Source organism: Micromys minutus (assembly GCF_963924665.1).
Source record: "Micromys minutus genome assembly, chromosome: 1".
Taxonomy (NCBI): domain Eukaryota; kingdom Metazoa; phylum Chordata; class Mammalia; order Rodentia; family Muridae; genus Micromys; species Micromys minutus.
In genome coordinates, this window is record NC_137969.1 from 63,203,741 (window position 1) to 63,275,311 (window position 71,571).

At 46.9% G+C, this 71,571-nt stretch overlaps 1 protein-coding gene across 9 annotated transcripts; it reads left to right on the forward strand.

Annotated features, from left to right (window-relative positions):
• The first annotated feature begins 7,925 nt into the window (after positions 1 to 7,925).
• On the forward strand, positions 7,926 to 42,159 carry PSEN2 (presenilin 2). Of its 9 annotated transcripts, none has more exons than XM_080926693.1 (16): positions 16,098 to 16,147; positions 16,710 to 16,819; positions 17,294 to 17,434; positions 17,593 to 17,755; positions 18,162 to 18,297; positions 19,147 to 19,211; positions 26,810 to 26,953; positions 28,780 to 28,997; positions 30,625 to 30,766; positions 34,182 to 34,249; positions 34,852 to 35,072; positions 36,288 to 36,386; positions 39,315 to 39,398; positions 39,736 to 39,837; positions 40,247 to 40,365; positions 41,427 to 42,159. In XM_080926693.1, the coding sequence occupies exons 7-16, from the start codon at positions 26,813 to 26,815 to the stop codon at positions 41,580 to 41,582; spliced, it is 1,350 nt and encodes a 449-aa protein (XP_080782819.1). In that variant the 5' UTR covers positions 16,098 to 16,147; positions 16,710 to 16,819; positions 17,294 to 17,434; positions 17,593 to 17,755; positions 18,162 to 18,297; positions 19,147 to 19,211; positions 26,810 to 26,812; the 3' UTR covers positions 41,583 to 42,159. The 9 variants fall into 9 exon arrangements, with proteins under 9 accessions (XP_080782825.1, XP_080782823.1, XP_080782824.1 ...); XM_080926694.1 differs by having other exon boundaries at positions 17,294 to 17,384; XM_080926695.1 differs by lacking the exon at positions 19,147 to 19,211.
• The last annotated feature ends 29,412 nt before the right edge of the window (positions 42,160 to 71,571 follow it).

The following is a 71,571-nucleotide window of genomic DNA, read 5'->3' on the forward strand; positions in this document are numbered from 1 at the left end:
TGGTGTATGTGTGTGTGTGCACACTGTTGTCTTGTGAAGAGGCGAGACTGTTAAACGGTGTTGCTATTCTGTTGTTACCTCTGTAACAGTCGACCACAAATCCGGGGATCTGAAAGGATGTACATTGTCCTGTGGTTCTAAGGTCATGATCTTGGAATCAGTCCCACTGGGTTTTAATTACTCACGGGATGCCGTCCATTCTAGAGGAGAATCTGTCCCCTTACCTTCTTAGCCTCCAGACACTATCTGCTTCTTGTGGTCCACAGCCCCTCTTTGTTTTCTGCTATCAACTCTCTGAGAGCTTCCTGTCCCCATGTCACACGGACACCCTTCCCCGTATGATCTCCTTATCCCAAGAGCATTAACCACATCTATAACCCTCTTTTACATACCAGGTAGCAAAGTCCCATGTCCCAAGGATTTATAATGTGTGTATATTTGGGACCACTATTCAACCACATCATGTTTCAGGGGACAGAGGCTGGCTGCACCAAGGCCACAGTTAGAATCCTACCTCCATCCTTTTGCCAGTATCCCAAACTAAAGGATGTTGGTTCAACACCATCAGACACCACTGAACAAACTTGGAAGCTGTACCAGCTCGAGCTTCGTCATCCTGACACATGTTAGAATTATTCAGGAAGAAGGAACCTCAACTGAGAAAATGCCTCCACCAGACTGGCCAGTGGGTGAGCCTTTGGGAGCATTTCCTTGATTCATGGTTGGCATAGGAGACCCCAGCCCTTTCTGGGTAGTGCTACCCCTGGGTAGATGATCCTGGGTTGTATAAATCTGAGCTGACCAAGTCATGAGGAGGAATCCTCCATAGCCTCTGCTTCCTGTCCCCCAGTTCCTGTCATGTCTTCCCTCACACATGGCATATGTGACCTGAGATTTGTAAAAGAAACCCTTTCCTCCCCAAAGTCTGGTGTTGATGTTTCATCTCAGCAATAGAAACCTTAACTAGGACAAGCACCACATAATGTTTATTCCTTTCCCCAACGGCTCTGCTTCTTTAAGAAGGAGTCTTTGGTGTCTGAACCCCTGGGTGACCATGGGCACCATCTCTGGAGGTGGTGGGTCCTTACTGGAAAGCAAGGGGTAAGTTAGAAGGGGTTTTGGAAGGTGCCCCATCTCTGAGACGCAGGACTGTACAAGAAAATAAAGACTCTGTCAGCTCACTACCATATTAAAACTGAAATGGTTCCAAAGGACCAGGTCTGGTGGAAACTTTCTCAGCATGCGGTTTGTCTGTCACCTGAGGACCAGATAAAATGTTCAGGGGCAGGCAGATTCTTGGGCCACACCCTGGACCTCCTAAGAAGAGGGAGCTATTTCTTTGGGGGTGGTGTTCTTAAACTAGTAACTCTTAGGAGGCCCACAGGATCCAAAAATGTGAGGCAGGTTACACTGGAGAAACAGGAAAAGGGTTGCACAGGGCCTCCCACACAGAGCTTTTCAGAAAGTACACAGAGAGTGCAATTAGACAACAGCACACTCTTCTCTCAGTCTGAAATTATGTTTTGCTTTTGAAAACTCAAAAATGTAAGAAAAGGCTGTTTTTCCCCTGCCCCAGCTCTGTGACTTCTCAGTCCCTTAGCCTGCCTCCCGCACCCACAGGGACCCTGATTTCCGGGGCATGTCGATCCAGATCATTGGGAGGGGGTGATGTCCCCTTCGTTGTTTCAGTTGGGTCGCTCATTTGAATGGTCAAGACCTAAAGAGAGCCCAAACAGAGGCAAGCTCAACTAAACAGGAAAGGGGCGCCTCCCAGTGTTTCTATAGAGAGATCGAACCAAAGGGTGCTGGCGCCCTCTAGTGGCAAAGAAACTGCTTCCTGTTTTGCCCAAGGACAAACAGGTTGTCTCTCCCAGGGGTCCTGGACTGTCACCCCCCTTCCAGGATTAGAAGGAGAAAAATGTATGCCTCTTGGATCTCATTAACTTTGGTGGTTTTAGGGTTCATCGCTACTGTGTGAGCTGATGTATGTGTTTTCACAAGAATCACTCTCCAGCGTTACAGCTCGGGGCCCTCCATTATTTGTCAGAGAGGTTAAGACCTCTAGCCCTCCGTGCATAATCATGTCACATATAACCTGTAGACACACTGAGGACCTACTGCCGAAGTTCTCAAGGCTATTCTCTGGGGGGGGGGGGACTCACACAGCTTTAGGATAGCTCTTCCGGGGAAGTAAAGGACGGATCCCTCACGAACCAACGAGCCAAGTAATTTGTGTAAGCCACCCACACACTCCCCATGCAGAACTCATACTGCTGGCTAAGCGGTCCTCGCAGCTGACGATGCCAACCCTGTTAGCTTAAACCAGAGAGAGAGAGAGAGAGAGAGAGAGAGAGCGGTCCATACACACTGGGAAGGGAATCACAGAAAGGAATGGCCAAGCATTTCAGAGGGACACCAGGGTCTTCATTAAGCCTTAAAGAGCAAAGATTTGGAGGAAAAACTGAAAGCTGCTGCCGGTCGAGGAAGTCAGTATGTCTGCTCATGTTGCTGTAGGACACAGCTATTCCCTTTCCCAGGATGTAACTACAAGAGTCGAAAGCTGGGTCTCAAATATTTGCTCAGGCACATGTACAGCAGTGTCTATTACAATAGCTAAGACACGGCAGACTCAACTGTCCATCAGTGGGTGAGCAGGATAGGGTAGCCACACAGTGGAAGGCTATTCAACTTAAAAAATAAAATGATAAAGTTCCAACCCATGAACATACAGCAACCCTGAACACCATATACTAATGAAATGAACCAGATACTGTTGCAGTAAATATTAACAAATATAAAATTTGTTTATCTCTTTACTAGCCCTGAGGTCTCACTCCTTAGGACCAGTTTTAATTCGGAGCCCCACACACCTCGGAGCCCGGTCCAAGCCACCAACACGGCCCAACTCATCCGTGCAACTCCCTTCCATGGCGGTTTTCTACCGCCTGTTTTCCACCTCTGTCTCGGGGTATTTCTGTACCCCAAAATTCCACACAAACACAACTCTACAGCCCAATAGCTTTTCATACAGGTTTATATATTCAACTCTCAATCCAAAAATCCTCTACACAACAAGATTGCATCAAATAGACAAAGATACAAACTGCCCTTCTATAAAATCCTTAATGTTCAAAGCTTTTTAACACCAATAAATCTCACCTGGGTCCAGATGGTTCTTGGGAAGCACCATGTTGCCATGAACTCTAAACTCCATCCTCTGACTTCTTCTGACCTCTCAGCCCTCTCTATTTCCCTTGCCCCGCCCAGTCACTGGCTTTTCTTTATTTTACTAATTAAAATGGGAAGGTTAAGTTGGAGTCATGTGACTAGGCAGCCCTCCTTGGGGGAAGTGGAATTAACATTAAAATACAAACAGCTTCAGGACAATCTACAAGACACAAGTACAGCAGGGCTCAACATGTGTAATATGCATAATCACTAAAAATCGTGTAGAAAGTGGTGTGGTAGTTGCCAGGGTCTGGAGGAAAGTGGGGGCTTCAAATAGTTCCTTATCCAGTTTTACTTTCCAGAATTTTGATTACTCCAATGTCAACTATATACCACCCCTCCCCCAAAAAAAACCAAAACCAGAAAATGCCAGAAGTTTATGTTTCAAATGATTCTCCATTCTGAGTAACATGACAAAAATCTTCCACTGTCCTACTCTGAGCAACTGAGACATTTCCTCTTTTTCACCACTGTGTTCACAACGTATATCCTAATACATACTGCTGTCCTGGTTTGTATATGTTTGGTCCAGGGAGTGGCACTATTAGAAGGTGTGTTGAGTAGGAGTGTCATTGTGGGCATGAATTTAAGACCCTCATCCTAACTGCCTGGAAACCAGGATTCTGCTAGCAACCTTCAGATGAAGATGTTGAACTCTCAGCTCTTCCTGCACCATGCCTGCCTGGATGCTGCCATGTTCCCATCTTGATGATAATGGACTGACCCTCTGAACCTGTCAGTCAGCCCCAATTCAATGAGAGTTTAATCTATAAGATCCTTCTAAGACTTGCCTTGGATGTGGTGTCTGTTCACGGTGGTAAAATCCTAACTAAGACAACAACCTTCTCAGCTCAACTGGCCCAGCACCAGTGTTTGTGTTCCAGGATGCTTATCTGACTTGCCGATGACCTCCAAGCACAATAGTGATGGCATAAAGAAGGCAGCAGTGTGCAAACAGGCAAGGCCAGATCAGCTCCGATACCAGGGGCCAATTCTGTATAGCTCACAAGAAGAGAAAGAGGGGGAGCACATGGCTCATGGATAGTCACATGACACTATGTCACCCATGGGTGCTGGCAACTGAGCCTGCATCCTCTGAAAGAGCAGCGAGTGCTTGTAACCACTGGGCCCTTTCTCCAGCCCCAGGGACAGGGAACTTAAGGAATTCACTTTAAAAAGTTCTAGAAGGGGACAGAGGTGATTGTGTCACAGAGGATAAACAGTGATAAATCTCATTTTGTGTGTGATTTGCTTAATTAAAAAGATAAAGAGTCGTCAGGCCTGGTGGTGCATACCTGGAATCTAAGCATTTGGGAAGTGGGAGAAGAAGGAGCAGGAAGGGGAGGGGGGGAGCCAATGAAGTCAATAAAGTGTAGAAAAAATGAATGTTGTTTATAGTGGAGTCATAAATAAACAAACTGCGAAAAGTGAGTCAGAATTGGATTGTAATTTAGGGACTGGACACAATTGTACATTCAGAAATGCCATGAAAAAAGTTACAAGAATATTTCTTTTACTATATCATAACGCAGTTTATGTGAACAAAAAGTCATTTGAATTTTTTTTAAAATAAAAGCACAGCTGAGAGACTTGATTTTTAGGCAAACTCAGAAAACATGAGCAGACGTGAGTAAAGAAAATCACAGGTTAGCAAACATACCTTAGCTCTGGAAGGAACATCCTGGTACCCTGGAGAGGCAAATCAGGGATGGAGGGATGTGTGTGAAGATGGAAGGAACTCAGCCCTGGAACCCAGGAGGATCTGTTCCTGTTTGTTCTGCCTACCTGCCTGTCTATTTGTTTGCCTATCTATCTATCTATCTATCTATCTATCTATCTATCTACCTACCTATCATCTATCTGTTCATCAATCTACCGTTCATCCATTTAATCTATATTAAAATATTTTATCTATTCTTTGAGAATTTTATACATGTATACAATGTATTTTGACCAAGTCCACTCCCCCACCACCACTACCCTAACTCCTGCCACCCCCTCACCCAACAGCATCCCCCTCCTAACTTCATTTTCTCTTCTAATTCTCTTCTCTCAGCTCTTGTTCTTAGTCCTCCGAGGTGGGGAGACGAGACCATTTTATTCCTTCTGCCCTGGGAGGTTCTTGTTAAACTGACTTGGTCAAATCTTTGCTAAACGCAGGCCTAATAAAGAAGTATGTATGTATGGGTGGCTCTAGAAGACTCAGGAGCCTGATGAAAGTTAGGCTAAGCCAAGAACCCTTGCCAATACCAACTAACCGAAGCACACTCACACCTCTGCTGGCAAAATGTCCCAAGAATCTGCAGTATGCTCTCTTTAACATTCCCACAGGTGACAAATCTTTGTCCTTTCTGAGGCAGATTGGAACATTTGGCCAGAAGTTAATCAGAACCAATCAGAACCAACTATTATGAAGTTGGAAAATGAAACTGATTCCCGCTCGTTGAGGTTATAAGTTGAGTCAGACAGCAATTTTAACAGAAGGAATCCAAAAGTGTACCAGGCACCATACCCCCTGGGCACCGCCCATCCCTGGACACCCCCACCCCGGGCACCGCCCATCCCTGGGCACCGCCCATCCCTGGACACCCCCACCCCGGGCACCGCCTATCCCGGGCACCGACCACTTCCTGGGCTCCGCCCCCTGCCCGCCCCCACTGATTAAACAGAGAACACAATAGACTGCTTGTTTGGAGAATTTTATCTCACATTCTTAGCATTCGCACAGCCCAGGTAATTCTGAAATCAGTTTGTGAGACTCTTCACCTTGTGCCAGAAACAGATGTTAAGCATGGGCACCAAAAGCTTCTGTATCGCTTAGATAAATAGCCCTCTAAGTCAGAGGGAACGCCTGCTGCAGAGACTTCCAACTACTCCCAGGCCTTATTTCTGGTGCCCATTAAAGCCATTCTCTCTCATCATTTTCCCCAGGGCGTCTATAATCCATGGACATCACTTTACGGGCATCACAAGATGGCCTGCGTCCCCGGAAAAGCACTTTCCTATTCTTCCGGCTGCTATCTGCTTTGCCTTCTTTCAAGCGTCTCAAAGTCTACACTTTGTTTTAACAATGAATTGTAAGACGAACCCCTTTCAAGTTGTAGCCATCACAATGAGGTCACTTAGTGAAAGAAGTGAGTTTAGGTGCCTTTTGTAGACGGTAGACTCCTTCCCAAGGGCTATGCGGTCAACTTTCTGATAAGCCGAGGAAGCAGGCAACCCGGAGGAACTGAAAGAAAAGAATAAAGTCTTTTTTGTATGTCCTTGAAAGCAAGCATTTTCTTCTCAGAGAGAGAGACAGAGAGAGACGCGCGCGCGCGCGCGCGCGCGCGCGCGCACACACACACACACACACACACACACACACACGTAAAATGTTAATGAAATATCATCTCCCAGATTCCTAGCTTGACAAAAACTCAAAAGCTCTTTTTCATCTTAGACTGCATGGGGGAGAGGAATAGAAGATAAACAAAACGATAAAATGAACACTTAAAATGTTTTTATTGGTCAAGTTTAAGATACCACATACTTACAGTGGAAAATAAAAAAGCAGAAAGACACCCTAACCCAGTAATGTCATACCACAATCCTGTCAGTGTTCTGGTTATCCCTGGAAGTCAGTCTCTCCAGGGATCGATGAGATAATGTCTTTCACATAGATTATGTCTAATGTCAAATGTCACATAAATGGGATTGTACTGTCTGCTTAGCTATTGGCGCTGAGACCTTACATACACTGCACCTGCCCCACCCCCAACCTGTGGATACTGGTTTCTGGTTTTGGGGGCTAGATTTTTTTTTTTACTGTGATATTTTTGAGATACATTCTTTTTTTATATCTTTCATATTAGAGTTCTAGGTCAGAGAGCACCCTTCCAATGACTAGGAGAGACAGACACAGAAATGAAGGCTCTGTTACTTGTAGGTACATGTTGTGCAGGAGAGAGTAGAGAAGGGAGGGGAGGAGTGGAGAAGAGAAAAGACAGGAGAGGGGAGGCTCAGAGAGGGGACAGATATCAAACAGGTATCTGATAAGGACGATCAATGGAAAAGGTTTGATCTTCACTTTTTTTGTTTGTATGTGTGTGCACATGCACACACACACACATATATGTGTGTACATAAGGCCATGGGACTATCTGTATGGGTTTTTTTTTCCTTAGTACTTTATATTGTCAACATTTACGTTTGGATTTATGAGATGGGGGACAAGATTCATTTTCCTTATACATTTATCCAGTCATTTCAGCACCATGTGTTAAGACTTCCCTAGGGCAGAAATAGCTCAACAGTTAAGAGCAGTGGCTACTCTTTTAGAGAACCTGGGTTCAATTGTCAGCACCAAAATGGCAGCTCACAACAGTCAGCAACTCCATTTCCTGGAGGTGTGCTGCCCTCTTCTGGCCTCCATAGGCACTGAATGCACATGGTACACAGAAATACAGGCGAAACACTAACGCACAAAAAGTGAACTCAAATCCATTTTTTAAAAAAAGACTTGCTTTTATCTATCAAATATTCTTAGCCTCTTTCTCAGAAAAGCAACTGGCTATCTCTACAATTTCTCTAGTCCTTTGTTGCCCAATACCTACTGCCCTCGATTAGCACAGCCTTTCCAACTATTGCAAAAACTGTTTTGACCATTGAGATACTTAATGTTCCTGTTCATTTTCTTTTTTTTTGAGATAGGGTCTCGATACACAGTCTTAGCTGGCCTGAAACTAGGTAGCTAAGCCAGGCTGGTCTCAATCCCACAGATTCACTGGTTTCTGCCTCCTGAGGACTTAAGGTACGTACCACCACACCTAGTGCTTGTTAAACATTTATAACTGACTTGTCAATTTCCACTAAAAATTGATTGGGACGATAATGAATTTATAGATAATTGACATTTTTCAATATTATGCATGGCATTTTAAAAATTAAGATCTATGCCTGAGAGAGAGAGAGAGAGAGAGAGAGAGAGAGAGAGAGAAGAGAGAGAGAGAATGTGTGTGTGTGTGACAGAGAGAGACAGAGAAACAGAGAGAAACAGAGAGACACACACACTCAGAGACACACAGAGACTGTTTTCAGCAAACCCTAAGAGGACTGCTATACTTCTTAACTTGTGGTTTTTTTCAACTTCTTTCCTTAATGCAAGATTTTGCTTCACACAGATAGAAGCTTTTCAGTTCAGGCCATGTACTAATAAGTAGTACTGCTACATCTTCTCAATGAATTCTCTCTCTTTGTAATCTAGTGGCTCACGTTGGGCAGCCACTGATTTGAGAGAGAATTCTATGCTTATCTGAGGGGGGTCTTTCCTCGGCAGCTGTCTTTGTTTTAACCCTGACTCTTGTCCTATTGTCGGGACATCCTGGCAGCCTCCAGCCACCTCTGTGGACCCAAGAGCCAACACAGCTCTGACCAGCAGTAGCCCCTCCCCACCTCAAGCTGCCACAGTCTGAACTCCCAGAGGAGAGCTGTAAAAAAGACCTTGACTCCCTTTCCCTGGAGTTAGATACTCTCCCGTTTCTTCCTGGCTTGGGTTGTTATAGGCTTCTTGGAAATGATAGGTTTTGAGATATTTTGTCCAGAGTTGATGTTGTCTGTGGAAGTATAGACGTAAACTACTCTGCCATTGCTAAGACTGTAAACCCCCTCAGTTATAGGAAGAATTTTATCTAGACCCAAGACTATGTTAAAATGAAACTACTTGCTTTTGGAAAAATGGGGAAGAGAGAGTAAAAGGCAGTGGCTTATGACACAGTCGCACCAACCCTGTATAAAAGTCTGAGAGTTGCAGGATATAGCAGTGGTTAGGGAGGGGCACTGGTTGATGGAATTTGTCCGGCATCAAGTCTCTGGCTTAGAATTGGTGGTAAGCACTCCTGGGGTCTATGGATTTGTGCCCAAAGATGAGTTCATTGGTTATACAACTCTCAGTGCTGCTTTGCAACCTAAATGTTCCTTGCTGTGTGAGGTAGCCACTCTCATTAGTTACTCCCATCTTCCTCTGAGCTGGAGAATAGATGTGTAATGTGGCAAGGCAGGATGGGAGCCATGCTGATGGGATGTCACAGCTCAGTTATCTGCATTCTCCACACTGGTGAGATCTCAGTTTCCTTTCTGTTGTTTCGAGTAAACACTCTGAAGACTTAGGAGAGGAGAGGGTTCATTTGCCTTCGACTTACAGGCATCGAGGGTGAGTCGGCAGAAACTGAAGGAGTTACCTGAAGAGAAAGTTATGGAGGGACGCTACAGCCAGACTACATCATGCTTAGGGCGTGGGGCTTCGAGCCCCACCCATCTGGTGCTGAAGATAGGGGTAGTCTGTGAAGCCTATGAGATTAGGCCTCCAGGAAAATCTAATCTGCCTTCAGAAGCCCTAAACTAGAGGCTGGGGAGGACACATCACTGTGTGTGAGAAGCCATTTGGTCCCTAAAACTAGGAGAAAGTAAAAATCCATAAATGGCACAATCCAGAGCGCTCCTAGGCTGGTGAATGCTTGCTTGTGTCAGGAGGATGGTACAGGGACAAAGGGGCTCACAGGCTCAGACCACGGCAGGCCTACTGCCCATCTTCATCTGGATGCTTCTCTCCATCCTGTGCAATCTTCTCTGTATTAAGCCAGGAGGCAACGTAGTGATCACTCTGTACTCAAACACTAGGAGGCCAGGGGAACCCCCAATTTGTACCTAAAAGGTGAAATTATCAAAGACTAGAAAATTGTCTCTGAAGGAGGGGAAAGTCTCAGGGGACCAAGCCCTTAATTTGTGAGATCTGCCCTAACTCCAGGAAGAACTGAATTTAAGTATAGACCGTCACAATTGCTGGTGTCTAGAAGGTCAGATAATTGGTTGTTAGTGTGAAATCCCCCCCCCCCCCCCCCGGCCAACACACATTTGGTGTCAAAATGTTCTGAGGAGAAGTGAGGCCTAGTGAAAGTCTAGTCACTGAAGACCTTGAGGGAGACAATGGTATACCGGTCACTTCCTCTCTCTCTTTGCTGCCAGGCCACCATGAGTAGAACAGGTTTCTTCTATCACATGCCTTGGCCCCGACGGTCTGTGTCACTGTAGGCTCAAGGGTAAGTGACTATAGACTCAAACTTCTGATGCCATGAACCTAAAAAAACCCAAAAAACAAAAAAACAAAAAAAAAAAAACCTGTCCTCCTTTGAAGTTAACCATCCCAGGCATTTTTCTCTCAGCCCCAGAGAGCTGATTAGCACATACAGAAAGTTTCCGTAGCCACAAGTCGCACAAGCCAAAGTGTCTGTGAAGGTCTTGATTTGTTTTAAAAGTAAACAGTTTGGAAATACAAACAGTCTGAGAACCGCTAGTTTAAATGGTAAGAGCAGAGTCCTCAGAAGAAAACAAACCCCTCCACAGAGAAATGAAATCGTCCAACTGTGTGGAGAAAATGATGTCCACGCAGGAAAGTGTGTAGACTTATGTTAAGGCGATACATGATTGGACGAGAGAGAGATAGGTGGAGAAAGGAAGTAGAGGCAGGAGAGAAAGGGATTCTGGAGACAATCAAGATGGAGCTGGAGAAGGAGGATCTAGATCCAGGTGGCCATAATTGGTGATAGGTAGATATGAATATTCTTTTTTAAAAAAGACATTTATTTATTCCTTTTCCAAATGTTACGGTAAATCCGGATGGAAGAATGGTTTTAGCAGTTAGATAAAAAATGTACAAATCTGGGCTTTGGTCATTAAAAGTTATTTACAACAATGGGAGGGGGGAAGACAACAGTAAGTTGTTTCACATTACAGACCTCCCTCCCGCCTGAAGCCTAATATTGCTTATCAGGTCGGAGACATGGTTGATGGTATGAATATTCTTAAGGGATTCTATAGGTCTTTTTGTCTCTTATGGAAGGACAGCTTGTATCTTTGTCCATTGGATGTAAGCTTATTGTGTAGAGGGTTTGAAAAACTACTGGACTTTGGACTAATGTTTGTACTGGGCAGTAGAGGAAAGGAACACACCACAGCGGTTGTATCCACCCGGGACAGAAACAACATGGGTGGTGGAGTGAACCGTGCATGAGTTCTTAAAGGTGCCCTGGAGTGCCAAGTGGTGTGGGGACCGAGTGTGTGTGCCAGCTTCGCACTAGAGCGATGTCTGCAAAGTGAGACTCAGAGGGGGGCGGCTGATAGAGGTATTAGCCATCCTTTTAATATTTACCGCAACAAAAGTGTCACCAGGTGAATGACTATGATCTTGCAGGTGATGGCTGCCAATGCCCAGATTTACTGGCAAAGTCTTGTCTATATATTAGACAAATTTCTCTAAAGTAGAATTGATTTTATCTATCTATCTATCTATCTATCTATCTATCTATCTATCTGTATATCTATGTATAAATGTGTGTATATGCATATTAACATATAAATATAATATAGATAGATGATATATGTGTATATGCATGTGTGTACATACATGTGCATGCACACACACACACACACACACACACACACACACACACGTAATTATAGGCAGAACTTAGTAGATTGACCTATAGAATCAGAAAAAGACAGGTAAACCAGTAGCTGCTTAGACAGAAAGCCTTCGAGCAGTCTCAACCCACAGCTTTAGGACAAGGTGGTCCAATATGTAGCCCTGGTCCAAGAGCTGGAAATGTCCCGATGAGCATCTCGTGCCTGTCCCCCATTCAAAGGCTGAAGAGGCAGATTTCCTTAGCACAGGAGCAAAAAACATACCTGTTCAAGAATAGGGAAGCATGCCTACACTTGAGCTTGCCCCTCTCTTTGCCTTTCTACTCCTTCTGGGCCCCCAACCTATTACACAATTCGATCCTCATTCAGGGCGGTTCTTCCCCGCACAGTTTGCAGACCCATATGTTAATCATCTCTGGAAATGCCATAGAAGTCGCATCCCAGAATTATGCTTTGTAGATATCCCAAGTGTCACTCAGGGCAGTGAGGTGAATAACCAACATTAGCCATCATACCCTAGCAAGGAAAGACTTGCTTTAGAGTATCTGCCTCATGACTGATGATACACCTAGGGATGCATGGCTAATGTCTGTCTAGAGGCCAGGGGTTCCTGGTAGCATGGCTCCGTTTTCTGGAGCCCTCCTGACTTAGTTTCATTTCGGTGAAGAGACACCATGACCATGGCAACTCTATTTTGGGACTGGCTTACAGGTTCAGAGGTTTAGTCTATTATGGTCATGGTAGGACGCATGGCAGCGTGCAGGCAGCCATGGTACTGGAGAAGGAGCTGAGAGTTCTACATCTTGATCCACAGGTAGCAAAGAAACTGTCTTCCATAGTCAGGAAGAGGCTCTGTCACACTCACCAGACTTGAGCATATATATTCTGCCCGCTTGTATTCTAATGCTAACTGGGATCCCCAAAACTGTTTGCACAAGAGGGTCTGCATGTGGTTTCTGGGAACCTGCCCCCAGTTAATTCTGATTGGTAAATAAACATGCCAGCAGCCAATAGCTGCTGGAGAGGAGAGACAGAGGTGGGATTTAGGGTTCCTGAGCTTGGGATCCCCCAAAAGGAAAGAGGAGACACCGTGCCTCAGAAGTGTGCAGGACAGAGGTTACCATGATGCCTTAGGAGTGTGTGCAGGAGAGAAGAACAGATAGCGGCCATGGAAGGGCAAGAACATGCAGGAGGGAGAACCAGAGCCACCACGTAAAGAACGCGGCCCAGAAGGTTCCGCAATTGGGTCAAGAGCAGCCAAGATGGAACATAGAAATTCGTTAAGTAGTAACTCAGAGTTATCAGTGAGGGGTGGGTTCTAACAACACAGAGATGAGGCACATGCCCAGTTACTGTGCTGCTTAAGGCATATTAAATATAAAGGTTGGGCGTGTGTCTTTCATATGGGAACATAAACCATTGAGGCAGGAAACGACCCCATAATGGGGTTTATTAATTCTTTGTGCTATATATATGAGACCTCCAAGCCCTGCCTCGACAGTGACACACTTCCTCTAACAAGGCCATACCTCCTCCAATAAGGCCACTCCTCTTAATAGTGCCACTTCTCATGGGTCAAACATATTCAAACCACCAGTCTCAGGAGTCTCTACTGAGACTATTCTGACACAGAATGTGGCTCCCTGTGACTCAAAAAGCAACTAACTCCTTTAGGCAACATAATGTCCACCACTTCTAGAACCCATTTGCTCATCTGTTCTTCTACCTCATGAGAAGCAAGGCTTCCAACTTCACCCCCCCCCCCCAAATCCTCATGTAATAAAATTCTCAACAAGAGGCTAAGGCCAAAGGACCATGAGTTCGAGACCAGTCTTGGCAACATGATGAGCCCCATATAGTATTCTCAAAAGAATAAGAAAATTAGGGCCGGAGAGATGGCTCAGTGGTTAAGAGCACTGACTGCTCTTCCAGAGGTCCTGAGTTCAAATCCCAGTAACCACATGGTGGCTCACAACTATGTGTAATGGAATTTGATGCCCTTTTCTGGTGTGTCTTAAGAGAGCAACAATGTACTCGCATATGTAAAATAAATTAATAAATCTTTTAAAAAAAGAATAAGAAAATTACCTAAAGGGGTATTACAGAAAAAAAAAACCCACAAAACAAAAAGACGAACACACAGATTATAAATATGTAACTAAACCTTTTATAAAAGTCCAACAAAAAAAATACTGTCCATAACCCAAAATGCTAAATGTTAAATGTTCAGCCCAGATCAGACTAGCTGAGGCTATATTGCAGTAGTAGATAACTGCCCAGTCTCTGGGACTTATTTTTTTACTTACATTCTGCAAATGCTGAAGTCTCGGTGGTTTTGTCCCTTCAAAGTTGCTGGGCTGAAATCCAAACCCTCAAGGTTATTGGTTAAGAGGTGGAGCCTTTGGGCAGTGATTAGGCCACAGGAACACAGGTCTCATGGATGAGATCAAGAAGAAGGAGATTTCAGACCAAGGTCTACTGATTCTGTGCTGTCTGCGTGTAGACATCACAGGACACCATATGAGATTGCCTATAAACTAGAACACAAGTCCTCTCTGGACAAGAAGCCTGCTAAGGTCTTGGTCTTGGGCTGCCCAGCCTCCAGAACAATGAAAAAACAAATTTCTATTGTTATAAGTTACCTGCCTCTGGTGGTTTGTTATAGCAGCCCAAACAGACTGAGACAGTGGTCCGTGTGTTAGTTGTGAGTCCTGTTCAATAAAGAAGCCTCCGTTACGGCCCAGTTGGGCTTTTCCAAGTGTGGTGAGCATCCCCCAAGGTCCAGAACCTCTGGCCACCACTTACACGTGGGGCCGTTGCCGCCATTGATAAGGGTCACCTGTGCTGGACAGAGAAGAATGGTGCTCTACTGGGGGAGGAGAGTAGACTTTGAAGAGAGCTCTGATCTGAAGTTCAGTGTTAGGCAGAACAAATGAAACCCATACCACCTCAAACTGAGAAGAAAGGGAGAGGAAGGAAACAATTGCTGTTTGTTCAGCATCCACGCTGCCCCCTCCACCCTCTGCACTCCCATTTCTCTTTAACTTGCTGTGCTCCTCAGAAGGGTCTCACACTGTCTTTTCACAGAGGAGGAAACTGAGGCCCAGAAAGGATAAGGAACTTCGATGGATAGGCAGAAGGGAAAGATTTTGGACCTCCATCCCATGATTCCATGCGCTGACCTCTGTACCATGATTCCACTGATTCCATGCTATCTGCCAGGTGGAACCCGATTTCTCAATTGTGCTAAGAAAAAAAAGGATATTGAGCTAAGTCTACAGAGACACAGTAGACTGGTGGCTGACAGGGTCAGGGAGAGGGGTAGAAAACAAACTTTTAAATTGTGCAACTGCCTTTTAATTTTTGAGCAATGAGCTGTTTTACAACCATGCAAGCCAGATCTGAACACATTGAATTCACTAAATACCTTAAATTAAAATGTCTACTTTTTTTTATCCGGGGATGGTGATGAAGACGGGGTCTCTACATAGCTCTAGCTGTCCTGAAACTCACTCTGTAAACCAGGCTGGCCTTGAACTCAGAGATCTGCCTGTTTCTGCCTTTCCAGTGCTGGGATTAAAGTGTGCACCACTACTGACTGCCCAGCTGTATTTTTTTATTTTAAAGACAAGATCTAATGTGTCCCAGGTTAGCCTCGAACCTGCTATGTAGCTAAGGATGACCTTGGATTTCTAGTGACAGGATTATGCACCCGTGCATACACCAGAATTGAGTATTGAACTCAGGGCTTCCTGCAGACTAGGCAAGCACTCTGTTGAACTACATCCCCGGCCCTACAATGACAATTTTATTTTATATGAATTTCACAGTAATTAAAGGAGAAAAAAAATGCTACTGAGATAATTGACAACTGTGGCAAATGGTTGACAATTTCAACTCACTCCACAGACCCCAGATCCTGCCCTGAGGTGGATTCCTAGATCTCAATGCAATTTTATCCCGGTTCATATTTACCCAGAGCTCCCCATGTCGCCGAAGCACTCTAAAAAAATCAATGAGGAGAATGCTCACTATGTTAGCTTACTTTAGACTCCATTTTAAAGTGCATGAAACCCGAGGGAGGGGCAGCAGAGGCTCCTAAAATCACAAACCAAATACACACGCCTTGTCCCCCTGGCGCTGCCAGGCCCCTAAGAAAAGGTACTACTCAACTTCAAATTTCAGTGTCAACATGATGCCGGGACTTCCAGGACAAGACACAGAGAAGGCCTGGACCTTGTGCACCCAGTGTTTTTCAGTAAACCCGCAAATACGCAAGTGCGCTGGGGAACCTGGCACCGCCCAAGGGACGGATCAGGGGCGGAGCCAGGGAAGTGGGCGGGTCGCTACCGGGGGCGTGTCCGGGGCGCGGGCGAACCGGGGCAGTGGGCGGGGCCGGCGCTAGCCGGGAAGAAGCGCTCCGCCCGCGGCGTAAACTCTACCCTGTGCCGCGGCGGAGCAGGTGAGCGGAGGGCGGGGGCTGGGTGCGGCCGGGTACCTGTCACGGATCGCGGGTAGCCGGCAGCATGGAGAGCCCGGATGCAGTGAGGCCCTTCGTGCGCACGTCCCTGACCGCTGCTTCCGTTGCCCTCTTGGGGCACCAGGGTCTGGGCTCCAGGCTGCGGCCCCAACGGCGATCTCGGCCTCTGCGGCCGGCGGAGGGTCGAGGAGAAAGTGCAAGGCAGGCGGCAGTGCGGCCGGCCCAGAACTGGGGCTTGGAAAGGAGCCTAGGGAACAGCTCTGGGCCTCTGGTCGCGTCCGAGTGCCCTCGCGTCCCCTTCCTGCCTCCAGAGCCCCAGGCGCGGAGTGAGGTGTTACAGGGCCAGTGCACGTGGGTCTCACAGCTGTTTTCACCAGGCATTGTGGTCCCTGCTACCCGGGACCTGACCTGGTCTACCTGGGCTCTGCTACAGATGCTATAGGGAGTGAGGACTTTTTCCTGTGTGAGGAGCTGAGCGCCCGACAGGGCCTGAGACTGGCATTCTGTTACCAGCGGTGATTGGTGTTTTGTAAATCTCTTAAAGCAGTAGGGAGACGCCCAGAATCAAGCCTTTGAAGCTGAAGGAACTGAAAGCAAGCCACTGAATTATACTGATGAAGAAACTGCGCCTAGGGCTGAGGATGGAGCTCTGTGGTAGAGTGTTTGCCAAGGGGAGGGAAGAAGGGTGAGGAGAAAACTCTCAGAACTAAAAAAGTGCGGTTGCCCAAGGTCTCCTGTAAGATACAGTGGAGCCAGGCTTACAGCCTGCCGCCTGGGCCTCTATTTCTGCTCTCCAGACCTAAGTCCTTTGCCAGTTAGATGAAATAAATATCCTAGCACCTCTGCTCAGGTATTCGCCTTTAAAGGTATAAACGGTTGGGAAATGACTGCATTTATTTACAGATGGAGGATTAGAGAGCCTCTAAATCAGCAGAAGACCAATTTAACTCAGAACGGATAGCCGTCCCTAGAATAGTCTCTTGGAGACAGAGAGACTCCATCATTGAGACTAGGTGCACCTGATGTATATATAGCCCCACCGTGGATATCTGAGCCTCGCAGGCCTTCAGCCAAGTCTTCTGACAGTAATTAAAGGTTCTGTGTAAGTTGCCTCAAGTTTCCCTTTAGGTGTGGATGGCTCTGTGGGAGCCGGAGCAACAGTACCAGATCCCGTGTTTTCCATTGCTGAAGGGGCCAGCATCCTGACTTCAGCCTAGAGGTGACCATCCGGGTACATTCCTTAGCTCTCAGGACAGCGGCTAGAATCAGGTTGGCAGGGAGAGAGTGAAGGGTGGCAGAGGTGCAGGATGGGAAGAAGGCTGGTAGAGAATGGGTGTGGAAGTGCAGACTGAGCTGGAAGCTGTGCCAGGCTTGGAGAACTATCTCCTACTATGTTGACATGCCCCATGCCTATGCCCCAAATATAGGTTGTACATCCATTCGTATGTGGAAGTGAGTATTTCTGCTATCTGAGAAGGTGAGGCAGACTTGGAGGAGGAATGTTGCTGCCGCTCTGTTGTCCTGGGGCAGCATCTAGCCATACCCCGTCCAGTGGGCCTTCTTCTGTGGTGACTACTGCACAGTTTTCATGTAAGAGTCTCTCTCCAGGCTTGGCCTCTCTGGGTTGTTGGTGATAATAACCATGTGACATGCCCTTGTGATAGGAGTTGGACATTCATGATAAAAAAAAAAGGCCATTTTGTCCATTGGTTATCTCAGTTATTATAAAAATGTAGTAATGGGGCCAGAGAGATGGCTCAGCAGTTAAGAGCACTGGCTTCACTTCCAGAGGACCCATGTTCAACATGGAGACCCATGACTGTTTGTAACTTCAATTCTAGGAGAGCCTCTTTTTAACTCTGGATACCAGGCACAAATGTGCTGCACAGACATATCTGCTAAACAGCCATACATACAGACAAAATACCTATACACATAAAATACAATTTAATTTTTTAAAAGAACTTAATGTGATTGCTCATGTCTATAATTCTAGTACATAATCACTGAAGCAAGAGAACTTCTGTGAATTCAAGACAAGCCTGGGCTGTGGAGGGAGTTTTAGGCCAATTTGAGCTACATCGTGAGACACTGCCTCAAAAACAAACCAACCAACCAACCACACAACAACTGTAAGTCACCAAACAGAGCTAAAGGGACACTGAGACAGTTATTATGAGCCCTTTAAGGTTGGGAACCTGAGTTCTGGGGTGTGGGTGTTAGGGATGGGGGCCCAGCTGCCCAGCTGTGGCTCTATATCTTGTCAAGCACAGGCTTTGGACATTGCTACAAGTATTGTCTGTAACTTTGGAGTTGTACACCGGCCTCCTCAGTCACCGCTTAACCGTGTCCAAACCTTTCTGTGAGGTCTCCGTTAAGAACTTCCTGAGAACCTGGGAGAGAAAAAAAATTGTTTTGTATTTTGAGACAGGGTTTTGCTGCGTGGCCCTGGTTGGTTCGGTACTCTGAATGTAGTCAAGGAAGGCCTTAAATTAATGGCAGTCTTCCTGCCTCAACTTCTCTCTCTCAGTGCTTTGATTCTGGACAAGTGCCATCTCTCCAGCTTAACATCCCCCCCCCAAAAAAAATCCCAAACTGCAAGGCAGGTAGATCTCTGAGTTAAAGGCCAACCCCAAATCCCTGTGATGCCAATACTTGGGGGTAGAGAGGCTGGAAGAGCTGAAGTTTAATGTCTTCCTGGCTGTAGTAGTGAGTTTTCTCATTACAAAACCAAAACCAAAATGGAAAAAGAAAAAAAAAAGAAAAAAAAAAAAAAAAAAAACCAAACCCAAAACTAAGTCATCTTGGCTATAGAAAAAAAAAAAAAAAAACAAAAAACAAACCCCAAACAAAAACTAAAATGGGGGTGGGATAAGGAGAGAAGTAACCATCAACTCTGTGTGCTGTGTTCCTGGGTGTGTGTGTCACATGGATCTTTCTAACAAAAACCTCTGTGTCTGTATTTTGGCTGTTTCTTTAAGGTTGGGCCTCTGATCAGCTGGGACCCTGAAGGCAGCAAAGGTTTCTACCCCTGTTCCCACCTGTTGTGAGTTGTGGCCTCTGGGGAGTGGTGTGGATCCACATGCAGTCTCGGCTTGGGCTTAGGGATGGTACTGCTGCCACCAGAACACTTTGGAGAAGGAAAAGTCCTCAGGAAAGATAAGGCCTCCTTGAGAGACAGCTCTCTGTGGCCTCCCCCTTGACTGAGAGAACAGGTTGCTTGTTTTGTTCATTTTTTTTGCAGATGAAGGAAATGTAGAGGCTACAACCTTCCTGTCACACCTCAGCCAGAAACTTCCTCATGTTTTTACAAATCAAGTAATACTTATTAAAACCAAAACAAAACAAAAACATGTTTTCAAAAGACACCCTTCCCCCCAGCCTGGGAATAACTGCTTTGGGTCTGCTGCAGGTATTTCAGGGGTTGGGGTCCGGTCGTTGGAGGTGTGAGGCTGTTACCCCTCTCACCTTCTGGACCTGAGTTGAATAGTTTTGGTGTACCACAGGCCCAAAGCTGAAGGCCCAACTGACCCTGGACTAGGTTATAAAGCTGAAGCAAAGTAAACCACCTTTTTTTCTTTTTTTAGATGTAAATTGTATTTTAGGTATTTGTTTTAGTAACAGAAAGCTACCTGACACATCTTGGGAAATTAGATTTGGTAGGTGTGACAAGTCATTGAAAATGTCTGTATTTCTTTTATTAGCCCCATATTGGAACTCTTTTCTACTTGTCTTTTGAACTTAACTAGAGAATCAGTACCCTATTGCCTTCCCTCATTGCTAAGAGTTGGCAGGTCCACCTCTGGGCCTCACAAAACTCCAGGAGTGGGTCTCAGAGCCCCTGGGTCTGGAGACGGGAGAGTGTAAGATACCTTATTAAGGATTTTGAGCCGGCATGATCTGGGAGTGGTCGGGGGCCATTTCTAGATACATCCGTGTCCATAGCAAAGATACATGTCATCTAAATGTGTGAAGACACTCTCAGAGAGCCAGAGGGTGTGGGTATGGTTGTGGTGGTTGCCTGTTCTCTGCAGGAACCTAGTGGTCCTGATTGGACGGGAGATGACATTGTTCTGTGGACAGTTGAGAGAAACCTGTAAACTGGCTCTCATCTCACTTCATCCCCAGCTACCCTGGGCTTTGGTTTCCTGAACTATGAAATGGCAGGCCAACTAATGGCTCTTAAGGTATTCAATCCAGTTTTGACATCATCTTAGGGACGTGCCCTTTCCTTTGACAAAATGTTCCCATTGTCAGGCTGAGGCTGGACAGAAACAGGATCCCCCTGGGGCCTGGCCTTTGTACTAGTTGTGAGTCTGGTGGCTTAGCAGTTCTCTACCTTCCAAAGAAGGGCACCTGTTGGCTTTGTTAATCCCCTCTCAGTGCCCGCTCCTCTCTCCAAAATAGCCACTGTGGCTAGATGCTTTGCACCTGTTTTCCTAATCTTTCAAGGCAACCTATCCTGCTGTTCAGAGAGGAGGAAACAGCTCCTGGCACCTTGCATGGCTAGAAGCTGTCCAGGAAGTTCATGTCACTCTAGTCTATGCGACTACTGGTTGCTGTGTCTTATTTAAAATTATTCTGCATCTGGTGGTGGTGGTGTACCCCTTTAATCCTAGCACTTGGGAGACAGAGACAGGCAGATCTCAGAGTTCGAGGCCAGCCTGGTCTACAGAGCAAATTCCAGGACAGCCGAGACTACACAGTGAGACCCTGTCTCAAAAAAAAAAAAAAAAAAAAAAAAGGAAAAAAATTCTAGTGTTTACTTGAGGGTGACTTGCTAGAGGCACTCTCTCTCTGTCTCTTCCCCCTAACTACCAGTCTCACAGGCTACCTACTTCCTGAGATGAGGAAAATTGGCCCAACCCAGGTACTTCATGAGAGAAATCAGTAATGAAGTTAATCCAGACCATATGCCACTTGAGGGTCTGGGGTCTGGCTCTCTAACTCCAGCTCTGCCTGAGGTCTCCCAAAATCCAGTAGAACCATTCAGCAAGCGCCAGTAGACCAGCCCAATACATGCATGGTCAAGCGCTAAGGGTTAGAGGTAGGTCTGGAATCTGTGAGAAGTCAGGGTGTTGCCTGGTTGGGGGAAGCCCTTCCCCAGTATAGGGGAAGACCAAGGCTGGGACTTTCCAGGGGTCATGGGAATGCCGGGAAGTAGCCATGTGACCACAGAAGGTGACCTTTTGAGTGATAAAGACATTGTTCTGTTGGCCTTTTGGAAAAGTGTCAGGGAGTCCCAACCTTTCTGCAGATGGACGTGTTTGTGGCCCAGAGTTTCCAGTTCACTATTAGAGTATTATTTTCCACGAGGTGCTAGAATTTTCTGTGGCATTCCAAAATCTCTTTCCTGCCAGGGCCACTGATTTTAAATACTTGGGCAAACCTTTGCTCCTCTCTACTGTTGAAAAGCAGGTTTGAGAAAAATTGGGTCACCCGGTTTCCTTGATAATTGTAGGAGCCGGTTGGGGAACTTTTTAGTTGAGCCAATCAACATTTGATTAGCTGTAGTAAAAGTTGGCAGAGGGTAGGTACTTGGTCCCTCAGCCACAGTGCCGGTGCCGCCAGGGCTTCCAGAACAATCTGTCCTCTGCACTCGATCCACATTTCCCTGTCAGCCCCTCTGTGCTTTCCGTGGACTCTGGGGATGTAGACCTGCTTGTCTGACGTCAGCAATGGCAAGGCTCCACGCCCATCACTGCCTGTGCTGAGTCAGGCTCCCCCAGGACCTCCTTGCATCGCTCTGATGCAGACAGGGTTGTTCTCTAAGGATTTTACTGCTCTCAGGCTGAAGAGCAGACACAGAAGCCTTGCAGACCGGCCCTTAGGGGTTCTAAAGGGAGCGGAAGAAGCATCTGTTTATTCAGGGCTTTGGAAAACATGTCATTGGCTTGCTGTTTTCTCACTTGTTTCCCCAGGCCGAGCAGGCGATTCTGCAGGGGAAGGAAACCCTGTGTGTTGATGCCTACTGTTTTCCTTTTACAGACCAGTGGCTCCTGAGGCACAGTGGCACGGGCCTTTAATCCCAGCACTCTGGAGGCAGAAGGCTGAATTCCAGGCGAGCTTGGTTTACCCATCCAGCTCCAGACTAATCAGGGTTACTTAGTGAGACTTTATCTCAAAGGAAAAAAAAATCAGTAGATTGAAGATGCAACCCATATTGTTTATTAAAAACGATGAGTGAGGACAGGAAGCTGGAGCTGTAACTCCATAAAGTACTTGCCTAGCATGCATATTGATTATTAAAAACGGGGGTGGGGAGGAGGAAGCTGGAGCTGTAACTCCATAAAGTACTTGCCTAGCATGCATATTGATTATTAAAAACGGGGGTGGGGAGGAGGAAGCTGGAGCTGTAACTCTATAAAGTACTTGCCTAGCATGCATATTGATTATTAAAAACGGGGGTGGGGAGGAGGAAGCTGGAGCTATAACTCTATAAAGTGCTTCCCTAGCATGTATATTGATTATTAAAAATGATGGGTGAGGACAGGAAGCTGGAGATGTAACTCTATAAAGTACTTGTCTAGCATGCAGGTCCTGGACTGTACCCCTAGTGCAGCATGAACTGGATGTAGTGATATATGCCTGTGATCCAAGCACTTGGGAAGCGGAGGCAGAAGGATCAGAAGTTCAAAGCCATCCTTAGCTACATAGTAAGTTAGAAGTCAAGCAGGGATACATGAAACCCTGTCTGAAAATAAATAAAATTGAGAAATGCAGAAAAAGACAAAGCCAAAAAATTTACCTACAACCTACCCACAAAACCAATTTTAAGATAATAACCTTGAATAGTTTGTAACAGTTTTACCAGTTTGTGTGTGTGTGTGTGTGTGTGTGTGTAAAATTCAGATGTTTTTAAGAATATTTACATTCGTCTCATCTGGGTTGTGGATGGTGGCAATCTGAGACAGGAAGATTGTTAGTGCTCAAGTTTGAGGGCATATTAAGACTCAATCAAAAGACAAAAAGAAAATGTACACTGTTTGAAACACTATTTTTGGGAAACTGATTTTTATTCTCTGGGATCATGAATCTCATTTAAAAGGCACTCAACAAACAAAATCATGTAATATTGAAAATACCTTATGTCTTCTTTATAAATATGTATATATTTTTGCTATGACAAAAAAGAATATTTACATTCTATTCTATTTAACATTACTTAACTGTTACTAAGTATTCTTTGAAGTAAGACTCTGGTACTCCTGTAAGAGTCTTCATCGGATGGATGAATACCAAATCCTGTGTAAACTGTGTTTTGTTTTGGTTTAGTTTCTGAACATACATATTTATGATAAGTTTAATTTATAAATTTGGCACAGCAAAAGATTAATAACAACAAACCAACAATTAAAACAATATACTGTCGTGAAAGCTATTTAAAACTTAGGGATTGATTACTCTGGAATTTTCCATTTCATGTTCTTGACCCCGGACAACTATGACCACAGGAAGCAGAATTGCAGATAAGCTGGAGAGGGAGTTCCCGGACTAGAGAAGAGGGTTAGAAATTTCAGTCATTTTAACTTTTTATGATAACAAATAACTATAGCACATATTTTTGTATGAATGTTTTTTCTTAGATAAAATTCCAAGATGGAGCATTTCCATATCTAAAAGATCTGAAACTTTGCATAGCTTTGGGGTTCTATACATATATTTTATCATATTTAACCCCACCCTCCCATCCCCGTGCATCAGATGCCCAGATCTTCCAGCCCTCTTTTTCCATGGGTGTTGTTTGGAGACTTTGCTAGTCTGAGAAGCTCTCACCCCTCTCTTCCCACTTGCTGTCTGACCAGGTCCCATGTCTAGGTCTAAGGGCTATACAGTTTACACCTTCGTCCCTACAGTCATGGGAGTAGGAAGTACTGGGTAAGAGACTCCCTTGCCTTCCTGAGTAAGACCCAACCCAGGGAGGCCATGGGTGTGTGTGTGTGTGTGTGTGTGTGTGTGTGTGTGTGTGTAGGGACACCATCTCAAGATGCATTGCCCACACGCTAGGCTAGAATGGAGTTTAGGGATCCACATTTTCAATTTACAGCTATGATAGTTAACTGTGAACTTGACAGAATCTACAGTCGCCTAAGAGATGAGCCTCTGGGAATCATCTTGATTTTGTCAACTGGGGTGTGGAGACAGGCTCATCGTGGGTAGCGCAGTTCCCTCGACTGTGGTCTGCTCGACCTGATCAGCAGTACCCATTCCTCACCTTCTGCTTCCTTAGCTGTTGATGAGATGTGACTGACAGCTGCTTCAAGCTCCTCCCACTGGGATGCGCCTGGAAAATGGGCTGAGAGCCAGAATAAGCTCTTGAATTGTGTTGTCGGAGTACTCATCACAACAGCTGAGATGGTAGCCTACCCAGCGTAGTGTTGAAGAGACAGCAACAGAATACCCAGACTTAAGGCTAAGATTGGTGTGGGCCGTGGATGAAACCCAAGGCCTCGGGTGTGCCAGGTTCTGCCACCCAAGCATATCCCTGATCTCGATATCTGTGGGAAGAGAATTCACTGTTGCTGGAAGGGATGGTGAAGTGTGTATTTAAGATATGACAGCCAGTTCTCAAAGAGGAAGGGGACCTTACGGTCTTATAGACCCTGCCTGGCTAAGAATTTCTTCATGTATCATGGCAAGTTGGCTTTTGAAGCTGTGTACCCTTAAACTGAGCTCTCTCATATAGATAGACTCTTGGTTCCAAAGCCTGGGCCTCCGGGCACAGAACTACTTCTGAGCACTGGGCTCAGCTGAGCTTTCAGAATGCCAAGTATTAGGGCAGTCGACCCACCATCTAGGACAATGCTCTGCTGTGTGCAGCCTCGATAAAAGGGCATTGCTCTCTGTCCTCCTGGGCTGATTTAAGCTCCCTTCCCCTTGGTCAGACACCCAGACCATACCCTGGGATGGTCTACCTGACCAGATCCCTGATCTCATCATCATTCTGAGGCAAGATTGTGTTCTATAACCATCCTGTTCATAATACTTGAAGAGTTTCCTCTTTCCAGAATGTTCTGTGTCCGTCCCTCTCAGCACTTATACCTTTCTGACCCCACTGCCTGCCCTTCTCAGTCCTCGAGACCCAAGATACCGTGTTCTGAGAGCTGCCCATTGTTTGCCCTGAACTTGGATAGTGCGTGGTCCTCACCACCTTGCTCTGTGCTTGTGCTATTCTGCAGCTGTCTTCCCACTCGTAATGTCTGGTGGACCCCGAGAAATAGCTTCTTGGGGCTCTGGGCTCTGTGAGGGCAGAGGGTACCTTTATAGTAGGTCCAGTCAGGTAAACAAAGGCAGGCACTGTACCATCCCTATAATGACAGATTGAGGGAAGTCCTTATGGAAGTTATCCAGGCCATGGCCAGAAAGGCTGTCTTCAGAGTAGCAGCCACAGGCCCTGCCTTGGTGAAGAGACCCTGTCTAATCACCTGAAGATCACATGAATTCTAAGAGTGACAAATCTGGAGACAAGCTTTCGACAAAGAGCAGGCCTGTTCCTAACCCAGTAACACAAAGCTCAACTCTGAGGTGATGTGGCTGGTAGTGGCGGTGTCTGTCCAGATGTGGGGACAGTCAGATCCTCTCAAAGGTTGTGCCTGAACTCAAAACTTGGGGAACTGGAGCTTTACTGGGTACCACAGGAGGTTGCTGTGTCAGAGTATACTGGGAGCCATGCAGAAGTCCTGTGTAGCGGAAGGGGGGAGGCAGGTCCCCCCATTCCTCAGCGTGGGTACTTCCAAGGCTCATCTCCCCCTACTGGCTGGGTGCCTCCTGGACTTAGCTGCCACATTTGAACTGAAGACTCCACCCCACACTCAGGTACCCCTAAATGGTATCCCATTTTCAACCCACAGACACTCTGTGAATCTCTGGATCACATTCAGGCTTCCTTGGTAACATCCTTTTCTTCATCTTGGTCTAGCCTGGCCAGTATCTTAAGTTTTTTTCCTTTATTCTGTTCTCTGTGTTAGCTCCTCCCACCAAGCATGTGTTCTGTTTAGGCTAACCCCCACTGGGACACTCTTCCCCCAATCTCCCCACCCCCTGCATTCCCTCAGGACATCTCCCTGATCAGGACACTTCCTCTTGACCTCTGTCCTTCCCCTCAGGTCACCAGCTAGATGAACACTTGTCACCAGCCTTCCTTGAGTTGACACTGGCCACCTTGGTGTGATCACTGTCTGACTTGGACAGTGTTCACTGTACCTCCACAGTCCTCTCTGCTTCTGAGGACAAGTTCCTTCATCCTCTGGTGACATGTCATTTGTCAGATTGGATGATGTTTTTGTTCTTATGGGACAAGAGGGTTTCTTATCTAAGGCTATAGCTTCAGAGCCAGGCACAGTAGAATTCCCACGGATGTTTATTGATTGAACAAACATGCTGACAGTTCAGAGTGACCCTGACCTTTCTAACTGGACATCTCGCTCCATGTGATAAGAGCTTCATTCGAGCCAGTCTCAAGCAAGGCTGCTGTGGCCTCTTGCTGGCTGCTGGAACTCCTGTTCTGAGCGGTTCTTTGCCATGCATGTAGGAAGCTTTTTTTATAAGCAAAACCTGTGCCTGGTGTTCAAGCCCCCATCCCATCCCCCGGCTCCCCCACCTCCTTTGCCTGTCAGGAACGGGGCCCCTGTGCTTCTTTTTCAGACCATGCTGACGTTCATGGCCTCTGACAGCGAGGAAGAGATGTGCGATGAACGGACGTCCTTGATGTCAGCGGAGAGCCCCACATCACGCTCCTGCCAGGAGGGCCGGCCAGGCCCAGAGGATGGAGAGAACACTGCCCAGTGGGTAGGTCCCCCAACAGTGGGTGGGTCCCCCCAGCACTTGTGGGCCTTAAAAACTAAGGTACCCATGGAGGTCAGAAAAGGGTGTCTTATCCTCTGGGGTAATGGGCACTTGTGAGCTTACTGACAGGGTGTTAGCAACTGAACTCAAGTCTTTCAGATGAGTGCAGTAGGCACTCTTAACACTCTCAACAGATGGCTATGTCAGCTTATGTCCAGCCTCTCCTATGTCTTACGGGTTGCTGAAGTTGAATCTGAGATGTCTCCCCAAGACCTTTGTGCTGAAGGTTTGGTCCTTAGTGTGCGGTGACCGGGAAGTTGTAGAACCTTTAAGGAATGGAGCCTTGTGGAGAGCAGCAAGTCACCAGAGGAGACAGAACTTACAGGGAGCCAGCCCCCTCCTCTTTTTTTTTTTTTTTTCTTTTTTTGTGTTGAGCAGCTTGCATCTCTCCATGTTTTCTGCCACAGTATAGTTACCACAAGCTCAAAGCAACAGGGCTAATCCATCCCAGACTGAGCCCTTTAGGACATTTCATCTATAAGTTGAATGATCTTGTTATGCATACATACAAACATACACACACATATGGGGGGATGATCTTGTTATGCATACATACAAACATACACACACATATGGGGGGGGGGAATGATCTTGTTATGCATACATACAAACATACACACGCATAATGGGGGGGGGAGCAAGAGAGTGAGCACTGACTAACCCGTGGATGTGGATGAAATCAGTCTTTCTTCCATTCAGGAAGAGCAAATAAAAATGACAACTGACCAGAGCCCTGTCACCAGGCCGTGATACGTCTGCACCTTCTATGTGTAAGGGCTTTGTAGTAGACCACACACCTACAGTGTGCAGTGGGCCGGCTGGCACATCTCCCTTTACCTTCCACCCGTCACCTGCCTTTTCCATACAGGCTGCTGTTTCCACATACTGTGATTCTGGGTGCTTGGGACAGACCAATGACAGAAACATTGAGATAACAAAAGGAAAGGCTACTGGCATGGGAGGCTTCAGGTAGGAGCCAGACAGGGTAACCACACACTGAGTTGGCCTGAGTCGGGCCTGACGTTCGTACTGGGAGACATAGCTGCACAGACGTACTGCTGTAGTCTTAGGTCAGGAGGTGGGTGGGGTCACTTAGTTAGCCTGGCCATCTCCCTCTCTGGCAAACTATGCTTGAGCTTACCTGGAACTGATTCCATTTAAGGTAAAACCTTTCCATGCCCCGAGGGCGTGTCTCCTCAACCTTGCCCCCTGAGCCCTTTCTCCTCCTTCTCTGCAGCATAGCCTCCCAGCCTCAGTGGGTTCACAGTTCAAGGTCGTGAACAGCCTGTTCTCAGGAGTTTCTTCTCTTACCTACTAGATTTTTTTTTCTCTTTGGTGTCAAGTGAGCAGTTAGGTCGGAGCTCCCCATAGAAAGCTGGCGCTGAAGCAGGCACAGGCTTTGATGCTCAAAGAAGTGCTGGGTCTTGTAGTTCGTCAAGCAAAATGTTTGCTCTCAGTTTCCCCATCTCCTAGCCTGTTTCCTCCTAGACCCCTAAGGCCATGTTAGTGGCCTTAGTTCCTTCCTGTCCTTGGGGAGTGCAAGGGTCTTTGATGTGCCCTTCTGTGGCTCTGCAGGCTAGCTCTAAACCTTCACCACTGTCCCAAGTTTTTATATAACTTAAGATCTAAATCAGAGCTCAAACTCTCGACTGCTCTGATGTCTAGAAAGCAGCATTTACCTTCCCGGGTCTACCCCGAAAGCCACTGCAGGATGTGTCAGCAGCTCACCGTGGGAACCTCTGTGGTCCTCATTGTGTGGTTTCCCACAGAGGAGCCAGGAGAGTGGCGAGGAAGACTGTGAGGAAGACCCAGACCGCTACGCCTGCAGCGGGGCTCCTGGACGACCGTCGGGCCTGGAGGAAGAGCTGACCCTCAAGTATGGGGCGAAGCATGTGATCATGCTGTTTGTACCCGTCACGCTGTGTATGATTGTGGTGGTGGCCACCATCAAGTCTGTGCGCTTCTACACGGAGAAGAACGGGCAGCTGTGAGTTGGGGGCCGGGTTGGCACCGGGAGGTTGGGGTGGTAGTCAGGTCTACTGTAGCTGCGCAGAGCAGTGGCCTATGCCCTGACACACTCGCTGCCTCCCGTCCTGCGACTTGTCCAGACGCATATCTGACCTGCTTCCATTTCTGCCTCCATTTCTATGTTTGTTTCATGGGTTTCATTACGGGGCCACCAGGAGAATTAGCGGGCTATCACACACGAAATATCACGTAGTACTCACCAGAGGCTAAGTGGGGTCTGACCAGAGGCCGGCTCTGGTACCGTAGCTCTGAGCTCCATGTATCAAGTCCCTGGTCCTGGCTGGCCTCATGGTGTCTAAACACTGAGTGACTTTAGCTGAGTCACGTCTCTGCTCCCTTAGGTATGAGATGACAGGGTTGGAGCCAGTGATGTCTTAGCACAGTTCCAGCAGGTGATGAGGACTCATTAGACCCTTTTATTATTTTAATAAATACACACGGAGAGCTGTGAGCTTCCCTAATTGCAGCACTCTCCCCACCCCCAACCCCCATGGGCTCCTTCCTCATTTCAGAGCACATTTGAATCCCTTTTCATTTTTTAGGAAAGTGGAAGTAGTAAGGTTCCCACTCCTAAGAAGCTTGTAGCCTATGGGAGACTCAGAAACAAGAGACGGAAGGCTTAAAGAGGCCAAGCATAGCTCTTGGCATTTGAGCTAGGAAGACCAAGGTGCTGGTGAATTGCTTCCAGAGTTGAGGCAGCACCTGCAGCTGCAGTTGAGGGGAGAAGAGGGTATGGGAGTCTTAGGATGCAAAACGTCAGTGGAATGTATTGTCGGGGTTCTCTAGAGGAATGGGAGCAATGAAGGTGTATTATGAAAAAGGATGTATTAGATTGGCTTATACAATAAACCTAGGTAGTCTGACAATGGCTATCTGCATGCTAAAGAGGCTGAGAACCCCATAGCTGTGGTCCATGAGCTTGGATATCTTAGCGGTTTCAGATTGTTCCTAAATGCCAGCAACATTCCCAGAGGCTGCTGGTCTTTATGCATAGTGGCTAGGGTTCTGCTTTTAGGTAGTGGCGCAACAGCAGGAGCAATAGAGTAGATGCACTCACTGGCAAGAAGTGAATTGCAGGCAGGCAAAGAGCATTGCTTTCCTCCAACCTCTTTCTACCTAGGCTGACAGTGGAAGGAACGGTCCACCCCAGGGTGGGTTAATCCTTCCTAGAAATGCCCTCACAGATCCACCCTAAGGCATGCTTAGTTGATTCCAGATCCACTCACACAAACAATCAAAATTAATCATCACATGGAGAAGCAGGCAGCCAGTCTCATCAGTAGGAGCTGGAGCTGAGGGCCTGGAGGTAGGAGAGTCAAGTGGAGGAGTGAGGGCTCAGTGAGGTACAGTCTGTCATTTCTGCTGTGATGGTTCCAGTTGCCACAGCACCGAAAGTCACTGACCAAGAGGCTGAAGCCACTCACACAGATAGTAATGGCCCCATCAGGGCCCAGCCAGTGTAAGGGTTCTAATGGAGCAGCGTGGAGTTTCTAGGAGCTCCACGGTCAGCCTGGTGGAGGGGGTGTCACTGAGCTGGGAGTGTCCTGGAGCAGCAGGTTCTGAGTCTCTTCTGATGACCTCTTCAGCATCTACACACCCTTCACTGAGGACACGCCCTCGGTGGGCCAGCGGCTCCTCAACTCTGTGCTGAACACCCTCATCATGATCAGTGTCATTGTGGTTATGACCATCTTCCTAGTGGTCCTATACAAGTACCGATGCTACAAGGTAAGGCCTTCGGCCCTCTCCCCCTCTCCCCCTCCTCCTTTCCCCCTTTCCCCCTCCCCCTCTCCTCCTCCTCTCCCCCTCCTCCCCTCCCCCTCTCCTCCTCCTCTCCCCCTCCTCCTTTCCCCCTTTCCCCCTTCCCCTCTCCTCCTCCTCTCCCCCTCTCCCCCTCCTCCTCTCCCCCTCTCCCCCTCCTCCTTTCCCCCTTTCCCCTTTCCCCTCTCCTCCTCCTCCTTTCCCCCTTTCCCCTTTCCCCTCTCCTCCTCCTCTCCCCCTCTCCCCCTCCTCCTCTCCCCCTCCTCCCCTCCCCCTCTCCTCCTCCTCTCCCCCTCCTCCTTTCCCCCTTTCCCCCTTCCCCTCTCCTCCTCCTCTCCCCCTCCTCCTCTCCTCCTCCTCTCCCCCTCTCCCCCTCCTCCTCTCCCCCTCCTCCTCTCCCCCTCTCCCCCTCCTCCTTTCCCCCTTTCCCCCTCCCCCTCTCCTCTCCCCCTCTTCCTCTCCCCCTCCTCCTCTCCCCCTCTCCCCCTCTCCTCCTCCTCCTTGCTTGCCCTCCTCCTCTACCCCTCCCCCTCCCCCCTGCCTGTCCTACCCCAACCCTGCTGAGATGTGGCTGGAGCCACTACCATATGTCAGTTTTCTAAAAACCTATCCAGGCACCTTCTCTCGGCAGAATAGGTTGCCCCTTCATGCTCTCCTCACTGTGGGCCATGACCTAAGGTTAACTTTTTTTTAACTTGTATGCACCCCACTGTCTTGTGTGTTCCTCATCACAGTGTTTCGGACACACTCTCCTGCTCTGAAGTACATGTTGTTTCTCCTGAAGTTCTGTTTTATTTCCCCTCATCCCAAGACGTTCTCTCTAGGCTTATTTTTAATCTTTCCTTCTCTCATTAGATAAGAATACGCATGCGCTGTGTTAAGGTCTTCTGGCCCTGGCAAGCCTGTGGGTTGGGTTCTTCTTTGGACCTTGAGCCTCCTCATGGAGTACTGAAAGAGTCACATTCGTGTGACTCCGGTTATAGGCAACATCATCCCCACTGGTGCTCCTCAAGCTCCCCAAATGGGGATTGAAGTTCTGACCTTGTTCGTGCTAGTCAAATGCTGTACCAGGACCCTCACCTCTCTACTGGAAGGGGGGCATGTGCCTGCCATGGTCAGGAGTCAGAGGCAATAAACACTTTTACCTTCTATGCCGTCTCTCCAGCCCACTTTCTTTCTTTCTTTCTTTCTTTCTTTCTTTCTTTCTTTCTTTCTTCCTTCCTTCCTTCCTTCCTTCCTTCCTTCCTTCCTTCCTTCCTTTCTTTCTTAAGATGTATTTAATGTATGTGAGTACGCTGTAGCTGTCTTCAGATACAACATCAGGTCCTATTACAGGTGGTTGTGAGCCACCATGTCGTTGCTCACAGGACCTCTGGAACTCAGGACCTCTGGAAGAGCAGTCATTGCTCTTAACTGCTGAGCCATCTCTCCAGCCCCAGCCCACTTTCTGTAATTTTCTATGATTAGAGGTCTTGCTAAGTTGACCGGGTAATCCTCCTGCCTCAGCTTCACCAGTTTGACAGACCTGTATTACTAGACCCAACTGTGCCATTGACTTTTAGACACTGGTTTTAGGCGGCAAGTTTAGGAAGTGGAGCTAGGTATTACCTAGCTCTGAAATGCTGCCACAGGCAAAGTGTGGTCCTTTGTGTTCTGGTAACTGTTCATGGAGCAGAAAGAGAAGAGGAGGCTGTTGTTCAGAGAGGGAGCTAACCATTGGCCTAGCTGGCTCAAATGGGGCTGAACCATGAAAAGGAGTAACAGGAAATGTTCCAGAACTGAAAGGTAACTAACTCATCAGTAACATCTAAACGAGGCAGGGTTCCCACATATACTTCAGATGGAGGAAGGGAAAGGGTGCCCAGAATCTGGGGGGAAGACTGCTTGTTTATACATATAGAGAACATGGCAGCAAACTAGAAACATGGGAAGTGACCCCGCTGTGGTCAGGATGTGTCATGTGGCCATTCCCACGGAAGTGGCTTGACCATCCATTCAGTCAGTGTCATTGGGAAGTTCCCAGATGACACTGTCCAGACAAGTCATCGTTGGGCTAAAGAGGGTGAGGAGGTTCTAGGCCACTCCTTTCCTTCCTTCTAAGGCCGGTGTGCAGCCCAGCTGTGGCCCTTCCTCCAGGTAGACTCTGCTGGAGACCCAGTGGGCTGAGCTGCTGACTGAGGATAGTGCTTAGTGAAGTGGGGGCTGGGAGGAAGGGTACCGTCTTACTCTTGATGGTTGGGTCTTGTCCTTGACCTCTTCATGCTCAGCTGGGGAAGGAGAGACAGCCCTCCTGAGGACCCGTCTGGAGTTCCTTAGTGGGAAGGGACTTCCCTTCTGTCAAGCCCCTCAGGAGACTTGTCGTGGCCACTTGGTCTAAACAGCTTAAAAACCCTGACACTTTGTGCAGTGTGACCTTCATTCCACCTCTTAACTATTGTCTGTTTCCAAGACGTCTTTCCATGGCAACTGTGCAGGCTCTCTTCAGAGATGGGGCAGAGTCTGCAAGTCTAGACTGCCAACCTGTTCACACACAGTGCAGAGGTGAGCTTCCACAGGCTGGGGGTTAGCAGACCCTCAGGACTCCCACCTCCTCCAGACACTTGAGGGTGACTAGGGAGAACTTGCCAAAGGGTCTGCCTTTGCTGTCTAACTGAGAAGGATGCCCAGGCTCCAGTCTACGGAGATACTGTACACACCTGATACCTAGACTTAGCAGTAGAATACATGCTTCTGGCAGCCATAACAATCCAAGTTTGGCTGCTCGGCATCCAAATTAATAGGAAAATCGCAAAAAAAAAAAAAAAAAAAAAAAGGGAGATTTATTCAGTGTGACCACATTGGAAAGTAGGACAAAGAGATCCAGCGACTCCCCCTAGATCTATGATACCCTCACCCCCAGATCCTAATGTGAGGGTAGGGTTTAAATAGAAGATAAGAGATAGTCATAACTAAGCGATGTTGGCCAAGACATGCATGATACTGCCCATCCCTGCCTGGCTTCCTTTCCTCCTGACGCACTGTCTCTGGAGACCAGTTTCTCTGCCTGGTACCAGGCTTTGGTGTTTTCTTTTTGGAAGCATGAAACTCCTAGGGAAATTCTAATTCCTTGGGATCCATCATTTGGGTTTTTGAGACAGAATTTCTCCCTGTGGCCCTGCTTGTTCTGGAACTCACTCCGTCGACTAGGCTGGCCTTGAACTCAGAGATCCACCTGTCTCTGCCTCCCAAGTGCTGGGACTGAAGGTGTGAGCCACTGCTGCCCCACGGGCTCCATCAGTTTCAATCTTTTGGCGGCCAAAGGACAGGGCAGATAGAAGTATCGGTCTCACTGGAGTGTCTTCACCCTGCTGGTGTGACAGTGGCCCTCTTGTTTATGTTCCAGTTCATCCACGGCTGGCTGATCATGTCCTCGCTGATGCTCCTCTTCTTGTTTACCTACATCTACCTCGGGTGAGTGCCGTCGGGTGAGTAGCCACTCCTGTGGCGCAGCTGGATGAGAAGAACCGGGGCAGGGAATGGTTCCTCAGGGTCCGCTGTTGAGCCCTGATTTCCAGGCTTCGACAGTGGAGTAGACTCTGTTCTCAGCCACAGGTTTCTTTCCCACTCCTGATTTAAAATGAGCAAGGGGAGCTGAGGCAGTGAAGCCTTCTCAGAACACACCGAGCAGGAGGAAACCCCTCAAAGTTACATTCTACCTGGAGGGTGGGGGAGTATGGATAAACAGGGGTACTTCCTAGTTTCTCTGCCCTCTTGCCCTTTGATTTTGGATATTAGCCTGAAGGCTCACTTTTCTAAGGACCCCCATCTTTGCACAGAGCTTTCCAAGTGGGTCCATCACAGGGTCATGTGACCCACAGCTATTGATATATTCCCCGGTTCAGAAAATACTGAGTGGTTAGTTGTGGGGACCATAGAAATGGAAGTTGAGAACATTATAAATTAGACCTAGATTGGGGCTTAATGGGCGAGGAGCAGAGGGTGCCAAACAACTTAGGGTGTAGCACCCCCCAAACCCCTAGTATCCTATAACCTGTTCCACTTCGGGCCTGCAGGGAAGTGCTCAAGACCTACAACGTGGCCATGGACTACCCCACACTCTTCCTGGCTGTCTGGAACTTTGGGGCGGTGGGCATGGTGTGCATCCACTGGAAGGGGCCTCTGGTGCTGCAGCAGGCTTACCTCATTGTGATCAGCGCACTCATGGCCTTGGTGTTCATCAAGTACCTGCCAGAGTGGTCTGCTTGGGTCATCCTGGGTGCCATTTCTGTGTACGGTATGTGGCTTGGCTCTGGTGGGAACTGGGGTGAGGCTCATTGATAGAGCTCTTGCATTGCTGTGACCAAAGCCATCGACAGAAGCAATATAAGGGGAGAAAGACTTATTTGGGCTCCCAGTGTCTGAGGGTGTCAGTCCATCCTAGGAGGGAAGGCAGGGGGATAGCTCGGTTAGGAGCAAGTGACTGGCTCCTTGCAATGAACAGGAGCTGGGGGCTGGGCCACCCCTAGTGATCTGCATTCCTTAGCTAGCCCCTACCTCCTAATGAATATGACCCCAAAGTCCCCTAAAATAGGGTCACCAGTTAGGGATTAAACATTCAAAACATGAGTGTCTTAGTTTGGGTTCTACTGCTGTGAGCAGACACCACTATCAAGGCAACTCTTACAAGGATAGCATTTAATTGGGGCTGGCTTACAGGTTCCGAGTTTCAGTTCCGTATCATCAAGGCAGCATCCAGGCAGGCATGGTGCAGGAGGAGCTGAGAGTTCTACATCTTCATCTGAAGGCTGCTAGCAGAATACTGGCTTCCAGGAAGTTGGGATGAGGGTCTTAAAGCCCTTGTCCACAGTGACACACCTACTCAAACAAAGCCACGCCCACTCCAAAGCCACACCTCCAAATAATGCCACTCCCTGGGCCAACCATACTCAAGCCATCACAGTGCACCTTTAGGGAACGTTTCACATTCACATTATAACAAGTGGGGCAGCAGGTAGGACATCCCCCTCCTGTCCTAAGAAGGCTTTCCCTGCAGTCTTCTTCTGTGATACTTGAAGCACAGACCCCAAGCGACTACTCTCATTGCCTGCAACTGCACATACACTCACGGAGCACGGTCTGCACACCGAGCCGCTGATTCCTCAGGATGGGCCTGCCTGCACTGTCTGTCGCCACCTTCATTGCTAGCTGCTGTTGAAGTAGCATTAGCACCAGGGCCAGGGCTGCAACTCTCATTTTAAGGATAAGAAATCCGAGGCTTCAGGAAGTAAGACTTCCAAGCTCGTCTTCCGGGTCTCGGCACCTCGCTCCTCCCACTCTACAGCTCCCAGCTTCGGCTCCAGCCGGTGCAAACTGGATTGGTGGACTTGGGACCAAGCAGCAAGGTGGCCTGGAGCTCACTTAGGTTCCTGGCGATGGAAGGGTGGTTACCCCATGCTGCTTGAGAATACAGGACCCCTTTCATATAACAAGGTTGTCTCTGTTTTCCTAGATCTTGTGGCTGTGCTGTGCCCCAAGGGGCCACTGAGGATGCTGGTGGAAACCGCCCAGGAGAGAAATGAGCCCATATTTCCTGCCCTCATATATTCATGTGAGTGGTCCCATGCTTCTGCCAGGCAGTGGGGGTCAGCAGGGCACCTTTTGTGGAGGCATGGAAGTTGGCCGTGGTTTTGAGATTTGACAGGTTATATATTCTATCTCAACCAAAGACTAGGGTCAACTCATAATGCTGAGGGTCGCCACCTGCAGGAGGGTTCCCTGCCCCTTGAGACCACGGTGGGCTGGATCTTGCTCAGGAAGGTTGGGAAACCAGGGTTGAAGGTGGAATACTAGAAGGGGGTGGACAGTCCTTTGGTCATATTCTGTTCACCATTTGGCAGCCTGCACTGGCTGTGACCGCATCCCATGAACGTGCCACCTTCTGAGGCTTGTAGTCACCACTCAGCCCTGCAGGCTTTGGAGGGCAGGAACCCCCACTTCTCTCTAAGGTCCATGGACAGTGGCTTGGAAGTGGAAGTTAGTCATCTCTAAAGAGAAGGCACAGGGATTGCCCTTGACCTTGGGGCCTTGTCAGAGGAAGATGGGTTTACACATGTATTTAACAGTTGTCCCAAGTTACTGGTAGGCCCTGTGTGTGGCATACAGATCTCACAGGAGGCAAGGTTATCTGAGTTCACCATTGGAGTTCACTCCCTGGGGTAGCAGTGGCCACAATCTAAAAGCCCATGATTCTGGGGTTCTGGTGCCCCAGGTACCCCGGAAGCCGTCTGCAGAACTGGGCAGTTGCAGTGAATGAGGAATCAAGCTTAGAACGGAGAATTGTCAGCAGCATGCTTGAATGTACATCCCAGAAATGTCCCAAGAGTGAGGGACAGGTGGCTCTGGTCAGTCTGAGTACCCAAGGCTGGGCGTTTCTTCATGTGCAAAGGAAGTTTGTATCCATGGAGAATTCATTTTTGGGTGGAGGTAAACTAAGAAATGTAAGCAGGTACATTACTGGAGGTAGCAGCGCTCTGTTGAAGACCACATTTTGGTCATCCATTGACATTTGTAGCTTTGAACCCCTATGAATGAAACTAATATAGACCCAGTGCACAAATGCTTGTTTGAATCCTGTCTGCTTTGATCTTCTTGGGCCCCCAGGGAACAATAGAACCTACTCGGTCACATGGGACTTGCCAAACTGTTTCTCTCCCTAGCTTAGACTCTCTTCAGAGTTTATTACTCCATGTTTGCAGTCCCCACACAATCCAAAGCCTCCCCACCAGCCCTAGCCCCTTCTCTGCCAAAGGCAATGGGCCTTCCTTATTGCTCAAATACAAAGTACTGTCGTTAACCTTGACCCTGTCTTACAACTCCAGCAAGTCTTGCTTGCGAAATGCACCAGAATTCACTTCACCTCAGCCCCCACTGGTCCCCTTCATGGGTGGTTTCCCAACCTCCAAACTGGCTCTGGATTGTGCGACTGTCCAAATCTTTCAGGGGCTTACCTTTCCTTCAGGAAGATAGGCCAATGTGTCACGCTGTGCTCTGCAGGGCTCATTAGTTCCAGATCTCCTCTCTTGTACAACAGAATATTATTTTCCTTTACAAAAAAAAAAAAAAAAAAAAAAGGAAGAGAAAATCTGACCCGCATGGTATGGACAGGTCTTGAGGACCCTGGGATAAGTGAGTTAGTGGCAAAAAGACAGACCTGGTATGACCACAGGAGGTATCGGGAGGAGGCAAAGTCACAGGCATAAAACAGACGGAGTAGGGAGGGGCTGTTTAGTGAGCATGAGTTTCAGTCTTGTAAGATAAGAGCTGGTTTGTTTCACAGACCTGCATGCACAGGGTGCTGCTGAACACCAGGCATTGCATTTAAAAATGTTTATTTCAGGTGTGCATACACGTCTGTATGAGCATATGAACACACACCCGGTGTACACGGAAGGCAGAAGGGAGACATGGGCTCCCTTAGACCATGTATCAGGGGCATTTACAGGGCCACTAGCTTGTTAAAAGTAGCTGGAGTGTAATCCCTGCTACTCATGATTGAGCAGCAAGTGCTCTCAACCACTGAACCAGCTCTTCAGCCACAGGACTGATTTTATTGTTTTAAAAAGATTTTACCTTTATGTATGTAGGCTTGGATAGCTGCCATATGCATGCAGTACCCGTGGAGGCCACAAGAGGACAGTATATTTCCGTGGAATTGAAGTTAACAGACACTTGTGAGCTGCCATGTGGGTGCTGGGGAGTGAATCCAGAACCTCTTCAAGTGTTTTTAACCTCTGAGCCCTCACTTCCATTTTCGTGTTGCATTTCCTTTGAAAGACAATCTAGGTTTAGCTACTATGACATGAATCATGAAAGACGGGCTTTTGGGTCTCTTCTGGTTTCTGACAGTCTTGATTGAGGGAAGGCAGCTGGAGTTGTAACCAAAAGGCAGCATTTTAAGTTCAGAAAAATCTCACGAGAGTTTGCCAAGCAGCAGCAGCAGTAGCAGTGTGATCCGGCTCTAAAGGAAGGGGAGGAGGGGTGGAGTCGTTTGTCTCCCAGGACATGGAGTCAGCAATGTAGTTCTAGGCAACATAGATTATTTCTTACTCAGAGAGAGAGGGTGACATTCCTGGACAGCAATGTAGACTGAAACCACTGTTGAAATGGCGCCACGAGACACCGCCTAGTCCACTGACATTCTGAGCTATTTCATCATGTTAACAATCTCCACGCCTCCCTTTTTGTTTATAAACTGAAACCTAACAAATAAAAGACAGTTTTTTTTTAAGGACACAGTTCACGGAGCTGTTCACTAATCATTGTCATTATTGTCAGTGTTGCTGTAGAGCATTGCAGAAGGACAAAGGTGAGAAGCCAGTGTCCCTGAACTCCACACCCCTGCCCCCCAGCCTCTGTCAGCCAAGGATGAGAACAGCCCTTCAGGCTAGAGGGGGCTGTGAAGGCTCCCCTTCCGCCAGGTCGGGGGCAGCTACTCAGTACTGCCTGAGGCACGTGTGTCCCTTTGCTCTTTCCGTAGCTGCCATGGTGTGGACAGTGGGCATGGCGAAGCTGGACCCCTCCTCCCAGGGAGCTCTGCAGCTCCCCTATGACCCAGAGATGGGTGAGTATAGGATTCACAGCCATGTCTTGGGAGCGCCTTGTCTGCACCCTGCCTGGCTGCTCCCTCTGTGAATCAAGGTTCAGAATGGCAGAGTCATGTTGCCCAATGGCCTGACTCTGACACTGGTCTCAGGAAGTGAGTGGGGGTTGAATTGTCACTTCCGTGCCTCAGTTTCCCATCTCAGTTTTGCGGGATGTTGTTGGTGGTGTGGTGCTGGGGAGCCTTGACATGGGAAGGTCCTGGTGAATCTTCTGGATTTTTGTACCTTCTGACCAGCCTTTGTCTCTTCCTGTCACTCTTCATGGTACATGATGCCGGTGGTCCTCTGTTCCTGAAGAAGAAGACTCCTATGACAGTTTTGGGGAGCCCTCATACCCTGAAGCCTTCGAAGCCCCCCTGCCTGGCTACCCAGGGGAAGAGCTGGAAGAGGAGGAAGAAAGTAAGGTGCCCAGGTTTACGAGGCAGCAGGGCAGGGCCTCCACGGGTCTTCTGTTGCTGGGTGACCTGTGTTCTGGAGGGTGGTGGCATTAAGCTTATTTTTAAAATACCTTTACTCAGAGTCCATGCTAAACCACACAGCTGCCTGCAGCCCCAGTAGCCAGCTGTTGTCCCTTTCTCTCCTAACCAAGTGGCCCACCAAAATACCAGGCTTGCTCAGTCCTTGTTCCCATCCCCACACCCCCCAGTCTTTCCCAGTCTTGTCCCCAGTCTGCAACACTTCTGCTGAGGGATCGTGACCCTCTTGCTGGGTCACTTGGCTGATGTCCCTTCACTTATTTATTTATTTATTTATTTATTTGCCTGCTTTCTGCTGAGGTTTCCTATCGGTTGGATTTTTCTCCACACAGGGGGTGTGAAGCTTGGCCTGGGAGACTTCATCTTCTATAGCGTCCTGGTAGGCAAGGCGGCGGCCACCGGCAATGGAGACTGGAACACTACGCTGGCCTGCTTCATCGCCATCCTCATTGTGAGTGGGCTGTGTGTGTGGCGGAGGGAGGCACACCTACTGGGGTCCTCACAGGGCATTCATAGTTGCTGCCATTCCTCTCAGGACAAAGGCAGCGAAGGGAGGGGTGTCCGACCCAGAGATTGGTCACCAAGGTATGCTCCCTCCTAAGAGAGCACAGGGGTGGGCCGGGAGGCTTGGATCTCAGTGACCATATACATTTTATGGTAGGACCTGGACAAAGGCTTTAAGGCCTTGTCCCATGGTTTCTTGGATTGTGGTTTGTCTGAGATTTGTGGGCGGTGAAATAGCCGAAGGGAGCAGGGACGAGTGGCAAGGTCCCCTCATTCCATAGTTGCATATTCTCTGTGCCACCAGGACCTCAGTCCCAGCAGCGGTGTAGTCCAGAGGCTCTGATGGCTGGTTCTCAGGCTGGGGGACAGACCCTGCAGTGTCACCTTAGAGGATGCTTCCTTTTAGATGTCAGAGTCCCTGAGAAGGCTATAGCACCTGTGATGCCCTTAGGTGGGAGCCTAGTGCTTTGTCCAGTGTTCAGATACATGTTTCTGTCCACACGTGTGTCAGGGATGGGATAACACACCCAGGGTTCCTCCCTTCCATACTGTCTGGCTTGGGACCTGTTGTCTCAAGGGCAGGGCAGGCACTTTGGTGATTTGTCCTCACCCTGGACACCAAGGGTGGAGGTAGGAACGGCCACCACCATGCTTGCTCCAAAGGGACGGATGAATTACCCAACACTTGTGGTTTCCTTGGTGACGAGAACCTCAGAGGATTTCATTTTAGCTCATCTGTGTCTCTTGTAAACGCAACAAAGCAAGACAAAAAAACCCAAAACAATAACAACAAAAAACCAACTCCAGTTTCTGGAGAGGCCCCTACCACCTGTTCCACCATTGTCCCTACACGGGGAAGCCGCATGGCCTGTCCAGGGCTCTGTCCACCCGCAGCCAACATAAAGGTGTCCCGACTGAGGGGCTATTGCCTATCTGTAAGAGACGTGCATGTCTGGGGCAGTTTGGGCTAGTCTCAGGACTGAGTTTCCTCACCTTGATGTCCCGCAGGGCTTGTGTCTCACCCTCCTGCTGCTTGCGGTGTTCAAGAAGGCCCTGCCCGCCCTCCCCATCTCCATCACCTTTGGGCTCATCTTTTACTTCTCCACAGACAACCTGGTGCGTCCTTTCATGGACACGTTGGCCTCGCATCAGCTCTACATCTGACAGGAGATGGCTCAGAGAGCTGTAGGAAGCTTCACCGGATGCAGGTGTATAGTTTTACACTCTAGTGCCATATATTTTTTAAAGAACTTTTCTTTCCTTACAAAAGAAAAAGAAAAAAAAAAAAAAAAGAAAGAAAAAGAAAAAAAAGTGTTGTGTTTACTCTGTGATGAGGAAGCAGAAGCCGCCCTTCCTTGCTAGCTGTCCTGTCACCAGACCGTGGCCTGCTGGGGCACCTGCGGCGCCCGTGGGATGCTCAGCAAGCAAGCGCATCTTCAGGGATGAGGTCATGTGTGTGGATCAGGTTGGGGAGGACGCAGGCCCTATCCTGGTCTGTAATCCTCCAGGGCTGAGCAGAAGGAACATGTGCATCGGTGGGGACCAGAGGCACGGTCAGGAAGGATGCTAAGCACCATCACCCTGACCAGAGGAGAAAAGCCAGTTTGTCGTCTTGAATGTCCCCAGTGCTTTGTTTTGTGATGTCTGTTACTTTAGTTCCTTAGAAGCTGAGTCCTGTTCTTATTTCCGCAGTGACCGCTGGGAAGTGGCTTAATGACAGTACCAATAAATAGATGTCCCTGATGAGAATCGGGTGTTTGGTCCCTTTGTCCTCCACTGTGTACTGGGGAAGGGGGGGTTGGGGGGTGAGGGGGTGGGTTGGGGGTTAGGAGTGGGGTGGAGGGTAGGGGTGGGGTGGAGGGATTGGGGTGAGGGTGGAGGGATGGGGGGTGAGGGTGGAGGGATGGGGGTAAGGGTGGAGGGATGGGGGTGAGGGTGGATGATGGTTAACCCATCATGACTGCCTGCCTCTCTGAACTCAGTTCTTTAGAAAGTTTCGTAGCAGGGCCTTGGGAGGTATTGGGACAAAAGCCTTTGTAGGTTGTATGTGGTGTCAGAAACACTGCAAGGAAGTTGCTAAAAAGCTTTGCTTTGACAGACGTCTGTCCTCAGTAGAAGCCAGCAAGCCAACGGGCCAGAGGACCACCTGGATTCAGAGTTGCTTCCAGTTCCTGCCAGGTGGTGAAAGGCAGGCTAGCTTTGCCTCCTTCCCTCTGCTTCAGCTTGGCACAGGTTGCTGAGTCTCAGAAGTACCTCTGGGTGGAGACAGGGGGCCCACAGAAGCTGCTGTCCTCCTGGGGGTGCAGAGAAAACCCGGGAGTGTGCGCTAAGCCCCCCCCCCCCCCCCAGGATCGGGAGCTCCCAGGATGCAGGAATATTCCCTCGTGGTGAAAGCTCCCAGCGGCTGGAGGAGAAACAGAAAAGCCCATTACAACAGTCAATTGTGGAAATGTTTATCTTCCACGGAGTAGTTCTAGGGTGAGAAGTCTCAGGAGAAGGTTGGAAAATGTTTTGATCTTAGCAGCTTGAGATGTTTATGAAAGGGCTAGCAGGGAACAGAGGCAGCATTCAGAGGCACATGATGTAAACAAGCTGAGGGGGGGGCGGGGGGCCGGGGGCGGGGACAAGGTGATCCGTGGTTGGTCTCTAAAGGACCCATAGTTCCTTGGCTAAGACAGTGTTGAGATCGGGAGAACGTGCCTCTGAGGGAAGTAAAGAGTCATGGGAGAGAAAGGAAAGATTCTAGAGCAGATTCAACCTGAAATCCTCACAGCAGAAGGACCCAGCACACGAGTGGAAAAGACAAAATAAAAACAAAAACAACCCAAACAAACAAACAAACCAAAGCTCCAGGAGCTCAAGATCGATCCAAACACCCCAGATAGGACAGTGAACAGATCTGCAAACCCTATTCCCCGCCCCCACGGAGCCCGTCAGCTAATAGCTTTCCTATTTGTCTCAGAATAAGTGATTAAAAATATATATCAATCCTATTGCCTCTGTACCCATTCTCAAGCCAATCTGCTCCTTTAAAAAACAAAAACTCATTGACAATTTCATGCATAATATTCTTTGGTTATATTCTCCCCCTCCTTCCCCTCCCACAAGGACCCTTCTCACCAAGTTTTCTTTTACTCTCACCAAGTTTTCTTGCTCTTTGTGGCCCATTACATCCAGGGCTACCTGCACATGTGTGGGCAAGGGGCTGTTTACCTGAGCAAGGACGGGTCACTGGGAGCCACAGACTCCTCCCCAGCAACTGTGAGCGCCTGTAACTCCTCAGAAAAGGATGCACCACTGCAGAGCCCTCCCCCATCCAGGATGGACCGTTCATGGGTGTGAAGTCACTTTGTACTCCAGCCAGTTCTACTTTAGTTTTTTTTAAAATATTTTTTATGAGTACACTGTAGCTGTCAGACACACCAGAAGAGGGCACCAGATCCCACTCCAGATGGTTGTGAGCCACCATGTGGTTGTATTGAACACAGGGCCTCTGGAAAAGCAGTCAGTGTTCTTAACCACTGAGCTGTCTCTCCAGCCCTACTTTAGATGTTGGCATGTTTGTTGTTGTTGTTGTTGGGTTTTGTTTTGCTTTATAGAAGTATCATTCTATAGGGTGTGTGTGTGTGTGTGTGTGTGTGTGTGTGTACCATGGCACAAACCTGTAATGACAGTTCTATAATTTTGGTTTCTTTTAAAAATAGAGAAACACTGTAAGTGCAAGATTTCATTTTAATCCCAGGGGTGGGGGGTGGGGCTGCTTCGGACTGTCCACAGCAGCTGACTCTCTGTTGCCTCCTGATCTAGCAGAGGCAGCTGCCGATAGGTTCTACAGTTGTGTGAAATTTAGAATTCTGGGAACTTTCCAGAGGGTGTATTAACGCTAAGGCCCAGAAAGACAGGGTTGGTCATTCAGGGGAATTGAATATGGTTTGTTAGTAATGGTGCTCAAAGAAGAAACAAAAGGAAAGAAAGTACATTCAGGTATCTCTATCTCTTTCTCCCCTCTATCCTTCCTTCTCTCCTATCTAGTGATGGGGGTAACATGGGGGGAGGGGTTAGAGGGTAGATAAAGGGTAGGAAAAAGAAGTATCGAAGACCAGCTACAGACATCTGGAAGTTGGAGACAGCATGCAGGAATTCCTTCTTCTATTCCATCAGCCCCAGGGACTGAACTCAGACCATTAGGATTTGTGGCAACCTTTACTGACTGAGTCACCCCACCTGTCTCTACCTGTATTTTCTCGTCCATCTTGAAGGCTGTCTGTGAATGTGGTGCAAACATCCTACCCTCCCCGAGGGGGCTTTGCTGCACCAAATCAGTTTGAGAATGTGTGTTGCTTAATGCAGCTTGTGCCTCGGAATCTTAGGGAATCTTTGTACACCGTCAAGGTTTTCCTAAGAGCGTATGTTTTTATTTTGGCGATAAGATTTTTAATTCTTCTGAGATTTTTGCGATCGTGTTTAGGAGGGAGGTAACTGGAGGCTTTCTGGAGTATTGCAGAACTCTCCTAACATATACCAAGTTCCATAAGCAGGTAATGGGCTGGATTCTCTGCTGTGTTCCATAACATTGGCACATCGGCTCTCCCAGAACAGGTGAATGGAGCCACGGGGTAGTGGGGAGAGAAGATCTGGCTCCTGAGAGTGCCTGGTGCTAGGAACTTGAGGCAGAAGGGCAGTCTAGAACTGTACCCAGTCTCCCAAAGAGATGCAAAACCTCTCAGTTGCATGGCGGGAAGGTGTGGTCATAGTCACATATCCACCACGTGAGACGGGGACCTGGAGACCCACACAATGATCACATGACCGGAGGCTCAATGATCACAAGACCGGAGGCTCAATGATCACATGACCGGAAGCTCAGTCCTCTCTTCTGTGTCTCCACTCCCCATCATGGGTGAGAGGATGTCTGGGTACCGCAAGCTCACCCCTCCTCATCTGTCAGCACAGCCACCCTTTCCTCTCTGCTTTCTAAACATCTTGGTTCCCTTACAAAAGAAAGGGCCTTTTCCAGACTGGTGCTTACTGTCACAGGCACCCAGGTGACATCCTTTCCTGCCTGGACACTGTCCTTACAGATAAGACTCAAACCCCTACAAATTCATTTCCATTTCTATTTAGAAGTCACCCCTCCCTGACATTTTGGTCTCTTTCATCTGACCATCCATATCAAATGTTTTCATCCAAACATTACCCAGCATCATGATTTGCAGTCAAAAATTGTGGTCCTGATGTCTCGTGAGACCTGCAGCCCTTATACTGTGATCAGTATCAAGAGAAAACTTCCTAAGAAACTGGGGTAGTCATCATAGTCATAACTAAATAAATAAAATAAAAAGTCGAAAAAAAAAAAAAAAGAAGTCACCCCTCCCTACTCTTGTACATTTTCTACTTTTACCCTAAATGTGGTTTTGGAGGGTTCTGGTTTTTATTTCTCTTCTCCATTGACTCTGTCACCCGTGTGGTCCTATCCAGTCACATGGCTTTGCCTATTCTTGCCTCTGCCAATCCCTATTCTTCCTCACCCACAGAACCCTCCTGTGCCAGAGGACTGGGTTCAGTTCCCTCACCGTGAAGCTCTAACCGTCAAGGGCTAAGCTGATTCCGGATTTAAAAGGGAGGGCACACTCAGTGGCGACCTGATTTATGCCTTCTTCTTTTCCTCTTGGTGAGGTACAAATGTGGCGTGACATATCACAGCCTCTCTGTGAAGGTAAGTGCCACCAGCCAAGTGTACGTAGCAGGGAAGGAAATTACAAGGTGGCTGGGATGTGGTGACCCCCTTGAGCATCTGTCTCTGTTTCCTACAACCTTGTTGCATTATTTAAAAAAAAAAAAAAAAAAAAAAAAACAGACAGAACAAACAAAATCCTCATCTAACTAAAACCATTGGGACTGGAGTTAGAGCTGTTTCCCCCATAAGAGCAGCCCCATTTCCGAGCGCTCTTCACAGCAGGCAGGAGCTCGGTACATCCACTCCTAGTTCGGTCGGCTCTGGAGGCACCTGTCAGCTTAAGCAAGTTCCCTGTGTTGTTTCACATTTTCATCAACTCAAAATGTATCTTCCCAGAGACAGGAAAGAGCAGAAAAGTGTTCACAGAGCATTCACCTCTTCTTTCCGGTCCCTAAAACCACAGGAAAACAGGGGAACGTGGTACCACAGAGGCCATTTCAATTTTTACCATCGATTTAGCTATGGGCAGATAGATGTCTATTGTATCTCTCTGGGCCTCCATTTCTAATGTTTATAAAGTGAAGGGTTTAAGACATGTTACAGATCCCCAAACCACAGGGTGCAAGGGCACGGCTACTCCAAAGGCTGAGGTAGGAAGATCTTAAGTTTAAGACCAGTACGGGCAACTTAGTCAGAAGCCCTGGCTTCAGGCTGCAGGACTACTTAAAAAGAAAAGAAAAGTCAGGGCTGTGGGTAGCACATGCCTTCTAATCCCAGCACTTGGGAAACAGAGGCAGGCAGATCTCTGTAAGTTCAAGGCCAGCTTGGTCTACTGAGCAAGTTCCACGGCTGCCAGGTCTACACAGAGAAAACCTGTCTCAAAAGAAATAAAGAAATAAAAAAAACAAAACAAAAGGGGGGGTGTGTGTTAAGAGGTATACAGGTAAGTCAAATGGTATTTCAGAGAGTTTCAAAGCTGTGGCAGAACTACACAAACTATCTCCAAATAGCAGCAGCGAGTCTGCTCTCTGGAGGAAGACATGGGGCAGGCATACTGCACGTAGCCGGGAATGGGGACAGCCCCAGACACTTGGCTGGACTCCTCCTGCTACTCAGTCCTGGCTATTGGATGGCACCATTCCAGGCCCACATGGGTCGAGGGCACTGCCCAGGCTAGTACTGCTGAGGGACTCCAGGAGCAGTGGGCACAGACAGAACCTGGGCAGATCAGAGGGGGTCAGAGTCCTTCAACCACACAGGAACTGCCTATATACCCAGTGTTCCAGGCCCCGTGGAGACACAGCCTGGGGTTTTGATGCTCTGAAAGACCATTCCCAGATGCACAAGATACACAAAGGAAAGCTGCTTGGAGCGTGTGTGCTAGGCTCAGGTTGGAGTACGTGAGGGGACCTCAGCCAGCAACCACAGGCTGATTTAACACCGGGTCTTCATGAGGGGGACCGAGGAACAGCAGGGGGCTGCAGCTACCTAGAAAGGAGGGGAAAAGAGATTGACGCTCACTGTCTTCTGAAGAGGAAACTTCCCACCTTGTCATGAAGCAGAAAGAAAGGCTTCCCCCAGATGCTGAGAAAAAGCAGGCATCATGCTCTTGGATCTCCTGGCCTCAAGATCTATGGGCCAGACAGACTTCTCATCTTCATACAATGCCAAGTCTCGGGTATTCTGTTACAGCAATTGAAAACCGATCAAACCACTCTTTTTGGTCAATGAAAACAGTTGTTAGAAACTCCCAGGCAAATTCCCTTTCTTTGAATCTCATTGGTCAAACCAACCACTGCTAATGGACTTGAATTTTCATGGCTGGCCTAACGCCAACTAATGGGGAGGAGTGGGTATGAGCTTATAAACAAGAGTTCAGTTATCATGGAAGAAATGGTAGAAAGGAGGTAACTATCTGTTTGCTCCAAAAACTTTCTTCATTTTTCTGTAACCTAAGTTCCATGTTGTTTATTGAGGAAAAATACTCTCAGTGGAAACTCAGTTTTGTGGATTGTTCTTTTCTTTGTCCCCATGGCCCAAGTAACAACACTGGGGGATGGGATCTAATAAGTAATGTGGGATTCATATATTTCTACTTTGTGTATGTTTATGTGTGATGTGTGTGTATGTATATGGGGTGGTATGTCTGTGTGCATGTGTGTGTGTGTGGTAGGTGTATGTGGTATGTTATGTGTGGTGGTTGTATGGTATGTATTCATGTGCGTATTGTGTTGTGTTTGTATGGTATGTGTGCTTATGTGCTAGGTGTATGTGTGTATGTGGTATGTTGTGTATGTGGTGGTGGTATGGTATGTATTCATGTGTGTTGTGTTGCATTTGTATGGTATGTGTGACATGGTGTGTGTGGTAGTATATGTGGTATGTGTGTATGGTGTATGTACATGTTCATATGTGGTGGTGTGTGTGTATGTGGTGTGTGTGGTATGTGTGTGGTGTATATGTATCTGTGTGATATGTGTGTGGTGTATATGTGTATGAGGTGGTATGTATGTATGCATATGTGTGTGTGGTAGGTGTATGTGTGTGTATGTGGTGTGTTGTATGTGGTGGTGGTGGTATGGTATGTATGCGTGTGTGTTGTGCTTGTATGATGTATGTGTAGTTTATATATGGTGTGTGTGTATGTGGTATGTGTGTATAGTGTATGTATGTGTTTGTATGTGGTAGTGTGTGGTATGTGTGGTGTATGTGTATGGTGTGTATGTATTTGTGTGGTGTGGTATGTATGTATGTGTGTGGTATGGTATGTGTTTGTGTGTGGTATGGTATATGTTTGTGTGTATTTTTGTATGTGTGTGTATGTTTGTGTATTGTGATGGTGATATGTGTGTATGTGTGTGTGTGTGTGGTGTGGTGTGTGTGTGGTGTTTGAAACACACATAATGGGTCATCTTCACCTGTTTTAGGTGTACAGTTCAGTAGAGCTGGTCACATTTGTGGTGTTGTGAAACAGAACTCTAAAACTTTCCCATCTTGCAAAACGGAACCTCTGCACTCATTAAACACCCCCAACCCCTGTCTGCTGCCCCAGCTCCTGGGCTCCCAGATAACCTGTTAACTGTTTGACTTCTCTAGATCCTTCCTATGAGCTGACTCATGCAGTGTGGGTTGCTTTGTGTTTGCTTATTTCAATTAGCACAATGTCCTCAGGGTTCGATTTGTGTTGCAGAAAGAACTTTCTACCCTTTGTAAAAGGCTGAATAATGCCCCACTGTGTGCGTGTGCTTGAACATGGTTTTCATTTAGCCCCCTAGTGGTGGACATTTGGGCTGCATCTACCCCTTAGGTGTTGTGACTCCTGTTTTGTTTTATATTTTTTCTGTTCTTTACTGTATGGGGGAGACTGTGCATTCCACAGTGCATGTGCGGCAATCATAGGACAACCATGGAAGTCAGCTCTTCTCTTCCACCATGTGTGTCCCAACCGACTCCTTAGTCCACTGAGCCATATGGCCAGCGTGTATTGAACACAGGTGCACTTGTATCTGTTTGAAGCCCCCACCAATAGGATTGCTGCTCATACAATATTCCAGCTTCTGACTCTTCGAGGGGCTGTTTCTCTTTCTGCCTGACTCCCTTTATGGCCTCCCCTGCATTTCTGAGGTTTCTGATTTCTCTGCATCTTAGCCAACACTTGTTAACTGGTTTGGTTAACAGTGGCCATCCTGATGAATATGAGATATCTTGTGGTCACTTTGTTTTGGATTTGAACATCTTTTTACATGCTGTTAGGTTGCTTCTTTAGAGAAACATCTACTCAAGTCCTTTTACCCATTTCTCCCCAATAGATAACAATGCTTTTCATCTAGGGCTTGCAGGTCTGAATGGTCATACTCTAATCACCTGGATGTTTTGATGACGTTGAGAACTCAACGTTGGGCATATTGTAGCACTGTAGCACTGAAGAGTTCGGTGTCACATAGTTCAGGGGACAGAGGCACACATGCAAAGACCTCGGGAACGCTTCAGCACAGAACGACACTGTTCCGTGGGCCCCAAGGTGATAGAGCCATGTAAGAGGGGAGAGGACCAGAGATCCCGGCCTCCATCTTGGAGGAAGGAAGTATTCTAGAGGAGGGAGTTACAGACTGCAGTACAGTGGGTACCACATGGACCAGCTGCCTTCAGATTGCCCCTACCCGAGAGGTCTTCAATGTAGACCTGAGGAGGGAACTAGTGAATGGGGGATAAGAGACACAAAGGAGGAAAGCAAGTCTAAAGTTAATATGCGCCCAAACCACGTATTTCTTTTAAAGAAAAATTGAGAGAATTACATGGTTGGGGCTGGGGGACTACCCAGGTACAACAGAATGTTCTGCCAAGCAGGATCTGTTGCCTGGGTGACCGTTCTACTTGGATAGCTACCTGACCTCAGTGAGATCACTTGATTTCTAGGGAAAGGCCTCTATCATGAGAAACAGACACCTAGGCCTAGATCTATGCAAAATGGTGTTACTCATGCTAAGGGAATTTCTTAATTCTGTCAGCTCCCAACATCAGATGGCAATAAAGTGGAGCTTTTCAGAATGGCATATGACCAGCAAGCTGGCAGCTAAGGTGGTGTCAGTGACCTTTGGGTCAGCCAGAGATTTCAGAGTAAAGTTTTGTACACAGTGATCAGGGATAAAGGCAGCTCAGCCTAGGCTACTTCTTTCTTCCCCTTACTATTGAGAAAAGCATGACATGGTCACTTCTCAAGTAGCCACCCTGATGAAAAAAGTGCCAGATCAAACATGTCTAGGCTGTGAGACTGTACAATTGGTCCAGTTAACTTCCAGAGATTCCTGTCATTGGTTTACTTTCTCCAGAACAGCTTTGCTGAGGATCCCTGGAAGATGTCAGAAAGAGGAGGGAAAGTGTCGCAGACCTAGTTCTGGGCAGCTCAGAATCCTGACATCTTTAGTACAGCTTTCCTTCTTGTCAAGAAAGTTCTGGTGTGTGTCACTGAAAACTTTCTGGGGAAAAATGGAGGAGCAGATTATACTGCCTCAAGCACAGCTTGCGATAAAAGAAAGCTCACGAAGGATGACAAAAACGATAAATGATGGCCCAGTGGTCAAGGATGCTTGCCAAGGACCAGAGCTCGGTTCCTAGCACCCACAGCCACAGCCACACACACACACACACACACACACACACACACACACCCTGAAAGACCAAGCAGGGTGTCTTTTGCTGATCTCATCCCTACAAACAGTGGCTTCAGAGCAAAATGCAAAGTGAATGCAGAGTCACAAGCTTTGGAAAGCTGGTTTACTTAGCACTGGAAAGCTGTGTGTGTGTGTGTGTGTGTGTGTGTGTGTGTGTATGTGTGTGTGTGTGTAGTTCTTCAAACTGATGTTTCAATGCAGCGGCAGGTCACTGGAACACCCTGTTACACCATTTTTTGCTGTGCCTTCTTCCCTGGGCTCCTTTTTTTAAAAAAAATAGTTTTAAAATTAAATTTATTTATGAGTGCACTGTAGCTGTCTTCAGACACACCAGAAGAGGACATCAGATCCCATTACAGATGGTTGTGAGTCACCACGTGGTTGCTGGGAATTGAACTCTGGACCTCTGGAAGAGCAGTCAGTGCTCTTAACTGCTAAGCCATCTCTCTAGCCCACTGGGGTTCTTTTTGACCCAACTAGTTTGTTGAAGAGTTATAGAAGTTTTTTATGTGTGTGAGATATTAATCCCTTTAGACACGTGGGTTGCAAATATTTTCTCCCATTGCATAGCCTGACATTTTGTCTGTGACTTGTCTCCCTTGACAGAAGTACCTACATCTGACGAGCTTGCGTCCGCCTACTTTTCTTTTGTTTCCTGGGGTTTTAGTTGTTACCTTCGGGAAATTATGGCCTAATCTAATGCCATGAAGCTCTTCAGTTCTATTTTTGTCTGGGGGTTTTTGGGTTGGGATCTTATATTTGGATCTCTGATCCATTTAGAGTTAATTTTTTTCCATGGAGTAGAGTTGAGGCTCCACTGTATTCTTCAGCAAATGAGAGACTTGGCTTTCTCACCACATCATTTGTTGAAGAACAACAAATGCCTTTCTTCCTTGAGTGGATGTGGGCTCTCTTATGGAGATTATTTAGTTATTGTGCTGGTTTGTCCTGTCAATTTGACACAAGCTAGAGTCATCTGAAAGGAGGAACCCTTAATTGAGGAAAAACCTCCATAAGATCCAGCTGTAATCCATTTTTGTAATTAGTGATGGATGGGAGAGGGCCCAGCCCATTATGGGCGGAGCCACCCTTTGGCTGGTGGTCCTGAGTGCCCTAAGAAAAAAAGCAGGTTGAGCAAGCCAGTAAACATCACCCCTTCATGGCCTGTCAGATCCTGCCTCCAGGTTCCTGTCTTGCTTGAGTTCCTGTCCTGGCTTCCTTTGGACGACAGTTACAAATGGTGCTGCGAAGGTGTAAGCCAAATAAACCTTTTCCTAGCAAGTTGCTTTGGTCATGGTGTTTCATCACAGCAGTAGTGACCTGATCAGGACCAGGAGTGAACTGAATTTCTATGTAGGCAAAGTCGACTGGTGTGTGTGTGTGTGTGTGTGTATGTGTGTGTGTGTGTGTGTGTGTGTGTAACACTATTAAATCATCCCATCCATGACCACAGGAAGCCTTTTTGTTTATTTGTGACTTCTTTAATTTTTTTTTTTTTTTTTTTTTGCCAATTTTCTGTAGTTTTCAGCATGCAAGTGATTCCCCTCATGGGCTGAGCTTATTCCTAAGTAGTTTATCTTTCTAATGCTGCTGCCAACTGTACTGGTTTCTTGAGACCCTTCCCAAATTCTTCACTGTCTGTCTTCTTTAGTGGTGACTAAGTTCATCTCTGGTCTCAGGATCCAGACCATTCCCCTTTGATCTGACTGTAGGATCTTTCTTTGCACTCGGGGAGGGCTCTTCTTGCTGGGCTTACGGGAGTCTCATGAGACTCTGGGGTCCATCTCCTGTGGCCATTTCTGTTCTTGAGTCTCTGCTGGAGGGCTGACAAGGACCTCGGTAGCCTGTAATGCCCAGGGCCCCAGGCAGGACAGGCAGGATCCATTTATACTATGTCAGCATGTATTTTATCTAGTTCTCCTTTGACGGAGGGATGGGTGAGGGGGAGTTGGGTAGGTGGAGAGCTGGGACAGAGGGTCATACCACCCTGGCTGACCTCAAGTTTATAGCCCAAGATGACTTTAATCTCCAGGTCGACCTGTCTCCACCTTTTAAATGCTGGGATTATATGCCACCATGCTGGCTCTTACCCTAGTTTTTTCTGTCCCACATCTAAAGTCCACTAAAGAAAACTAATCGGGAGGCTCTCCTCTTCGTGTTGGAAGCTTCCCCTTGGAGTCAGGCCACCTGGGGTACTGCTCAGCCTCTGTGTGGGTGGTTGGGAGAAAGGGAGGTTAGGGCACGATGGTTCTTCTTTTCCCAGATCTAAGTGAGCTCTGCTCCTCAGTGGACTGGGCAGCCAGCCTCCCTTGCTTATTGCTGGCTGAGGAGCTGATGCCCTGACAGAGAACCAGAGTTCCTGCTCAATACCAAGTTTAAACTCGACAGCAGTGGCTTTCAAAGTGTGGTCCTAGGGGTCTGGGAGGCAAAATGATCTTATGTAACATTAGATTCTCACCCTCCTTCTCACACCAGTATCCAGGTTTCTCAGAAGCTGTGAGATTCGGGATATCATGAAGGATTGAATGCTGAAGAGAATAGAGCTGTCTTCTGTAAGTCTATTTTCTGCTCTATTAAAAAAAATAGTATATTGGACCAGCAAAATGGCGCAGTGTTTACAAGTGCTTGCTGCCAAGCCTGGTGACCTGAGTTTGATCCCTGAATTCCTGATAATGGAAACAGAAAACCAACTCACATAAGTTGCCCTCTGACCTTTAAACATGTGCCAAGACATGTATATGCATATGCACACGCATACAATAAATACATGTTAGAAAGAACTGTAGGAAAACTCTGAAAGTGGTTGGAGAAGTGGCTCACTGGTTAGGGGCATGCTCTTTCAGAGGGCTCAGGTTTGATTCTGAACACATACACTATGGCTTGCAACCATCAACCACTCCCGTTTTAAGGGGTCTAACTCTCTCCTTTGGCCTCTTTGGGCACAAGGCATATACATACTGTTGGTTTCAGAAACTGGCTTTCACCTCCAAACCCAGTGGTGACATCACCCAAAGGCGACAGGGACCTGCGCATCTGTTGCCATGGCAATGGCCATACATTCTCGGTGCCCATTTGGTTTAGCCCCCACCTTTACCTGCAAACAGTTATGTTACAGTTTAAATAAAAAGCAAACCCTTCCTGACCTTCACCCCTTCTTCTTCTCTCCCTTCCCCCCCTTTGTCTCCATTGCGCCAATAAACCTCTCCCACATGGAACTGCACTGACCTGGTGTGGTCTGTACAGATGTGAGCTGTGATTTTTATCACAACACATAGTGCACAGACATATGTGCAGGGGAAACATCCATATACATAAAAGCAGGAAGAAACAAAAAGTGCAGGCTGCTCTCCAAGAGGAACTGGGTTTGGTTCCAGCACATACGCGGCAGCTCACAACCACCTGTAACCCTGGCTTCTGGAGAGCTGACACTATCTTCTGGACTTCCTGGACACTTACATGTGGTTACATACATAACAAAGTAACAGAAGATGAATCTTTAAAAAAATTGCAAAAGGGTAACTAAATGTCATTCTTTTCATTCAAGCTTTTTTCAAAACTATTTTGATAAAGCCATTGTTTATGTTAATTTAAAGGAATCGGTACATAACTTTAAAAAATTCTGACTTGCAGTTTCTACTAGGATAGAATTAACCTACAAAATGGGTTTTAGAGTCCTTAAGAACTTCTACCTGTGTGAGAGGCCCTGATGCCAGTATGTTTCCAGAGGGGACACACACACATACACACACACACACACACACACACAGAGAGAGAGAGAGAGAGAGAGAGAGAGAGAGAAGGGTGCTGTGCTCTGGTGACCTGGAACCCATACTATTCTTCACTCCCTTGAGTCCTTTGCTCTGACTTCACAACAGCAGGCCACAGGAGGGCAGCAGATCCTGCTGCACCCCAGAGGTCTTCATCCCAGGAGATTCCCTGTCATTTCCCGCCTCCAGCCTCTCCCAGGAGCTGCCCCATCCTGGACAGTCATAATCTAGGTTCTTGTTCTGTAGGAGATTTAGCTCTGCTTTCCCACCCGTGTCCTTGGAGAAAGCATCAGGATGTTGTCCAGGCCCAGGCATGAACCTGACCACTGGCTGGGGATATTCGGTGAATCCACATTTATTATTTATATTTATATATTTAGCTCCCCGGGATACAGTGGCTCATAGGGCCCCTTTCCAGTCTCAGTTTAACCTGTACTGGTTCTCGTGGGAATGGTCTGAAGAGCACCCTGAACCAACCAGTGTTTAACAACACACAATTATCATATCATGCTGGCTTAGCATGTTCTCCATCTCTGTGAGTAAGCCGGTGTAGCTTAGATCAACAACTTTAGAGGAGGAAAGGTGCATTTGGGATTGCGGTTTCAGAGGCTCTGCCATGGCTGCTGGCTTTGTTGCTCTGAGGCCTGTGACAGCACAGTGCATCATGGGAGGAATGGGTCATGAAAGGAGAACCTATTCACTCATGGCTCTCAGGAATCAGAGAGGAGGGGTAAGACATCTATTCGTCCAAGGCATGCTTCCAGAGACCTAATGTCCCTGCTCTAGCAAACTCAAAAAGTGTTCAATGTCTCCACAGAGAGGGAGTGTTGGGATTCTGTAAACCCCACCCCTCAGTTACCTGGCAATACCCAGGTATGCTCCGTCCCAGTGACCTGTCACTATAAAAGGGACTGCTTGCCCCCTCCTCTCTCTCTTGCTCTCTCTTGTCTTTTGCTCTCCCACCTCCTCTCCCCATTCCTTAACCCCTCTCTCTCCACATGCTCATGGCAGGCCTCTAGTTCTCTACTTCTCTATTCCCCCCCCCCGACTTTACCACCCTCTTAACTCCCCCATGACCTGAATAAACTCTATTCTGTACTATACCGCATAGTGTGGCTGGTCCCTCAGCGGGAAGAGATTCCCAACATGGACCCCCCAGAGGCATCTCCCTTGTCCCCAGGCCTTGCCACATCTCCATGGGCCATTACCCCACACCCTCTTCATCCTTTTCCTAACATTGGTGCCAAAACCTGGGACATCATCTTTTAACAACATTGGTACCCCGAGTGAGGAGATTTGATTTCCTCACAACTGGATATCTCTTTTTTCTTTCAGGGAGTGTGGGTATTCTACCCACCGTTATACCCCAGCTTGGGTGAACATAGAGGACACAGGTAAAATTTTACACATAACCTGGGCCTCATGTTGGCATCATAGCAAGTCACGGGTGCTCTAGCAATGGAAGGCAAGGCTTTGAGGCTATTTAATGCAGTCCCTTAGCTTCCCCTTAGAGCCATCTCCAAACTGCCCTAAAGTAACCTAATGTGATCAAATGTGGGTCAGTAGGAAGTAAAGTCACAAGGTAAGAGTCTAGGTCCCACACTGCCCATTTCTGGTCCCTGCTCTTTCTTCATTGCTGTAACTCCAGCCCTGATATATTTCTCCCTCCCCTGTAGGTATTCACCATCAGGTTTAGTCACCCCAATGATACATAAATGCCAGTTGTCCTTGTTACCATAGGTCCAGTGACTAAGAAAATCTAAGTTTTGAAGGTCAGGGTGAGGGTTTGGTCCTGCTTCTACTGTGTGTAAATTTCATAGTCAAGGTGCTGAACTTAGGAGACTCCGAGTCAGCCACACAGATTAAGTCTGTGCTTGAATGGCAAGTGCTCAACAGGCTTCGTGTACCCCTCGTTGCATTTGAAGTGAACTTCTGTTTTAAGACAGGGTTTCATGTACTCTAGGCTGGCCTTGAACTTACCATGTAGCAGAGGATGACTTTGAAATTTTTATTCTTTTGCCTTCACTGGTCAAGTGCTGGGACTACAGGTATGCACCATCACACAGATCTCATGTCCTGCTGAGGGACTGAATGTCGGGATTCTGTAAACCCCACCCCTCAGTTACTTGGTAACAACCGGGTATGCTCTGCCCCAGTTACCTGACACTATAAAAGGGACTGCTTGCCCCCTCCTCTCTCTCTTGTTTCTCTTGTGCTTTCTTGCCCTCCTCTCTCTCTCTTGCACTCTTGCTTTCTCTCTTGCCCTCCTCTCTCTCTCTCTTGCACTCTTGCTTTCTTTCTTGCTCTCCCCCTTGCCCCTCTTCCCTTTCCTTTCCCCCACCCTCTCTGCATTCTCATGGCCGGTCTCTATTCCTTATTCCTCTCTTCTCTCTCTCTCTGCCTCCACCACCCTCTTAACTCCCCTATGACCTGAACAAACTCTATTCTGCACTATACCATCATGTGGCTGGTCCCTTAGGGGAAAGGGACTCCCAATATGGACCCCCAGAGGCATCCCCCTGTCCCCAGGCCTCGCTGCACTTCTATGGGCCATTACCCCACACCCTCTTCATCCTTTTCTTAACATTGGTGAAACCCAGGACGTCATCTTCTAACAACACTGAACCCAGGGCATTGTGCACTCCAGGGAAGCAGTTTTACTAACTGAGCTATAGCTCCAGCCCTACTTGTAGCCATTTTAAAGGATGTACTGTTTCTAAGTATTATCCCTACATTGTACAATAGCTCTCTCTTGGACTAATTCCTCCAGTGGGGTTTTGGATCTCCCACCCCATCCCAGGCCTTGAAAACTACTGTCGGCTTTTTCTAAATGCAACCTGCTTAGATTCCACAGGAGACCATCTGGTATTCGTCTTTCTGTGCCTGGCTCACTTAACTCCATGCCTTCCAGGTTCAGCTATGTTACAGCAGATTACAAGATTCCCTTGTTATTAAGGCGATTCTACAGTGTGTTGTGTTATATGTATGTTTTCTCCATCCATTCATCCACAGATGGGCACATAGGTTGTGGCCATTTCTCAGCCATTGGGAACAGGTTGCAATGAGCTGGAGAGAGTGGCTTTGGTTCCCTGACTCATTTTCTTTAGCTATATGCTCAGTAGTAGGGTTTTTAGACCATACAGTAGTTCTATTTTTAATGTTTTCCTTTTTTTGTTGATGGTGTTTCTAAACACTTCATACTTTTGCATATGTTTGTGTATGATACTTACGTGTGAGTGTGGGCGCATGCCATGCTGTGTATGTGGAGGTCAGTGTGCGACACGTTATTAGTGGTTCACGAGTGTATGCTAGGCTAGCTGGCCAATGAGCTTCCAGGGGTTGTCCTGCCTCCACTTTCCATCACCATAGAAGCATTAGGGTTACAGATATGTACTGTGCTCAGCTTTATGTGGGTTCTGGGATTTGAACTCAAGTCCTCACACTTGTGGGGCAAATGTATTTACTCACTAAACCCTTTCCTCAGCCCATCATAAATATTCCTCTGTGTCATTAAACATTCTACTGAAGTAACTTTAAAGGCCGCATTCCAGTTTATTATACCGATGATTAAGAATTTTCATAACCATTCATTTACTACTACACTTTTAACATTTTTGCTGTCATAAATAAATACACAATCAACTTCTTTTTATGCAAAATATCTGTTTATATTTTTTTGGGGGGTTCCCTGCAAACACTTCAACTGACACAGGAACTACTCATGAGAGGCAAGAAGAAAAGTCAGTTCAGCCGGATTTAGCTAGGCAAGCTGTTTCAAACATCTAGAGTCTGACACAAGGGAGTTTATTGTGGTCATATTTAAGAACAGCACAGTTTGGGAAACATGCTTTTTTTCCTTGTGACAATTAACTCAGCCCCATGTAAAGACATATTTACACTGAAATTCTTTACAAAGTACATGTGGCTTCTTCCATAAAGAAACAATGCTCTAGATAGAAATGTAGAGCAGTACTTCTCAGCCTGTGAGCTACAATCCCTTTGTGGGGAAAACAACCCTTTTGCAGGGGTCACCTATGACCATTGGAAAACACATATATTTATATTATAATTCATGACACCAAATTTACAGTTATGAAATAGCATCAAAAATAATTTTATGGTGGGGACAGTCACTACAACATGAGAGACTGTATCAGAAGGTCACAGCATTAGGAACGTTGAGAGCCACTGGTCTAGGGAAAATGACTGAGGGAAGTGTAATAAATATCCTGTGGGAGTCAGCCTCGCCCTAAGATAATACAAAAGTCACTTAGGCTGTCCTAAGGTACAAGTGACATTTCATAAGGATGGGGTTTATTGACTTAGAAGCAACACTCAAGATCCAGCAGGAGAGCGTCTGCAATAAACTAGAAGCATAGTCGTCGTCGTCGTGGGGGGCTGTGGGGGACTGAGTGCCAAGCCTGGCCCTCAGGTAGCAAAAGATCATCAGGTTGTAAACTACAGCGGTTCCTAGCATTCTGGGTGGAAACAGGCAAAAGTCTCCTCCCTTTGAAGAGATAAGCCTGCGTGTTTAACTTTCCCGATTTCCCCAGCACTTGTCCATGGCCACAAGGCTCTGTATCCTCCACAGTGTTTTAAATGATCTGCTTAGGACACACTTCTTACGAATATGGACATTGTTAAAGCTAACTCTTCTGAAGGGAGGAAATGAACCTGGTCATGATGACACATTGGCTTGTAGGGTCAGTTGTCACCCTTCTGGACATTCAAACCCATTTGTTGGATCATCTCTTTAGTCGACTGCATGCTAATGTCTAGTTTACCTGCGCATACCTTTTAGATTCAGATCTCGCAGTCTTTTGACAAGCAAGATGACAGTGTGGGCCTCTTTGGCCTTCCCACAGCATCTGCTCACCAAGTTTTCCTAAAGATAAAATTTAACTCCCTATGACCCCACTCTGCACGCTCAGATACCCAGGTCAAAAGACAGAGGTCTTCTGGAACAACAGGGCTTTCTTATAGTCTCCACAGAACCCAAACTGTCCCTTAACTTTCTTCCCTGGTTATTGTTTCTCCTTATTAAGGAAAACTGAAGAGGTCTGCAGAGCAGCTACTGCACAAATTAGTGTATTTTTTTCATTATCTGGATCCACAGATAGTTGTTGGCACTTCCCGACCTGGTGTGGTGGTGTGATTGCATTTTAGCTGCTGAAGCAATGGCCCACGAGGCAGATACTGCTACCAGGTTTGGACGTTGAGCCCTGTGTGGAGTAGAAAGGATGTCCAAGTTACCCTTGGAAGTCACAAGGTGAAGATGCCAGAGTCTTTGTCAGCTAGAACAACCTCCTGACCATGCAACTCGTGGCTGTGGATTTGATGGGCTTCTTCCTCGAGAGGGTTTTAGTTCAGAAGCTCGTTCCTAGGATGGTGATACAGTGTCTCGTAAAGAGACAGAGCCTAGTGGCCAGTGACTAGGTCATCGATGGCTCAGTTTTCAGAAATCAGTACTTACCTTAAGGAATACATCAGGTCTTCCAAGAAGGAGATGCCGTAAAAGGACCCCTGCCTGCTCCCGAATCCATCGGCTTCCTATTTTGCATTTCATGTGGGTGTCACTGTGATGCCATTCACCATGAGGTCATCACTGGAGACTCAACTAATAGGCCATTCAGTCTTGGACTCTTAGACTCAAAGACTGTGAGTTAATAAACATCCCGCCTTTACAAAATGTGTCTTTGGACCTTTCCCTATTGGAACAAAAAGGACCAGGAGGGCACTTGCTTTTGTGTTTATTTATAGACCTATTTCTCTCCAATTCCAAAGAGGGATCATTTGTCATTTACAATCTCACTTGGTTCTGTGTGAGCCATATTTCCTTTTATCTTGATTCACAAGATTAGCTGTGCAATTCCTGGTGCAGAGTCAGAGCCTTCCAGGATCCCAAGTAAACTTCCCTCAGAATAATTGGATCTACAGACGGCGTGAGAAGACTCTGTGTGTGGGGACATTTAAGAGGGGATGGGTACGGGGGGGGGGGAGAGAAATGGGAACGTGAGAGCAAGCACAGCTACTTCTTGATGGCAACCAGCCCACAAAACATCTTCACAGGAAGGCGTAAAGAACTTGGAGGCATCTAATATCCAACCTAGAATTGCTGTCTAGACCCCTGTGCTCCTTTGAAGGGGCCAGCACAGCCCTAGAGAGGGACAGGACATGCTTCACTAGATGGCCATATGCTAGTTCAGCAGATGTGGGGCTCAGAGCCAGGGCCAGTGATGATGGAAGGCCATTTCTGCCTTTTGCCTTGGGCTGCCTCCAGGAACCAGCCGGCCTTTGAAGGACTTTAGACTTCTGCTGGGGGTAGGTCAGACGTTTAAACTAATTTTATTTAGAAGGCTCCGGTTGTCATATGGCGCATAACACACACATCCACTGGTAAGAGACTACTGCATAGCTCTTCAAAGAAAGTGGAGCAAACAGGCCTGTAAAAGAAACCTCTGAGGTCAAAAGGGTCACAGGCATACCTCAGGATGCAGTATGAACACTGGGCTGAGTTCTGTTCTCAGCTGCTCTGCTGGAGGTTGGGTGGCTCCTCACCCGCTGTCCTCTGGCACCAGGCGCTCAAGAGCAGCCCCACCCTGCAGCTTCTTCTGGGCCCCATGGCTACACCAATGATTGATTCTGTCAGTGCTCGGAGCTCAGAGAAATGTATGTGGGAGACAGATTTTGCGCAGTAAGGGGAAACAGGTGGGACGTGAGTTCGTTAAGAATATCTTCAGCTGTCATCATAAAGACACATCAGGTTCTGTGTTAATACAAAAAGCATGTTGTTTATCTAGCAGCAGAAGGTTTTCTTCATTCCCAACAAAGATTTAACCTCGAAACCAGAATAAACGATCAAAAATAGGGGAACCGAGAAGCAGCCATGCAGCCATGATGGGGGTCAGGTTGGCACGTCTGGCCTCCTAATTTCCTCCAGATATGGATCCGTGTTGCTAGGCTGACTAGGGCAGGAGGTCTCCTAAGTACAAAGCACCATCATGCCAACTCTGAGATAAAAAGTCGTAAATAGACCTTGAGCCTGTCCCAGAGCCAGGCTCAGTGTCCTTGGGCTGGTCATACTTATAAGCCAGGTCCCAGGTGGGGGTGGGATGAGCAACTGCTGTGGAAATTTCCATGAGCTGTCCACCAGCTGCAGGGAAGCTCTGCTGTTCCACATGGCAGGGGGAGGACATGTTCCCAGCTCATAAGGAACAAGGCCCCAGGAGAGAGGACCTGAGGATGCTTGCCAAGAAAGCAAGGGACAAGCAGGTTGCAAAACCTTACACCACAGTTGTCAATAAGGTCGAGGCATGGAGCCATCGCAAAAGTCACTATCGCCCTCCATAGATTCCCTGTTTCACCTCCAGGGGATGTGCTGGAAACACAAATTGAGTACTAAGCTAAAAGCTGATCTTATTTCTTTAAACATTAGTAAAGGTGTCGCAAAGAATACACGTTTTTCGGAGGAAAATAATTTCTTCATATCACCACTTATTAGAGAGCCTTACATACTTCTTAAGAACTCAGTTTAAGGGGATAAAAAGGTGGCTCAGCGGTTAAGAATGCTTGCTGCTCTCCTAGAGATTCCACATTAGACACTCTACAGCATTTTAATTACAGATCCAGGGGATGCATTACTTACCTCAGGTCACCTCACACCATGCTCACTCATATTCTCTCTCTCTTTTAGTCACACATATAACACACACTCACACACACACACACACACTCACACACACACACACTCACTCACTCACACTCACACACACACTCACTCACTCACTCTCACACACACACACACACTCACTCACTCACACACACACTCACTCACTCACACTCACACACACACACACTCACACACACACACACACACACCACACATACTCACACTTACACGCACACACAAGTAAATTAAAAAATTTTTTAAAGAAATTCAGATTAAAATTATAGAAGCATTCAGATACCTAAATCAGCAACAGTCTGTTTTAAAAGGGTTTACAATATGCTTCCTGCTTGGTTGCCTGTCTAGCATGTACAAGACCCTGGGTTTAATCCCTAGCACTGAAAAATAATTATCTGGATTCCTTAGTTTCATATCTTGTCAAAAGCTTAAAGCAACAGTTTTCAACCTGTGGGTCATGTGACTCCTTTGAGGGGCCAAATGACCCTTTCATGGGGGTTGAATATCAGATTTCCGGCATATCAAATATTTGTATTGTGATTCATAACAGTAGCAAAATTACGGTAATGAGGTAGCAATGGTTTTATAATTGGGGGTCACCACAACATGAGGGTTAGTTGTGTTATATGAAAGAATCACAACATTAGAAAAGTTGAGAACCTCTGCTTTTAAAGTGTGCAGTCCTATAAAATCAGAGGCTGTAACCCTTTCAGGGGCCAGAGGTATTTTCTCTTTATAAAATTTAGGCTCTGTGAGTGTGAGTTTTGAGTATGGTCCCTAAGGGTTCAGGCCTTGAGAGTTTGGCCCCATTGCGGCAGCACTGGGAGATGGTGGAACCTTTAGGAGGTGGTGCATAGTGGGAAACCCTTAGTTTGGTGGAACTGTCTCCAGGAGGGGCTAATGTAGCTTCCATGGGACACTGAGATTTCTTACAATGGGTGAGCCTGGACACTGTCTCTCTAGCTTCTTGTTTGGGCTTTGCACTAGACCTTGGGTTTAAACTATATAATTTCCAACATACTAGTCAGAGCATCTCTGCTCTGAGATTTGTGAGTTCACAGGGCTGAAAAGTTAAGCATTTTGGTTAGGCTTCTTATACATTCTAACTAGGGCTCCAGCTCCATCTTGTTCTGTGTTTTTCCTCTGTTCTGAACCCCTTGGTGGGTCTGATTCCTCTTCAGTCTTGCTAATAGATAGCTGCACGTTAGATCCAGACAGCAACTAGAGCTATAGCTATTCTGAGGAGAGACACGCTCCAGCTTCCATTGAATAGAAATCTTGAGCTTTGCTTTGATTGGATCAATCACAGTAGTCCTGCTACATGCTGATGGGTTGAGGTTAGTCTCAGCAAGAGTTTGAAATTGTCTTCTGCTCCAAGAAGTGACCACTCAAACTGAGTGTAAAGATGTTAGATATTCCCAACATAGACCACATTTTGATAACAATTAAAGGGATAATTTCTAGGCACAAGGCACTGTGGGGGAATATTACATAGTTTAAGCCCAAGGTCTGGTGCAATATTCAAACAAGAATGTAGTTCATAATCTATTAGGTCCAAAAAGTTGTGAGAAGGAGGGCAGCAAACGCTGCTGCAAAGTACCATGAAACCAGACCACTGTTGTCTCTGATTAAGGAATTCTAAGCAGATAGTACTGGAGTTAGGTCCTAGAGAATGAGGGGCTCTATAATTGTGAGTAAGCAGGGAGGATGGGGTTGGGGTTGAGGAGCAAGTTGGCATCCCCTGTTACTGGGAGCATTTGTGAAGGCAAGTGATGTGGACCAAAGGGTTATCCTAGCAACCAAGATGATCCAAGTCAAGGTGCCAGGTGATGGAGATGTTTTTTCTTTACCTGGCCAGTATGAAGTACAGAACCTCCACTCATGCCCCACATAGTCTAGGATAGAGTTGAGCCATGCTATTATTTAGAGGTGGGGGCCACTGGTCTCACCAGTCTGGGGGCTGACGTGAGTGCATAGAAGGCTGTATGGCTCTTGGGGAAGGACGATTCTACTCCTGTCTCTTGAAACTTGGTCAAGAGTGCAGCTCCCTGCTGGTCTAGGGTTATCATCTCAGATCAGCTCTCTGGGTAGAAACTCAACTACTCAGGCAGCAGGAGCCCCAGGGACTGTGGCAAGAGGGTCGATGGGGCATCCTCCTGGAAACAGCATCCCTGCCCTCTCTTTCTGGGGCTCCTCACACCCAGCAACGAGACAGCTTGTCCTCCCTTCTGTAGATGTGCTTCATGCACTCCTGCTTGCCTCACATTCGTGGGTGGAGGACTGAGGTGGGGGAGGTAGTTGAGGTGATTTACCATCACCAGGGTTCCCCTCTGACACCTGTCTTATTGCTGCAAAGAAAGAGAAGATCTAGATAGAGTCAGAGGAACACAGTTCTCTGCCTAGGCTTGTAAGCTCATACCTCTTAGTCAGGATCACTGACTTCATCTGAGGGAGCTGGGTGAGCCTATCCTACTGTCACATCGAATGTTAGCAACCACAGTGTTCTTGGGCAGTTCTCAGATACAAACTGAAATTTCCTGGGTATCTGATGAGACCGTGCCTTGAACTTATTTCTTGCCCACAGAGGGCTCTAATCATGTGGTACTTTCTTCTTGCATTCCGATGCTTGGTGCCTGTGTTCTATACTCTCCTGCTCAGCTTCCCTTCTGTAATGCAAAGCTGTGCTACTCATAAAGGTATGGCCAGGTATTCTACAGAATTCACTTCTCCCTGTTGTTTACCCTTTAGAGTGTTTGCTAAATCTCTAGTTTGCAACTTGGGGCCCAAATCTGGCAAGGTCTACAAAACTCATATTATTTTTATTAATGTAGAATAAACAACATATCTTTTACACAGTACCCAGTGACTTTGTGAAGGAAAACAAAGTGGGTATGTGTTCAGTGATTAGGACACTTCCCCCAAATGAGAGGATTCAAAGGCATGAGGCTGAATCATAGGTTCCCTTCAAGACAATTGCTACTTCCTAATTCATCTCATAATTAGTTATTTTTCCCTAAATGAAATCAACACAGAATAGTTCCCTGAGGCGAAGGAGGGGAGAGGGCTGGAAAGAGACATGAAAGGGGCTGTTTGGAAAGACAAACTTCTTCTTTTTCTTCCTTCTCCTCTTCCTCTTCCTCCTTCTCTTCTTTCCCCTACACTCACACATACACACACATACATACACATAGACAGACACAGACACACAGACACCCACACAGACACCCAAACACATACACACACATACACACATACACACAGAGATACACACACACACACACACATATACACACACACACACACAGACACAGAGACACAGACACAGACACACACACATACACATACATACATATACACAGGCACATAGACTTACACATACACACACACACACAGACACAGATACACACACATACATACACACAGACTCACACAGACACACACCCATACACACACATACATACACACAGAGACACACAGACTTACACACACACATACATACATACACACACAGACACACACACACATACACACATATATATACATACATACATACATACATACATACATACATATATGTATGGTTCCATCACTAATACCACAAAAGAAAGCAGAAAAACACCTCAAATGAGATATGCTCAGATCTCTCCACCAGGTAGAACCTGCTCCTTTCTTTCTTCTCCTTGGGTCCCTTAAGACCTGCCTGCTTTCCCAGGAGCCTGTCCACCTCACCATGCCACCCCTTGTGGTAGAACCTTCTTCTTTCTTCTCCCTGGGCCTTCCAAGACCCAACCCTCCTTCACCAGAATTTCTGAAGACTGTGTTGCCACCCAGCCTGAAACCATCCCCAACAAATTTTCCTCTCATCTTTATTCAGAGAAACATTTCTTTCCACTGAACATCCATAAATGCTGAGACTTATGATTATAGGTGCTGAGAATGAATGGTGGTGAGCACTTAGCCCAAAACAAGACATACATGCCTTTTGTTCAAATGCTCAGGGAACATTGTGGAAAGGGGGTCAGAAAGAATCTAAGAGCTGACAGATAAGAAGGGGTGGGAAATGCTCTGGGAAAGACATAGGCACTGCAATCACGAACCCACAGAATCTATGCATGCCTGCATTGAACCTGCAGGAGTGGCTAGTCAGCTGTCAGGCATGCAGGGAAGAGGAGCTCAGGGGACCTAACTCCTCACTGCTGAACTAGAGGCCACAGATAGACACAGAGAGAAAGGGAGTCATTGTCTTTGGTCGTGTACCTACTGGTGGCTCCACCACATGCGGTTAGATAGTTCTGTTTGTCACACAGAAGACCTTGGTAAAATTAAATGGGCCACAAATCATGACCATAACCACAAGTCATGAATCTGGGAAGGACAGGCAGGGAAAAGGTGGGGTTGGTACAAATGGGAGGGGGATAGCATAGGGGGGAGAAAACATTTGATACATGTATAAAACTGTCAAAGAACAAAGTTAGAAATAAGCACTTCAATTTCATGTTTAACAAACAAGGACAAAGACTTTATGGGAATATTATAAAACACTTCCATTTGCTAGATGTAATTGTCATCTCAGAGGCTTACTGGTGAATTAGCTCACCCTTTTTAGTTCTTTCTGAACTCTAGCTGGCTAGTTCAGCTCAGCTGTCCTGGCTCAAACTCCTCTCCAAGCTGACTGATTCCATCTGGCTTCTCTCAGCTTCTCACTGAATTGCTCTGCTTGGCTTCAAACTAACTTTGACAATTCCTTTTAAACTTCTGGCTCCTTATTCTCTGGCTTCTGCTACTTCTGCTGGCCCACACTGAACACATGAACTCACAAATAAACTCCACTGCACTGCACTCACTGCACTGACTTCCAACTGACTGTCTCTCCCCGCACTGCTCTTAAGTAGACCTTCTTTCCTTTGCTGTTCTCATGAGATGAACATAGTTGGGCATATCCTATCTCTGATTCCTTCTGTCAAATCTTTCTCTGACTCTTCACTTTGTCTGCTCCTCAATTAGATGTCACTTTTAAACACAACTGCTTTCTTCTAAAAACTAATTTTATTTTAAAGGTGTGTCTGCATTCCAGCCAAAGAGATTAAAGGCACGTACTAAGTGCATGTTTGGATTCCAGTCAGATCACACAGATGTAGAAGGTCTTTGGAAAGTGATCCCTTGCCAGAACAGCCATGTTGCTGGCTTAAAATTCCTCTACAGAGTATCATTTTAAAAGTAATTAAAGTCTGTGATTACGAGGCTATTGGAAAATTACTATATTAATTTTAGAAGACTAAACATGCCAATTTCTCACCTTTTCGTCTTTCACTAATGAGTCAGTAAAACTCAAAGTTACTAAGAAAGCAAAAGAAAATAACCGAAATCCAACTTATTTTGGCTAAGATGTTGATGGTTACCTACCTCATTTGTAAGAATTTGGCTGATGTGGTGGCTCCACAATTAATCCCAGCACTTGAGAGGCAGAGGCAGGTTTATATCTGTACATCTGAGGCCATCCAGGGCCACATAGTGAGACTTTGTCTCAAAAAAAAAAAAAAGTGTATGAGCTGTAGATTAAGATCTGTCCATTTTGCTACATATACATTGTATCTCAGTTTAAATGTGGAATAACTAAGCCAAAGGTGATGGCATCCTTGGCTAATGGTCATGTGAAGCAGTGTGCTGGAAAGAAATGAACCCGGCAGAAAAGAGCAGAGGCCTCCGGGAGGCAGACACATGCTCCAAGCACAGGCAGAGCTGATGCAGAGGGGAGCAGCCTTCTGTAGGTGCTGGGCTGAGCTGGGCTGTTTCCAGCCGGGGGAAGCAGAGTGGGAGTCTCTTGTGTGACATGTTTAACCAGCCCTAATTGTTCAGTCAGCTAATTACAGTGATTAGGCTTGCCACAGTTCAACGGGGTTGGGAATTCCTCAGTTGTTCTTTTAGGCCTGGGTTGGATGTGGGAAAGTCTCGTGACTTCAGATTATGGCCTGCGATAGTTTGCCTGCAACACACATGACTCTGAGTCCTACCTCCAGCAGCACAGAGTACATGTATGAAATTTCATTATCTTATTTTAAATAACTCCTGGGTCCCAGATTAGCACTGTTTGCCTTATGTTTCATCCCCAAGAGTTAGGGATCTGGAGAACAATCCTGAGTCAGTGAACCATGATCTACAGACTCCCGAGGACAGCAGGAACACCATGAGCCCTACCCTGGCCTACCTCCGTGCTCCACCACCATCCTGCTTAGCTCCAAGATAGTTACAATTTGAAAACAGGGGTACATACTTGAGAGTGCAGCACTGTTTATGAAAGCAAAAGAAGAGAAACCATCTGCAGGACAAGGGGCTGAGAGATGGCTCAGTGGTTAAGAGCACTGGCTGTTCTTCCAGAAGACTTGGGGTTCGACTCTTAGTACCCACATGGCAGCTCGTAGCTCTCTGTAACTCCACTTTCAGGGAATCTGACACCCTCACGAAGCATCAATGAACACAGAAACTCATAAGCCATTAAAAAAAGACAAGGAAGAGAAACAAAAATCCAGCATTAAAAAAGAAAAAGAAAAAGAAAAAGAAAAAGAATGGTTCATCTTTATAATATAACCCTGAGAGTGAAGATGTCCCATACACTGACTTGGAGAACATAGAAAGCTATTATCATTATTATTACTATTGTTGTTATTAAATTTATTTGTTTAAATTTTTAATTTATATGTATATATTCATGTTTATGTGTATTCCCTACATGTACAGGTGCCATTGAAGCCAGAAGATGACATTGGCTCCGCACAAGGTGACATTGGCTCCTCACAAGGTGATATTGGCTCCCCACAAGGTGACATTGGCTCCTCACAAGGTGATATTGGCTCCCCACAAGGTGACATTAGCTCCACACAAGGTGACATTGGCTCCCCACAAGGTGACATTGAATCCTCACAAGGTGATATTGGCTCCCCACAAGGTGACATTGGACCCCCACAAGGTGACATTGAATCCTCTGGAGCTAGAGTTATAGGCAGTCATGAGCCACCTGACATAGGTGCTGGGAACCAAACTTGGTTGCTCATAACCATGGAACCATCTCTCCAGACCCTTATATTTTTAAAAATGTGTGTGTGAGAGTTTGTGTGTGTATGTGTGTATGTGTGTGTGTATGTGTGTGTATGTGTGTATGTGTGTGTGTATGTGTGTGTGTGTGTGTGTGTGTGTGTGTGTGCACGCACATAAGTGTATATGCTCATGGAGGCACTGACTCCTCCCAGAGTTTCACCACTGGACCATCTTGCCAGGCCCTAAAGCTATTATTTAAAATAAAAATAATTACTTTATGTCTGTGTGGCTTTTCTGAGACAGGGTTTCACTGTGGCTGTCCTGAAACTCTCTCTGTAGAAAGGTTGACCTCGCATTCAGAGAGCCAGCGTCCTCTGCCTTCCAAGTGCTGGAATTAAATGCACGTGCCACCACTGCCTGGCTAAGTCTTTGGGGGTTTTATCTGCATGTATCTGTGCTGTATAAATGCCTAGTACCTGTGGAGGTCAGAAGAACACAGCAGATCCCCCAAAAGTGGAGTTATGAACAATGGGAACCGAACCTAGGTGCTCTGAGAGCAGCAAGTGCCCTCTCCAGCCTCTAGAGCTGTTATGTTTAAACGAAAAGGCTGGGCAGTGGTGCATGCCTTTAGTCTCAGCACCCAGAGGCATAGGTGGGTGATCTCTGAATACGAGTTTAACCAGGTCTACAGAATGAGTTCTAGGACATCCGGGGCTACACAGAGAAACGCCGTCTCTAAAAAATTAAACCTAACACAACAACAAAATAAGCCGACGAGAGCATGGTGTCTGTCTGTCTGTCTGTGTAGTAAGCTTGCTGAGTGCAGGTTTGTATTTACCCATGTGTTTGAAGTCCTCTAGTGAAGGAACAAGAGACTAAGTAGTGGAAATACTTGCATGGGAGGGTGTGGTATGGGGGAAATGTGGGGAGCAGGTGAGGAGTTGGGGACACTTTTCACAGCAAGTGGCTTTTGTATAGTTTTTGTTTTATTTGATCCATTTGCCTGTGACTTTTACGTGTTGGGAATTATAGGTATGCATCACCAAACTTGGCCACAGCAAATAATTTAAAAATAAATTGTTTATAAATTAAGTGGCTGCCTTACCCATTTAAAAAGTATAATAAATTTATCAAAAAGTTTTATGCAAAAACAGTTTTGAATATTTATTTGAATATGAAAATTTAAATAATAAATTTTGTAAATTTATTATTCAAAATTCTTTTAACAGGAAGGCCATTTTTAGGGCAGAAGGGAGTCCTGTGATTATTTAATCCAGCATTTCTGAGGCAGTGAGTATTGGTCAAGGTATACTGGAAATTTTATTTTTCCAATAATAGAATCTTGTTTGTTTTGCACTGCTAGAATTTAGGGCCTTGTATGACTGGCAAGTCTGGGTCACAGATGCACATTCCCAGCTCCGGAATGGGTTTTAATTCCTGTTGTATTAAGTGAATTAAAGAGTTATTAAAGGACCATGTTCCTGTAATACAGATCCTCTGAGAGCCCTGGGCTGTGCACAGCAGGTGTCCAGGCCGTGACTCAGACAGTGACTGAGCTGCTTTTCCCTCTTGGAACAGCTCCTCCTGTGCCGGTTTTGAGCATGAGACAGTCCTGACTTGTTTATAGTCCTAGCTACATGTTGACATGGCCAGGGGCCCAGGAATCAAAGGGAATTTTGATTCTGAACACAACTAGGCAATGCAAAGCCTGTGCTCCACATTTATAAGTGAGCCAATGTGCCTTAGGAGTTTTTTCCTCCAGGTTGGGAGGTTATGATAAAAAAACTATGCTTTTCCAGTTAAAGTCAATCTTAGAGAGGTT

Bases quoted from the DNA above. Each gene is read 5' to 3' on its own strand.
- PSEN2 (XM_080926691.1), top strand. From the start codon at position 22,750: ATGCCTGTGATCCAAGCACTTGGGAAGCGGAGGCAGAAGGATCAGAAG. The intron at 35,073-36,287 runs GTATGTGGCTTG...CTGTTTTCCTAG, and splicing joins GGGTGCCATTTCTGTGTACG to ATCTTGTGGCTGTGCTGTGC. The intron at 39,399-39,735 runs GTGAGTATAGGA...CTGTTCCTGAAG, and splicing joins CCCCTATGACCCAGAGATGG to AAGAAGACTCCTATGACAGT.